This window comes from Anabas testudineus, chromosome 23, assembly GCF_900324465.2.
Source record: "Anabas testudineus chromosome 23, fAnaTes1.2, whole genome shotgun sequence".
Lineage (NCBI taxonomy): Eukaryota > Metazoa > Chordata > Actinopteri > Anabantiformes > Anabantidae > Anabas > Anabas testudineus.
The window spans coordinates 421,706-493,794 of NC_046631.1; the positions used below are offsets into that span (position 1 = coordinate 421,706).

Genomic DNA, 72,089 nt, shown 5'->3' on the forward strand with positions numbered 1-72,089 from the left:
GTTCTGCTGGAGGTTTCTTCCTCTAAAGGGAGTTTTTCCTCTCCACTGTTGCCTAATCTTCTATACAATTATTTTCTGTAAAGTCTTAAACCTTAAACTGTAAAGTGCCTTGAGATGATGCTTGCAAATAAAATTGAATTGAATTAAATTATATTTGTCTATTTGTCCTCACCTGTTATGACTGCAGTTGATGTTAGGATTGAGCTTTCATAATAAGATGATAATATATGACAGAGTGAAGTATGCTCGATTTTTAAACTAAGATTTCCCTTTTTATCGTTTGTTTTTGGCCTCACCTTTTTTGTATATCTTTTCTTATGGTCAACTTTATCTAGTAATGTTATAGACCTGAATGAACTTACTGACTTTTTCCACCTTTAAAAACAACTAAAAGCCCTGGTTCAACTCAAACAGCATTGTCAGGCCATCAAAGAGGCCTTCAGATGTGGGGACAGGAGCCAGTTCAACTAGACCAAAACACACAGACAAAGGACTTCAGAGTACCAAAGAGCTACACCAAAAAACTGAAAAACTAAACTTTCACAGCTAATGACCCTCAGTGGTTTGATTCCTTTTAAAAGAAGTGTCTGAGTGAGTATGAATTGGTGAATAAGAAGCATCACCAACTCCAGTGTTTCACTACAGATTACTGCAACCAACTCCAATTAACGCACGTGCAACAACGATACATTAAGAGGATTTGCATCAGTTCTTTCACAGACAGAAATCTAGGTAGGCATCACTCTCCCTCCCATCTGAAAGTTTCCAAATCATAAACTTTTAGAAAACAAGATATGACACTCAAATTAAATTAAAGTAAATAATTAGTAATTAGCAAGTTAAATTACATTTACATTACAAGTAAATTAGCAACCATTAACAAAAAAACAATAAACTTAGATAGTAGATAAGTAGGTGGTATCTTTACTCCATCTTGTGTTGATAGAGCAGCACTGCCATTTGAAAACAAGCAGAGAGCTATGACAGGTCCAGTGGGGCTCTATGTAATAATCAATTATTGAAGAGGAACCGATCAGTGTCATGGGATGTTGAACTCTGCAGCTATAGTGACCACCCATCACCACCATCTCTATTCTAAAATAGAAACCTCATCACTCTCTCAGCTCCGCAGTCCATCTATAGAAATGTTAAATATTTAAAATGTCTTCATCAGCATTACAGCAACCTGCTACTGGAGGACGACTAATAACCCAAATCCCAGTTGTGCCTCTGTCACAGACACTTTGTAATACCAAAGTTCTTAGATTTGGTTATTCAGGGACATGTCAGTCTTCATTTTTCAAAAGCTGACATTGTCTAATGTCTTTTTCTCTGTATCTTTTATACTTGTATTTTTTTCTTACTCTGTGGTTTAATTTATTGTAGTAACCATTTGTTTTGTTTTTGTTCCATCACTTTCACTTCCATCTTTTCATTGGCTTGTATGAACCATGAATCATTACAGCAAACAAATCTGACTACTGTTTTCAGACAGTAGCAAAAAACATGAAGCTGTCCTTAAAGACAAATCCTGTCTCAGGAACAAGTGAGTGAGTAAAACATGATGAAAACTCAGAATTCTTTGCTTCTTTCTTTTGGTTGATTTGGTAACAAACATACAGATTATAATATATAATATATTTATTATACAAATAAAAAAAACTTACATAATGACTTTAAGTGTTTTATTGAACAATTCCCATCTCCATTTATGATTATAACTAGTGTAACAGCTTTAGTGTATATTTAGTGTAAAGGTATAAAAATAAGATAGGAAAAGAATTTGAAAAATATACACAAGTTTAACACAAGTTTAAAAATGCAAAATAATATTAGTAAAAATATATGATTAGGTAGAAAATAAGAGAGAGAGAGATGAGCAGTGTTATAATATACAGAGTGAGTACACCGAATGAGCCACTAGCTGTACTATCCTGCGAGTGTATGATGACAATGTAATAATTAATAGTGTAGTTAAAAAATTAGGACTCAGTTACATGAAAAGATGTCTGATGGCTGTCATGAACCATTCATGTATACTAAAAAATATGTCCCGTGTCATAATAGTCGAAGCCTACAATGGTTTCTGTTAAATAAACGAAGACACAATGAAACATGTTATCATATCAATAAATGAACCAATCAGTTACAAAATAATAAATCTTTGGTCTGCACCTATTGGCTGAAAGTTGAGGAAAGATACTAGAACTTTGGAAATATATTTATATTATAATCTACTGTACACGGCAAAATGATTAGAATAATAAAAAAAAGACAAGAAGAGGTTTAGTTTTAAGTTCCTATTTGTAAATATCTTCTCTCTCAATTCATTACTTCATTAATGTTTGATTTACTTATGACTGACTTGTTTTGGAGATGACAGCATGATTGCTTGTGAACACAATGGAGAAGGCAACACTCAACACACATTTTAGTTTCATCCAGTCAGCGACATGTGAGTGCAGCGGCATCTCTGCTTAGGAACAGAGGTGTGAACGCTGCTGTTATGGCTTCTGACTGCAGGAGATGCATTTTAGAAGTTAACTGATACACTAGTAACAGTGTTGACATTACAACACTGACCTTTGCTGAAGACAACCAGCAGCATCACACTGCTCACAGTTAAACATTCATCAAATATTTGGCCTTAAATATAAAGAGTTTGTATAGGACAGAATGTGCAGAAGCTGAAATAGTTAGCATAATAATAAATTGTTAGACGCATCCTGCATCGCCGTCTGAATTCCATGCAGAAGGTCTGAAGAACAAGTTCATTAGAGGATCACACAGCCAGAAGCAGATGTCTCCCCACTGTTGGACACACATGGCACACAGAAAAGGATCATCATTATGTTTAATCAGAATAAGACCCAAAAATGCTGGTTAACTGAAAATTGTAAATAAAAACTGAAATTGCCTTTTTTTTTAGTTTTCAGTGTTTTATAGTAATGTGTGTAATGCTTGAATAATTTAAAATTTATTATTATCACTGATATACTTTGGTTAAAATAAAGTTACACTGGAATTGATGCCAGCAACACATAAATGTAAATGTAAACATGTTCCAAAAGTATACCCTGACATGGATAATCTAAACACCTGTACCAAAACCATTAATACTAAATAATGCAGTAAATAGAGGTTTTGGAGCAACTTATGCTGCCACACACATCCTGTCTTTTAGGTTAAATCTAAAGACTATTTAAACAACACAATGCCAAATCATGTTCTACATGTTTCATGAGAAATGTTGCCTGTTCAGATGTCATTATCCATGTGTTAAAGAGAGATTTCAGGTGAGCACAGAGACATATTCTTTATTCAGTGGGTGGATGTGAAAACAGAGTTCTACACTGGGAACTCTTGAGCAATAGTACTAATAAAGTCCTCCCACCTCAGCTGTGGCGGCTCAGACTGCTTCATCCTCTTGGGGGTGCTGCTCTCCCACTCAAGTGAAGGCTTCTGAGCTTGCACACCGGTCTCACAACTCCCCTAAACAGAAAGACGGACACACTTTTCACTGTGAGTAAAGCTGGAAGCTTGCTTCTATGATGAGTATTAAAGGTTTCAAATACAAAATGCTTCTCAATAATGTAAAACTAAATAGGCAAAATAAATGTTATACATTAAATCTCTCAAACAAATCTGGTGTGGTTCAATTAGACTGATAAAGGTCTGCTAACACAAACAAACCATCACATTTGGACTCAGATTTGTCTCAGCTCAGATTTGGGTGTGGAAATTCATATTAAAATTTTCCACCTGAACCTTGCTTTCATTCATTCATTTTCATTCATTATGAACACAATACATTTAACATTTGAGCAATTGTAAATATACTAATATAAATTAGTGCTGTATCTGTTTTAAGAAGTTCTAAAAGACCAGACTTATCTAATAGTATGGATTGTTAATTGCTGGCACCATACTTCGGGTTTATACAAACTGAAATGATTGTAGTTACATTTTATGAAACTGAAAATATTGTCCTTGATCTAAATTGATAAAATTATTAAAAGAACACAGATTACTGTGTGTGGGGTGTTGTCTGTTTCTATTTATATTACTTTACAGTATTACTGTGTAACTCACCATGTTTCTCTTCCTGCCAGGGTTAATGCTGCTGCTGCTGTTCGGTGTGTTGTGGCTGTCAGCAGCTGAGCGGAGAGGTCCCTGGCATCGCTCATCTCTTTGATGGACCACTGTCTGTGCAGACTGCAGTTTTCTATAAAGATAAAACAGCTAGTCAGTGACAGGTTAGATTAATCTGTACAATCTATTTAAACAGCCATGCCATAAGCTAATGTCTAATTTATAGTATTTATACTGTAGTTATGTACTATTTACAGCGGTAAATCTTCTAAAGGTCAAGGTTTAGGTTACTTCTACCATTTTGTGTAACAGAAAATTTTATGAAAATAAAGACACAGACAAAAATACATGTATTAATTTCATTACCCTTTACTACATCCCCGGTGGTCAGACTATAACCTACCTAACCATTCACTCTGTGTCACCAAGTATTGAGCTATGCACTAATTAAGTCCCCTGGCTAAGAGATGTGTGTGTAGGTATTAATAAAATATTTGTTTCACAAGGAACACTCTGCAGCTGGTAGTGCTGTGAAATAGTCTAAGTGTGAAAAAGTGCCTATTTTGAAATCAAAAACATTGAAACACTGAAACAAGGCCCCACAATCTCATATGAGCGAACCTCAGAAAGATGTCAGTCTACATAGGATAGTCTAATGTTGTATCAATAATTCATCAGTGGATAGATTCACACCCCACAGCCCTGCACTCCTGCCCAGTGGCATGAGTGCTACTGACCCCAGGTCCTCACAGCCAGTCTTCTCCCCAGTACTGTACCACCACTAATTACACTCCCTTGAGACTACAGTCATCAGCCTGAATCCACAGCCCCCATCTGCTGGGTGGTCTGAGCTCTTTAGCAGCCTCCTCTCTTCTCTTTGACAAACTGATAAACTAAAAAGCTTGGCTGGGGATGCCAGGGTCAGGGCCATCAGCATACCCTGACTCAGTCCCAACTCCAGGGCGCTGGGGCCAGTTCTGGCTGATCAATGCTGAGATGCGGTCTGAGAAACAGACAGGCCTGAGGTACAGGCTTTGTGAAAGTTGCACCATGAGCCACTTTGTACGTTGCATGTGTTTGTCTTAATGTTTTTTTTCTGTGTAATGACTACTGCAACACCAGAATTTCCCTTCTGGGATTAATGAAGTATCTGGCTCTATCTTTCCATTTATCTGTTTCCCTATCACATATGGATATTTAGAATCATTTTGGAGGGTTTTATACAAATGTTTACATACGGTATGTGCTGCGAGAATGCACAATTAAAGTACATGGAATCTTGTCAAAGTGTGAAAGCACTGAAATGTGAAGACACATAGGGAGGAATTGAAGCTCAGGTTAAGTAAGAATGCATTACCTGTGCTTTGACATCTGAAAGCTATGTATTATTCTGCAGTATGTTTGCATGGGGTACAGACCTGATAGCTGAGCACAGGTTTTGATACCAGTCATTCAGATCCTCCTGGTTACTGGACATCAGCAGGAGTTTGGCTTTAGGGAAGGTTAGCTGAAAAGGGAGACAACAATTAGGATGTTTGGTTTCGACTGATGGGTGTTTAGATGACTGTCACGCTGACAACAGCACAGCTAACAGTGCTTCCTCACTCATTTCAATAGGACTAAAATGAAATAGAAAATATTCAGAATAGCATCTCTGTTTCATGAGGTTTAAATGTAAAATGTATTTATTTTTTTGTGCAGAGAATGTTGCAGAAGAGTTTTTGAAAATTGGGAGTGAGTATACAGAGCTGAAAATTTTAGCCTGGGATCTTTTGAGGTGAATTGAGGGGACCACAAGACATTGTTCGTTGGCAGAGCACAGTGGTGCTGTTGAGTTAGCCACTTGGTAGGGAAGGGTCAAGGCTTTGCACAATGAGCAGGCTCTGGTCATGTCTGGTTGCATGTCTAAAAGGCAGGGTCTGATTTTTCTGATGTTGAAAAGGGCCGTCTTTACTGATGGGATTGTTCATTTGTAGGTTCTAGTTGCTCAGTTAGTAGTGTTGCAATTGTGTTTTGACTGGTTGATGTCGACTATGATGTTAGTAGGTGTGGAACAGTTTTAGAATTTAGTTAGACACCATGATGGAGGTGTAGCATTTAGTGACCCCCAGATCAATGTTAGTATAAATTATATGGCTGTCTTGTGGTGCATAGAAGTCCTCTTAAAGTATTTGTTTCCTGACTATTTACTTTCATATACATTTGTTACAACATAGAAATAAAAAAGTGCATGATCGGAACATTGGACAGTAAAACCAATAGGCTTACTCTGATGTTAAGACATGGTTTATGTATCAATAGTTTTATGTAAGGAATATCCCTACAGAATATATTAAAGTCATACTAATTGCTGGCCAGCCTTTTTAGTGGAGTTGGTTATCCTGTAGTTTTCACTGAAAATAAATGTAAATTTGTTTCACTCTATTAAACTTAAAGTTATGTTAGACCAAAAATATCTTCATCGTGGTGACATAATGTGGTTGAGTGTCTCATAAATTATAACACAAGCTTTGCAGTCAAGTCAACTATGCAAGGTTATGTTACACCTTATGCTGCCCTGCCTTACAGTTCAGACCTACAGCTGCTCTTCACTTCACCACCATTAAAACTAAAGAATAGAGAAAAACGCTGCAATGAAGATGGAGAAAGCAACTAAAGTCAAATAAGAAATGTGTTGTAAAATTAGTATGTGTTCCATATGCAGCTAGACAGAAGATGTGTTTGGGCTGCGCTCAGGTCTACACAGGGTCAGGGTCCTCTTCCTTTGAGTTAACAGTAATTATGAACCATCTAATTGCACACTGTTAAAACCAACCTTACATTGTACTTGGCAACCAAAAAAAACCCAAAGGGAAACAAACAGCAGGAGCATTTAGAGATGCATAGTTTGCTACAAACACTTTTACAGAAGATTAGAATTAGGCTTTAAATTAGCTACCACATTTACCTACAACCTCTACAAAAGAAACTACTGTAGCTTGTTAAACAATGATGTATCGATCATTTCCTTTTGCATCTGGAAAGAACTTTCCTTTGGAACAGAGGAGCTCATTAAACATAATGATGTTTTACTCAGGGAGAATGGAGTGTCTCTCATTATACAGTAATAGATTAAGATTTCAAATGTACTATCATCAAACGTATTATCTAATTATAGAGTTCAGTGAGTGGGACCTAATTGAGTGGCACATGATATTAGGCACTTGCCACTTTGATTTATGCACAAATAGATTCCACGTCTATAGCAATGTGGTAATTAGGGATTTGTCAGGAAATCTGACCCTCTTAGGTAGAAATTACTTTGTATAATAAGAATGGCAGAGCACGGAGGCTCATCACTGCACATAATTTTGCTTGATTATTTATACATCAAAGAATATCTGTCATGGATGAAGGAAAATATTCAAGTAGTGAGGGGATAATAGCAGGAGGGAGACTGCAGAGAGAGATATAGGAGATAATAACAAAGGTCAAGACAGGGAGAGGAAGAGAAGACAACACAGGAAAAACAGAAAAAAGGCAGCTTTCTACAAACATGGGTGTCCAGGAAAAAAACACCCAGAATTTTAATAAAAGTGATTTTTTCCCCCAGACTTTGCATATAGATTGCCATGGCATTTACAGCTGTCAAATTTAATTTGGCTTTAATTCTTCATGCCTCTGGATGAGGAGGGCCCTGGAGTGCTGACAGCCCTTTTTCTTGAGCTCAGGTAAGGGCCTGGGATCAATAATGTGTCCTTATGAGAAATTACATGTAATGGCATTGAGTATGCATTTGGGCCTTGGTGGGATAAGAGGCTAATGAAATGCCATTTCTGCCATTAGATAATGTGCAGATGGCTGGTACAGAGCAGCGACAGGTTTGAAGAAGATGTATTAACTGGAGGGCTGGAAGAGATGGATCTGCAGTCTAATCTGATCCAGCAGCTGAGAGATTCTGTTGCAGAAGGCAGCCATCCCCACACACCTCAGTTCTTTACATATATACACTCCAAATAACACAGCTCTGACTAATCTCCCCATCACGGGCCTTTCATCAGTCACTTGAAGGATGCTTTTAATTCACAGTGCCTTTAACAAATGTAGTCACACAGACCTAGTCAGTACTGGGACTGGAAAGAGCAACACATATGATGGACACTGGCAATCAACTGGTACTTTTATGGTGCACAACCTTACAAAATATATACTCACACACACAACACTAAATCCTTGGGTGGTTTTAGTGTTGTGTACAGAGCTGTGTAGCTAGAAAGCAAAAAATGTTAGAGCGACCATGCTGATTCCTGTATTTATTTTAAATGTTATGTTTATGACTTGTATATAATTATTAAATTAATCTCATACATACATTATATACAATGCCTGCTAAGACACTACTGAATGTTAGAGGATGGTTATAACGTAATAATAATAAATAATAAATAAAGAAGGCAAGTAAATTAGTAAAAAGTATCAAAGCTTACTGTAGAATGGTAAAACAAATAATTCATTATTAATCGTAAAAAAAAGACAGATTAAAGAATAACAAATACTAATAATCCTCCTAAGTTTATTTATAAAAATACTAAAATTGCTACCAATATTTTCAACAGGCAGTGGTGTAATCAAATTGCTAGCATAAATCAGCTCGAATAAATATTTCCACTATCACCAAACAGCATAAATGTTTTGGTTACTTGCTCAATGACACACAACTTGTTCTTTTGAATGTTTCATGACGCCATCTACATCGCCTATAAAAAAAAATCCTTAACTTACTGTACTTAGACCTGGGAGACGGATCAAACTGAGAGTAGAGGAAGCTACACCTAGGTTTGAAGTGGTTAGAGAGAAAAAGAGGCAAACAAACGCATGTCTCTGATAAGGAAAACTAATTGACATTTCATTCAGTAAGGCTAGGAAACATTCAAGAAACCTGATCATACAATAAGATCCATACCATACCAAGTAAGACAAATCAAAGCAATATACATCAGAAGTCGAAATTAAATACTGCCTCTGCTAACAACTCAACTGTGTACACAAAATCAATAAGCATATGTTTCCACACCTGCTGCACAACATTCTCAGCATTACATTGTTACTCTCTATAGTTACAGTTCGGTTCTAAAATATTCTAAAAATGGAATGATACGATTTTTTCAACATTTGTCTGTAGACCACCACAATTAATTTGAATTAAAAGACTTACGATGTGACCAAAGTCAATACTCTAAGCATGAATTCAAGGGGTTTGACTGAAGTGTGGTATTAACCATTCAAGAATTACAGCCATTTTCACAAACACTTTACAAGCATTACAGGCAGTTGTATGCCAGTGCGGCCTGTTCTCTTATTACTCAATGAATAATCAAGCAAGCACAGAAAGGCCTGGAGGTGATTCTGAGTGTTACATTTGCATTTGGTAGCTTTTTACTGGAACTCTCAACATGAGGTGCAAAGAGGTGTCTCTGCAAGTGAAAGAGGCCATTGTTAGGCTAATAATGCTCAATAAACACATAAGATCAAAAAGAAGTAATTGGCAAGCTCAGCAGCACCAAAAAGCCTGGAAGATGACGGAAGACAGCTAAATATTTTATAATATAATATAATAAGAAGAACCCTTTTAAAACATCTAGCAAAGTCAAGAATATTCTTAAGGAGCTGGGTGTGTCTTTGTGAAAGTCTACAGGCAAGAGACATCTTTATGAATGTAGATAAAGATGCTCTGTAGCAAGTTGCAAAACACTGGTAACACTCTAGAACTGAAATGCCAGATGAGACTTTGCCAGAAAACACCTAAAAAAGCCTGTCCAGTTGTTTCTTTTCTTCTCTCTTTTATATAGTGCCAAACCACAACAAACGTAATCTCAAAGCACTTTATAGTATAAGGTTTAAGATGTTACATAGTATAAAAATAAAAAACTATATGGACTGTAGAAAACACAACAAATCCCACTTGAGAAGAAGACACCTTTAGATGTACCAGGCTCAGGGTGGGCAATCATATGCCTCTACTGAATGGGTTAAGAAGAACGTGGAGAAAAAAAGAAAAGCACCAAAAAGCAACAGACAAAACATTGGGCAGGCTGGTAGGACAAGTAACTGCACACTGAAAACATACTGAAAAACATAAACAAGGCTGAAGAGGCCCACAGAAAGATACAGAGAGGGGGTCCTTTTCTGACGAAAAACCTGCAGAAAAGGACAGAGAGACAGAGAGGAGCAAGGACGACTACGAAAGAAGAAGAAAGTGTTACTTCCAGACTGGACTATTGCAGTTTACTACTGATAGGATGTCCCAATTACTCATTAAAAAGCCTCCAGTTAATCCAAAATGCTGCAGCCAGAGTTCTGACTGGAATTAGCAAGGGAGATCATATTTCTCCTACATTGTCTTCTCTCCATTGGCTCCCTGTCCATATCCACAATTGATTTTAACATTCTTCTCCTCTCATTAAGCGCTTGATAATCAATCTCCATCTTATCATAGTCCCATATTTTCCCAGCAGAACTCTTCATTCTCAGAGTGCAGGTCTACCTGTGGTTCCTTGAGTTTTCAAATGTAGAATGGGAGGCAGAGCCTTTAGCTATCAAGCTCCTCTCCTGTGGAACCAGCTCCCAGTTCAGGTTCAGGAGGCAGACACCCTCTCTGCATTTAGGACTAGACTTAAAACTAACTTTAATAAAACTTACAGTTAGAGATGGCTCAGAAGATGATTCTGAACCATCTCTTAGTTACTAATACACTGAGCTCCTTTCCTCTCTCCTTTCTCCTCTTTTCATTAAAATGCTACCATTGCATGTCATTAACTTTGTGTCTTCTCTCTCCCGTAGTTGTGCTTCCTTCTCTCTGTCTCTCTGTCTCTCTGTCTCTCTCTCTCTCTCTGTAGTTTTCTGCAAGGTACCCTTACATTTACATTTAGTCATTTAGTAGACGCTTTTATCCAAAGCAACTTACAAGTGAGGAATAAGGCAAGCAAACAAAATCTAAGTCAAGAAGAAACAACATCAAAGCAAAGTGCTATCAAAAAATAAAGAAATAAATCTAGAGATGTTCAGGGAGGATCTGATCAATTTTTTTTCTCTAATAGTTATGATTTCATTTGTAAAGAAATTAATGAAATTATTACTGCTGAGAGTTAAGGGGATACTAGGCTCGATAGAGATAGGACTCTTTGTCAGCCTGGCTACAGTGCTGAAAAGAAGTCATTAGTTATCAACAACTACATGGATATTAAAGTCACCCACTATGACTTTATCTGCACTAAGAACTAAATCAGATAGAAAGTCTTAGAATTTAGTTTAAAACTCAGTTAGGGACCGGAGGACAGTACAGACTATCACACAGGACTGGTTTTTGACTTTTCCAATTTGGATCAAAAATGCTAAGAGTGAGGCTCTCAAATGAATTAAAACTATGCTTAGGTTTGGGGTTGATTAATAAGCTTGAGTGGAAGATTGCTGCCACTCCACCACCCTGACCTGTGCTTCTAGGAACATGATAATTAATATGACTTGGGGGGGTTGACTCATTCAGACGAACATATTCTTCCTGCTGCAGCCAGGCTTCAGTGAGACAAGATAAGTCTATTTGATAGTCACTTTCAAACCATTCACAATGATTTACATGAGAGATATCTGATATTTAACAGTCCACATTTGATGGTTTTCTTTTTCTTTTTTTCTGTGAGAGGAGTCGTCTTTATTTTTATTAATTTCTTATGAATCATGTATTGGTTTTTAAGTTAAAAAATTAGGAGTTTTATAAACTCTGAAGGCTCTTGAGTAATATAGGCGTATGTTACAACTCTTACGCCAGTCGCTGTGCAGTAGAACTATGTATTTAGTTCTAAGTTGGTTAAAGTTAGTTCATATTGTGGCATGAAAATATGACTCCAAGAAAACAGATTAATAGTACTGAAAAACAACATATTATAAAGAGGGCGATATGACAGGAGTGGGCATTTCTGCATTTCTTTTTCCAACCAGCAAAACTTTCAGTTTCCCCAGAAGCTGAATTTTACTTTGCTAATTACACCTATTTCTAAATATCTGACTGGCACGGATTGTGTGCCTTAATCCAGCTGTTGATGCTGTTCCAGGTATTCCCAGCAAAGGCACTGGCTCAGTTACCTCAACATCTCAATAGTGCAAAACACAACTATAAAAAGCGACAGAATTTAAGTTTAATCACTGGCTGTACATAGCTGCTATAGCATTCGTCGAGGTGTTCCTGATGTATATAAGGCTAGAAACCAAATTGGTGCTAGATTTGAATAATTAATTATGTGGTGGGTTACGGTTACTGAGAATGTAGACTGGATAATATATATGTATAAATATATGGATATTTATACTTTATACTTATACAATTTATACAACAGTTATTTTTGAATATTACAAGGGATGGGTTCAAAAGAACAGCAGAGCATTTAACTACTGCCTTATTAAATCTCATAGGTGGTCCTGAGAAGTTTGTTTCAAAAAAGCTCACAGAGTTTATAAAACAGTGACTAAATCTTGACTAAGACTAAAATAAAAAACTAAAATGTGATAAAAACTAACTATAGTTTTCAGGAAGTGACAATGAATAAAACTAGATTGAAAATTCCTGTCAAAATTCACCAGATATGACTTTTCAAATGCTCTTCAATCAACCAGTAATTAATTTTTCCATTCCGATTTCTTAATGTTGTTGTCCAGCATGTGTTGCACTTCAACTTACAGAATTATATAAACTCTGGAAAGACACTTATCACACTATCTGGTTGGCTGTTACAGGCCCAGCTGACCGACACTCACACTGAGCAAGCCTCCCTGGCTTTTTGTGTGGCCAAACACCTTCTCGGCTGTGCAGTCCTGCAGTGGGTAGGCATGCTGGCCAGTGAACTTCTCCCCATTGGTGGGATGCAACACGCTGCACCGCTTGGCCTGCAGCAGCATGTCAGAGAACAGGAAGAACATCTTTTGCTTAGCTTCTGCACCTTTTGGAGGAACCACCTTCAGCCAGCCCTCCCGGATGTACCACCTCCCTGTAAGACCAGCAAGAAAGATATATGATCATTTTCTTAGCAGCTCAGTCCTTGTTGAGATGCAAGGGAAGCTGATGGCTTTCCCAGCATATTCTGATTCACCTCAGAATATGCTGGGAAAGCATATTCTGTTGAACAAATCAACATTAGCACAAAGCCCAATGCTGTTTGAGTCAACTTAAAGTCTCCTAACCAAATGCTTGAATGGGAACTGATACTTTCACTGAGTCAGAAGTGTCTTTTCTGAAAGAGTGGCAACAAGGGTGGCAATGTTTACCAGTACATTTTCCAGCCGCGTTGTAGCAGAATTCTTAGTCTTTTATGGGATCGCTTCTCACTTTTCAGGAGTACGTCCGCTCCAACTGGGTCGGCAGTCAAATGTTATTCAATATAATTCAGTTTTATTTGTATAGCGCCAATTCACAACAGAAGTTATCTCAAAGCACTTTACAGTGTAAGGTTTAAGACCTTACAGAAAATATTTATACAAAAAAATTATAGAGAAAACCCAACAATCCCATTTTAGCAAGCTTTAGGCAACAGTGGAGAGGAAAAAGTCTCTTTAGAGGAAGAAACCTCAAGCAGAACCAGGCTCATAGTGGGCGGCCATCTGCCTCGACTGGTTAGGGTGAGTGTGGAAAGAAGAGAGAAAAGAACAGCAGGCAATACAACAACAACAAGGAGCAAGAACATTGGGCAGGTCAACTGGATTCTGGAGATGTACAGCTCCAGGCCGAGGATACCTGCAGAAAAGTATAGAGAGGAGGAAACACAACTACAGGAGGGAGAAGACACAAAGTTAATGACATGCAATGGTGGCATTTGCATTGATACAGGAGAAAGGAGAGAGGAGAGGAGCTCAGTTTATCAGTAGAGGTCCCCCAGCAGACTAACCTATAGCAGCCTAACCTATAGCATAACTAAGAGATGGTTCAGAGTAACCTGATCCATCTCTAACTATAAGCTTTATAAAAAAGGAAAGTTTTAAGTCTAGTCTTAAATGTGGAGAGGGTGTCTGCCTCCCGAACCTGAACTGGTTCCACAGGAGAGTGGCTTGATAGGTAAAGGCTCTGCCTCCAGTTCTACATTTGGAAACTCTAGGAACCACAAGTAAACCTGCAGTCTGAGAACGTAGAGTTCTGCTTGGAAGATATGGAACTATAAGGTCTTTAAGATAAGATGGAGCCTGATTATTAAGGGATTTATAAGTGAGGAGAAGAATTTTAAATTCAATTCTGGATTTTACAGGGAGCCAATGGAGGGAAGCTAACGTAGGAGAAATATGATCTCTCTTACTAATTCCAGTCAGAACTCTGGCTGCAGCATTTTGGATTAACTGGAGGCTTTTTAATGAGTTATCTGCTAATGTACAGCATGTACAGTACAATTACCTTCTGCAACTGCCCTGTCAGTTTTGTTACTTGTACAAATGTATTGCACCTCCTTGACTAAGGCCCCTCTCTCTCGACTGCTCAATGTGGCCGCTTGGCCCGCTCTAGGAAGAGACCTGGTGATCACTGTGTTTAGCACGGGTTCAGTATCTTGCCCAAGGACACTTTGGCATGTGACATGGCAGCTGGGAATTGAACCACCACTATGATTGGCAGACAACTGCTCTATCTATTGAGCCACAGCCACTAATTTAATTTAACTGATATTACTATATACCATAAAGGCAAATAAGATTTTAGCTGCTGTCTGGTCAATATGCTTTCTGTAAGCTGGTGCCTATAATCTATAATAATGACAGGGCAGTTGCAGAGGGGTAATTGTACTGTACATGCTGGGTGGCTGTGGCTCAATAGGTAGAGCAGTTGACTGCCAATCACAGGATTGGTGGTTTGATTCCCGGCTGCCACGTCACTTGCCAAAGTGTCCTTGGGCAAGATACTGAACCCCTAGTTGCCCCCGGTGAGTCAGGTCAGCTGCATAGCAGCTCTGCCATTGGTGTGTGAATGTGTGTGAATGGGTGAATAAGACGCAGTGTACCAGCTAGATAGAAAAGCGCTATGTAAGTGCAGAACATTTACCATTTACCATATAATCAAAGTAGAGTGTCAAGTCTCATTAAGAATTCAACAGAATCAGCTTTGTTGGCCAAGTATGCTAAAACATACAAGGAATTTGCTTCTCCCAGAGACTGTACACAATGCGCTCCACAGAGAAGAAGTAGACAATATAAGAGTATAGGCCACAGCTTTCTGTCCAAACCCAACCTGATCCCGAGAGTGTGGTGGCTGAACACAACCTGAACACGACCTAAACCCAACCAGCATACTGAATTTCATGTCACAATTTTGACACAATTTTGTGTTTATGCCTCTTTTGACTCCTAAATCTGAGGAAGAGCTACAGATTGAAACATCAGTCTCCCTTGAGCATTAAATGAAGCATACAGCATCTGTATTGTTAGGTTAGGCGCATTTTCATCTTGATAAAACCCCATATATTCTCTACTAGATTGAGGTCAGGCAAATTGGCTGAAAAATAAAGCACAGCAAACCAGTGCTAGTTGATTGCAGTTTTGGCACTGTGGGAAGGTACTACATCCTGTTGGACAAAGAAATCTCCAGGAAAGGCTTGACACTAAAAAATGTCTATCTCTATACAGTTAAACGTGTGATCCATCCTTCCAAAATCAGCCCAAGTTAAAAGAGAAATCAGCTTATTCATCTGCTGCATGTATACATGCATGGATTTCCAGTAACCAGGTTTCTTCTCGTTCCCAGATTACCTAAGAAATTTTGCTTCTCTGAATAACCTGGTTACTTGTGCGCATGTAAACACAGTGACAGATCAGCAGAGAACAAAATAATGAGATTAAACCATGCTGAACTGAAAAAATAAAGGTTATATGAAGGGAGCAAATAAGATTAGAGAAAATCTAGGACAGGTAGGTATGTCAAATGTAGCTGCCGAGGAAAGCTCTCATCACCTTGATTGTGATTGGCAGCAGCATGATGATAGCTGATAAGCAAGAAGTTGACATTTGGATAGATAAAATGAAAATTCAGCCTGGGTCCAGGGTGTTTTGGTAATTGGCCCAGCTAGTAGCTTGTGATTACGGCTTGCCTGAGTGGCCAGAGCTGTGCCTGGGGCTTAGAGAGGACATTTTCAGTTACAGCCAAGCCCACTGAGATTAAGTGGTGGGGCCAGACAGGGCTCAAATTGCTTTTAAAATGCCATGGGTCTAAAGCTGAAAAACAGTCAAGACACACACCACGATTCTCTAAGGTGCTGTATGGAGATTGGACCAATGGTTGTAATAGTTCTATTATATATAAATAATTAATAAAGAAAACCATAATTAAGGCTTATGCAATTTCTTTAAGACATCCATGGAAGAGTAAGTAGTAATTTTGATATTACAATAATTACTCTGTCAATTCAATTTTATTTGTATAGCGCCAAACAAACAAACAAAACACTTTACAGTGTAAGGTTTAAGACCTTACAAAACTCTATACAGAATTATATAGAAAACCTATCAACCCCACCTGAACAAGCGCTAGGTGACAGTAAAGAGAAAAAACTAAGTCAGGCCTTTCAACACTCATTAAAGACATGAAGTTTGAAGTTTAAATGAATTGTCATCATGAGAGCTCTTTTAAAATTAACTGACAGACTTGTGTTGATATGGTAAGTGACACATGTTAATGGACAGTCCTATTACCTATTCAAAAAGAAGTCTTCTGGCGTTAATAAGATCGTCTAAACAGACACAAGTGGCAGGAAGAAGACTCACCTGTGTTTCTTTGTGTGTTCTAAATATTTATAACTGCATCCTAACACATGGTAAGACAATACAAAACCAATATATGCTCTGCATTGCTGCCTGTCTTTTGAGTCTTTCTCCACAGTCAAAAAAAAAAAAAAAATTTACTACAGGAAAAACTCCCTTAAGCTCCTTTGAGTTCTTATAAAGTTGAGGAACTTGAGCATTTTAAATTGGTCAAAATGGTAAATGGTCTGCACTTATATAGCACTTTTCTACCTAGCTGGTACTCAAACCGCTTTACACTGCGTCTCATTCACCCATTCGCACACACACATTCACACACCGATGGCAGAGCGGCTAGACCTGATTCACGGGGGGCAACTAGGGGTTCAGTATCTTGCCCAAGGACACTTTGGCATGTGACGTGGCAGCCGGGAATCGAACCACCAATCCTGTGATTGGCAGTCAACTGCTCTATCTATTGAGCCACAGCCACCCCAAGCCAAGTTTTTTTAGAGAATGTACAAATGAAGAAAATAGCAATTTAATAGAATTTGAAGAAATGTCAAAATTGAAGAACAGATGGGAGATGGCCGTATGGTCCCTAGAGTCCCTAAAGCTATAAAAGCATTGTATACTAGAGTGAGAATAAAATATAATGGCATTGTTTGCAGTCATCTTTTTCCCCACTGTATATTTTTCCACTGAGCCTCCAGTTAATCCAAAATGCTGCAGCCAGAGTTCTGACTGGAATTAGCAAGAGAGATTATATTTCTCCAACATTAGTTTCTGTCTATTGGCTCCCTGTAAAATCCAGAATTGACTTCTTCAGGTTTGGGAGGCAGACATCCTCTATATTTAAGACTATTCTTAAAACTTTCCTTTTTTATAAAGCTTATTGTTAGAGATGGCTCAGGTGACTCTGAGAAGTCTTTTAGTTATGCTGCTATAGGTTAGTCTGCTGGGGGACCTCTACTGATACACTGAGCTCCTCTCTCCTCTCCTCTATCCATTCAAATGGTACCATTGCATGCATTAATTCTGTGTCTTCTGTCTACCATAGTTGTGCTTCCTCCTCTCTTTACTTTTCTGCAGGTACCCTTGGCCTGGAGCCGTATATCCCCAGAATCCAGTTGACCTGCCAAATGTTCTTGCTGCTTGTTGTTGTTTTTGTTAGCTGCTGTTTTTTTCTCTCTCCTCTTTCCACTCACCCCAACCGGTCGAGGCAGATGGTCACCCAACCTTAGCCTGGTTCTGCTGGAGGTTTCTTCCTCTAAAGGGAGTTTTTCCTCTCTACTGTTGCCTAGAGCTTGATCAAATGGGATTGTTATGTTCTCTATATCATGTTTTATACAATTATACTTTGTAAGGTTTTAAACCTTACACTCTAAAGCAGGGGTCACTAACAAGGGGGACCGCAGGTCCGGATCCTGACCCAGAAGCTGTCCCATACGGACCTGGAGACAGACCAAACCAAACATTTTGATTCCACATCTAGTGGGGCACCTTAATTTTAATCGGCGCTGCTATTGCGATCTTTACGGTAGTTATTTAGTGGACACAAGAACGCATTGGCCAATTGAATGCCAATCGATTCTGTGGATCACAGGCGGTAAATTTAGCGACTCAACAGTAGATGAGAGAAAGTTCGAGGTTGGAAAGGGATTAATAAAGAAAGACGGTTTGACAGTCAAGTATTGATTACATGCAGGCTACTTGATAATCACAGTAAATAGTTACATTATAATCCTGGACATTTGCTTCCAAAAATATTGTGTAACCGGACCTCTTTAAATTTTTGTTGAATACCCATGCTCTAAAGTGCCTTAAGAGGACTTCTGTTGTGAATTGGCACTATACAAACAAAATTAAATTGAATTGAAATGAAACTATATTCTTCACATCACAACATGGTTCTAGGGCCTAAACTGGATTAATAAATATCGGTTTTTAAATTTGAAAAATGATTAAATTCTATTTATCGTGTAGTGTGTCCCAAAATTTTTGGAAAGGGGGTTGGTTGAATGCCTGTTTTTATTTTCAAATATCATAATATATTATATTTCACAGATCATTAGTGAAAATGAGTAAAATAACCATGGCCTTGATTTACTGAAAGTATGTGTGTACTAAATCATGTGCAAACTTCATAACAACTGCAAAAACTGTCATGTCCTAATGTACTGTGTAAAGTGTGTGCAATGAAGACTGCATATTTGAAATTAGCAAAATAGCCCATGCTATTAAAATAGTGTATTTTGCACCTTTGTCATCAAAAATATGCCAAGTGAATCACTCTTTGGGATCTTCAAATACTTTACAAAATCATCCTACTGTTGTGACCAAAGAACCTCAGTAACCCTTCTTTTACAGTCCCCTAACTGGATCACATTCTAAAATAAAGTATATCGTAAAATAGATTATATTTGTGGATACAGTGGTGGTCAAATCAAAGTGCCTAAAAACCCCCTCCCCCCACTCGGCCGCTCTGATCACAACCTGGTGCATCTGCTTCCTGAATACAAATCCAGGGTGAGAAGAGAACCACCCCAGAAGAAGTCAGTGAGAGTGTGGACTGATGAGGCCAGTGAGAGATTGAGAGACTGTTTCCAGACCACGGACTGGGAGACACTCTGCAGCTCTCATGGAGACGACATCGACAGCCTGACCCACTGCATCACTGACTACATCAACTTCTGTGTAGAGAACACTGTACCAACTCGGAGGGTGCGGTGTTTCTCCAACAGCAAACCCTGGGTGACCCCTGAGCTGAGAGCCCTACTGAAGGAGAAGAGGAGGGCTTTTATTTCAGGGGACAGAGAGGAGCAGAAGAGAGTTCAGCATGAACTCAAATACAAAATCAGACAGGCCAAGAACAGCTACAGGAGTAAGCTGGAGGAGCAGCAGCTTACTCCTGCAACAGCTTACTCCTCTCAACAACAACGCTCGAGATGTGTGGAGAGGCCTAAAGACCATCACTGGCCACGGACAGAGAGCAGGCACGGTGGCATCTGATGAAGATCAGGGCTTGGCCAATGAGTTAAACCTGTTCTTCAACAGGTTTGACTCCAGCCCTCCCCCTCCCACTTCACACATCTCCAGTACAGCAGCTACACCCACCCCCACGCACTCTCACCATTTCACACCACCCCCATCCACAACCATCCCATCTCTGCCCCCCACCTCCACCCCCCTTTGCCTCACTTCTAATCAGGTGAGGAGAGAACTGAGGCGACTTAAGACCAGGAAAGCTGCAGGTCCAGACGGCATCGGACCCGGACTGCTCAGGGACTGTGCTGACCAGCTCTGTGAGGTGGTCACTTACATCTTCAACCTGAGCCTGAGTCTGGAGACGGTCCCGATCCTGTGGAAGACCTCCTGTGTGGTTCCGGTTCCTAAGATGGCGCACGCTAAGGAGCCAAATCACTACAGACCAGTAGCCTTGACCTCCCACCTGATGAAGACCATGGAGAGGCTCATCCTCAGCCACCTTCGCTCAGTGGTCAGCACAGCGATGGACCCGCTGCAGTTTGCCTACAGGCCGAACATCGGGGTGGATGACGCTGTCATCTACCTGCTGCACCGGGCGCTGACTCACCTGGAGAATGCTGGAACCGCTGTGAGGGTCATGTTCTTTGACTTCTCCAGCGCCTTCAACACCATCCGGCCAGCTCTGCTGAGAGAGAAGCTGGAAGGGGCAGGAGTGGACGGACGACTGGCTGCATGGACAACCGACTACCTCACCAACAGGCCACAGTATGTGAGGCTACACAACTGTGTGTCAGAGGTGGTGGTTTCCAGCACTGGGGCTCCTCAGGGGACGGTGCTCTCACCGTTCCTTTTCACCCTTTACACATCGGACTTCACGTACGACACCAGCAGTTGTCACCTCCAGAAGTTCTCTGACGACTCGGCCATTGTTGGCTGTGTGTCGGGGGGGAACGAGCTGGAGTACAGGTCAGTCATTGTGGACTTTGTGGACTGGTGTGAGCGCAACCACTTGTGCTTGAACACCAGTAAGACAAAGGAGATGGTGATTGACTTCAGGAGGAGAACACCACAACACACACCGGTGAGCATCCAGGGTTTGGACATTGAGGTAGTAGACAGTTTTAAGTACCTGGGTGTTCACCTCAACAAGAAATTGGACTGGACTCACAACACCGATGCCCTGTACAAGAAGGGCCAAAGTCGCCTCCACCTTCTGAGGAGACTGAGGTCCTTTGGAGTGTGCAGGCCTCTCTTAAGGACATTTTATGACTCTGTGGTAGCCTCTGCTATCCACTACGCCGAGGTCTGCTGGGGAGCAGGCAGCACAGACCGGGACAGAAAGAGGCTCAACAAGCTGGTCAGGAGGGCCAGTTCTGTCCTGGGCTGTCCACTGGACTCTGTGGAGGAAGTGAGTGAAAGGAGGATGTTGGCCAAGCTAACATCCATCATGGACAACACCTCTCACCCACTACATCGGACAGTGGAGGCACTGAGCAGCTCCTTCAGTTGCAGACTGTTACACCCTCCATGTAGGAAGGAGCGGTTCCGCAGGTCATTCATTCCCACAGCTGTTAGACTGTACAATGCCACAGTTTAAATATACTTGTACAAAACCGGTCCATAGCCCATCTGACTGTATTGTTTTTACTTTATTTTATTTATTTTTTATTACGTATAACATATTATATATGTTAAGTCGTAATAGTGTATATAGTTGTAGATTCTCGTAAAATGTTTATTACTTCTGTATTTTTGCACACCCTCTCATTCTTTTTGCACATTGCTGTTGTTCTTTTTGCACTGACCTGCTGTAGCAATTGAATTTCCCCAATGTGGGATCAATAAAGAATATCTTATCTTATCTTATCTTATCTTACACAGAATTATATAGAAAACCCAACAACAAACTGCCTTCCATTCTACATCTGATAACTCTAAGAACCACACGTAGACCTGCACTCTGTGTTCTGCTAGAAAAATATGGAACTATGAGGTCTTTAAGGTATGACAGAGCTTGGTTATTGAGTGCTTGATAAGTGAGCAGAAAAGATTTAAATTTTATTATGGATTTTACAGGGAGCTAATGGAGAGAAGATAATGTAGGAGAAATATGATCTCTTGCTAATTCCAGTCAGAACTCAGGCTGCAGCATTTTCGATTAACTGGAGGCTTTTTAAGCCATTATTGGGACATCCTTAAATCCTTAAAAATGAATTACAGTTGTCCAGTCTAGAAGTAAAAAATGCATTGTCAAGTTTTTCAGCATCACTTTAAAACAGGATGCTCAAAATGCTAATTAATTACTTCTGGGAGTGCTTCCAAATAATATTGCCTAAGGGGGCACAGGAACCTTGTGGGACTAACTTGTGTGGAAGACTCATCAATAATATGCACAAACTGGACCCTATCTGATAGACAAAATCTCAAGATCTCAACAGAACAATGACTCTTTGTCAGCCTGACTACAGTGCTGAAAAGAAACCTGGGGTTATTCTTATCTGCTTCTATTAAGGAGTAATAATATGTGGTTCTAGCATTGCAGAGGTTTTTTTTTATACATTATTAAACTATCTTTCCAGGCTAGGCAAGATTCATCTTAATTAGTGGAATGCCACCTCCTTTCCAGCTTATGTGATGTCTGCTTTAAACTACGGATTTGTAAATTGTATCATGGAGCTATCCCCCTCTGATTCACTACCTTGTTTTTCAGATGGACAACAGTTATCTAGTATTATTCAGAGAGGCTGCAGTAAAATCAACAAGATAGTCGACTTGTGCTGGAGTAAATTTAGGATGACAGCCCTCCTCTGTGTTAGTACATGGCTCTGAAATATAAGATTGAATCAGTTACTTAAATTTGTCAACAGCATTTTTCATATAACATTTACATTTAGTCATTTGGCAGACACTTTTATTCAAAGCAACTTACAAGGGTAGGCAGGGTAAGCGTATCAAGGTCTTGCCAAAGGACGCCTACTTGAGGTAGGCCACAGCTGGGATTCGAACCCCACATGGAAGGCAGTGACCTTACTACTCCACTAACCAGCAGCTCTATTTATTGTAGTGAAATATAAAGTAAAGTTCAGTACAGTAAATGCAAATATTATTAAAAAATAGTCAGATAAAAGAGGGTTTTGGGAAAAAACTATTGAATGATCAATTTCAACACCACATGTCAAAACAAGATCAATTCAAATCAAAACAGTGAGTAGGTTTATTGATATTTTGAGTAATGCCAATGGAGTCCAATTCTGAATTAAATGCAGTGTTGAGGAAGCTATTATTGGCTTTTAAATGAATTAAAACTATGTTTAGGTTGGGGTTGATTAATAGGTTTGAGTAGAGGATTGCTGCTAATTATCTTTCTGTAATTACGTTTATCCTTACATGGAAGTTTTGAATAGGATTAAACGTTGCCTGCTCCTCGCCCCGGGAATACACTTGACTAAAGCCACTGGAGTCCATCTCCAGTAAAAATAGATCCAATTTACACATCCACCAGGACCCACTTTAGGGGTAGGTCTTAAAAGTGTCTGCCAAATGACTAAATGTAAATGTAAATGTGAAGAGGGGTTAGCAGACCCTCCACTTTAATTGTTTCACTTTACAAGCCTTTACGGGCCAGGTGTGAAGTGAAACAAACCTGGAGGATAAATTTGTATATCCCTGGTTGGATGAGTAATGAAATGTTTTGACCTAACAATAAGGAAGTCCAGTTGCCATAAATCAACTCCTAGATACCTAAACTTCACCTGGATGACTGGGAATCTTTATTGACAGTCAAAGAGTTCATTTTCAGGACAATGATTTATGTTTCACAGTTTTTACAGTTGTTTTAGTTGGAGATGGCTTGTTACCATGGCTATGAGGGGTTATTATTAGGGATCTAAATAGGTTAATGAAAGGCTCTGGGGCGGGCAGCCACCATGTACCAAGTGTTGAACTTTAAGGAGGTTAGGGTCAATATGAAACAATTGTCTGGACATGTTTTGAGATTAGAAGAGATATTGCATGACAGGAAAAAAGCACCTGGCTGAACTTGACTGGCTAACAAACACACAAAGTAAATCTAAATTGAATGTAAAATAGCATCAGCTGATAAAACCTGCAAATCTAGCAGACCATTTAGGCCAGATAGCACCCGGCACACATCACTGGCTAAGGTGTGCAAGAGCATCACTTCAAACACACAGATCAGGTCAAAACACAGACCTGTATGCAGAATTGGATTTCAAGTCAGTAGTCTTTTCATTAGTATACATCAGCTGCATGGCTTACCAAACCACAATAGAGTAACAGAAACAGAGTTTCAGATCATTACCATGATTATGTCATCATCTTCATATGTTACTTGAAGATACAATCTGCCTGCTCTTAGCAAGTCAACAATGGCAAAACGTTTTTCATGTTTTCCCAGATGCATCAATACCATTCAGTTGAAATGGACATATATTGAAAAAATGTATCAATGTGAATCCTGACAGAAAAAGCCAAATATCTTGGTTTTGTTTAAAATTTAAACGGCTGGCAGACACAAATCTTAGACTTCCCAGGGAAACAGGTCAGTCTGCTGTATTGATGCCCAATTGATTCAGGCTTTGTGTCTCACAATTACCCCCTCATCTCCTACAGAGCTACTTAATATGTTTGAGGAGCTTCAATGCTTCTGATCTGTAAAAGGCAGAGATTTTCTTTTATCCACATTAGAGGTGATGTTAGAGGGGAAGAAGAAGAATGGGTCGGCATGGGATTACAGGGTGGGGTGGTGCTGGTGCTGCTCTGAAGTCTGTCTGGTGGGACCGGAGGTTTATTGGCTGGAAAAGAAGCCGAAAGAGTTGCAAGGGCCTGAGAACTTGAATGAGAGGAAGCTTTTGAAACTTCCCTTATCAGCACTGGAGAGGTGAGTTAGTCAGCACACCCACCCCCTCACCAACACCAACACATCCTTAAATACACACACAAAGCAACGCTGCATCTCCAAGCAAACAAACACACACTCATTGCTTCAAACACGCTCACTCGTATCAAACAGCAAACACATTCGCACTAACAGACTTTGACTTTCTCTATCTGTTGGTCCATGAGATGAGCCGTAGCTATAATTGGCCCTGGGGGAGATTGGCAGGGCATGTGGATCAACAGGGAGGCCAGATTCTCTAGAGACAAACAACAAGAGGGGGAGTGGCAGAAAGAAAAGGGCCACTGCTCCACAAGCAGAGACAGACTCACAACAGAAGAGGGGAAATAATGATGTACAAAGTAGCCTATAGAGGTAAATGAATTTTTGTCTCCATAATTCCTCTTTTTCCCCTTCAGTTTTCCCGTATATGGCTCCTGATGACAATAGTATGTGACACAGTATGTGACTCAAGACTAACCTGTAGCCAGCACCTTTGTCTTTTGCCCTGTCAGCAGTTTCTGCACTCGACAAAGGTTCAGGTAATTCTCATGGCACTTGGTATTGTCCTTGATACGCTGGGACACAGTGCACACTGCGGTCATCGCCCCTACAAAAAATAAAAACAACAGTGCTACACTATTAATACAAATAAAATTGAATTGAATTGAATTGAATATTAAATGTGTAAAACCAGGGAGAACACCAACAAAAAATTGGCATATATTATATGATATACATGTGTCCACCTGCAGCAGCAAAAAGATGTCTGGGATGGTGTTGACATTTTTTTATGGCTAACATACACTGCACATTCGAAACAGAAACTTAATTACATCCATAGGTAGCAAATAGGTAAGAGTTTCCCATTGGATAACTTTACTTCAGTACAAGTCGACTATCTTGTTGATAATGCAGCCTCACTCAGAACAATACTCAATACTGTTACCCGTCTGAAAATGACGGTAGTGAATCAAAGGAAGCTAGCTCCATGGTGCCTAGCCTGGAAACTGTTAAATAATAAGCTCCACCTATTTTTACTAACAGGCTACGTACCACAGGCTTTTATGGTTGCTGTAGTCAGACATCAACTCAAAAATATAAATGGAAAATTTCCATTACTACGCATATGGTACTTAGCCATATGTATCTATGAAACCAGAAGAAACTAATCAATTAATAAAACTTCAAGTGTGCTTAAAAGACAAAGGCCTGAATTACCTTCAGTTCCCTTCTCCTAAATTCAGACAAGACAGAGGTTCTTTTGTTTGGTTCTAAAAATCTCAGAGACATTATGTCTAAAGACATTCTTACCCTAGACAACATAACATTGGCTTCATGTAATACTAGATAGATAGATAGATACTTTATTGATCCCCAAGGGGACATTTTGGTGTTGCAGCAGCCATTACACACAGAAACACTGAACATTGAGTAACATAATCTACACAACAATACACGAAACACAGTACAAGAATGACACACAGTATAGACAGTAATAACAACAAAACACACTGTAGAACTTAAATGTAAAGTGACTTAGTTACACATTGTTAAACCATCAGCATGGACACTGACTCTCTGTCAGGGAGTCATTGTGCAGGCTGATGGCCACCAGGAGCGGATGCATTGTAATCTTGGAGTTATGTTTGACCAGGATATCTCATTTACATCATACATAAAAGAAATATCTAGAACTGCCTTTTTCCACCTGAGGAATAAGGGTAAGAAAGAGGCGGATAAAGCGATGTACCTATTATGCCTAGTGCCTACCGTGCAAGCCTGTGGGGGCAGTGCTATGATTTGGGGTCGCTGCAGTTGGTCAGGTCTAGATTCAGCAATGTTATGTTCTTCGAAGAATGATGTCAGCTGACTACCTGAATAAACTGAATGACCAGGTTATTCCATCAAGAGACTAAAGAGAGTTATCCGAGTCATCTCTAACTGTAAGCTTTATAAAAAAATTTAAAAAAAAAGTTTTAAGTCTAGTCTTAAATGTAGAGAGAGGTTGTCTGCCTCCCGAACCTGAACTGGGAGCTGGTTCCACAGGAGAGGAGTTTGATAGCTAAAGGCTCTGCCTCCCATTCTACATCTGGAAACTCTAGGAACCACAAGTAGACCTGTACTCTGAGAACGGAGAGTTCTGCTGGGAAAATATGGAACTATGAGCTCTTTAACATAAGATGCACCTTCAATCCTGGATTTTACAGGGAGCTAACGAAGAGAAGCTAATGTAGGACAAATATAATCTATTTTGCTGATTCCAGTCAGAACTCTGGCTGCTGCTTTTTGAATTAACTGGAAGCTTAGTTATTGGGGCAACCTATTAATAATGAATTATAATAGTCCAGTCTGGAAGTAACAAATGCATGGACTAGTTTTTCAGCATTACTTTGGGACAGGATGCTCCGAATTTTAACAATGTTTCTCAGGTGGAAAAAGGCAGTTCTAGAGATTTCTTTTATGTATGAAGTAAAATAGATATCCTGGTCAAAACTCAGTGATTTCTAAGAGTGTTACTTGAGGCCAATACTAATTCATCTAGGGTAGGAATATGATTAGACATGGTGTCTCTGAGATTTTTAGGTCCAAACAAAATAACCTCTGTCTTTTCTGAATTTAGGAGAAGGAAATAGTAGGACACCCAGGCCGTTGTTTTCTAAGCATGCTTGAAGTTTGATTAATTGATTAGTTTCTTCTGGTTTCATAGATAAATATAGCTGGGTATCATCTGCCTAGCAATGGAAATTTATAGAGTGTTTCCTAATATTATTGCTAAGAGGGACATATAGAGTGAGAAGAATCGGTCCAACTCCGTAGCTAACTTTGCTATGCATGGAAGACTTATCATTAACATGCACAAACTGGAATCTGATAGATATGATTTAAACCACCCTAGTGCTGTTTCTTTAATCACGATGACATGTTCCGGTCTGTGTAATAAGATGTTGTGATTGATAGTGTTGAATGCAGCACTAAGATCTAACAAGATGTGTATAGAGAGTATACCATTGTCTGATGCTAATAGAAGATTGTTAGTGGCCTTTACCAGTGCTGTTTCTGTACTATGATGTACTCTAAATCCTAACCGGAAATCTTTATACAAGTTATTCCTGTGCAGGTGTTCATACAATTGCTTAGAAACTACCTTTTTAATTTAGAGATAAAGGGCACATTGGATATTGGTCTATAATTTACTAAAACCCCTGAGGCTCCCTCTGATTCACTACCTTCTTTTTCAGAGGAGCAACAGTATCGAGTATTGTTCGGAGTGAGGCTGCAGTTTTATCAACAAGATAGTCGACTTGTGTTGGAGTAATGTTAGAATGACTTTCCTCCTCTGTGTTGGTACATGGCACTGAAATAAAAATGGAATCAGTTCCTTAAATTTGTCAACAAACATCTATTGTAGTGAACCTTATTCTTAGGTGAAGTAAAGTACAGTACAGTAAATTCAAATGTTAAAACCAATGAAGTCTAATAGTGAATTAAATGCAGTGTTGAGGCAGTTATCATCAACATCTACGTGGATATTAAAGTCACCCACTATAATGACTTTATCTGCACTAAGAACTAAATCAGATATAAAGTCTGAGAATTTATTTAAAAACTCAGAGTAAAGGACAGGGGGATTACTGCCTTAATACTGCATATCAAAGAAAAAGGTAAATAAATCTGTTTTAATCACATGCTTGACCTTGTTGTGATTTATTGTACTGACACTGAACATTTAACAGTTTTTCTTATAGAGCTGCGGTAAAGGAGAGCAACACTGACTAACACAGACTTAGGTGGGCAAAACACACACAGAGAATGTGTGATCCACCAAAGCACAATTTACAATTAAATCCACTAGCCTAGAGTTTTCACAAAAACAATACATTATATTCTTGAATGTATCTACACATACTGTACATTTTTACACTTTTTATAAAAACATATATGTATATGTGTATATGTATATAAATAGACTTAAAAAAAAAAAAAGAATTAATACGGAACACTGAAGTGAAATGGGTTGGTGGATTAAATGTACTATTCCAAATGTATCTGCATCTGTATGTGAAGCACTGGTTCCCAAACTACCATCCATACTTCCATGTACAAAGCTTTAAAATACACAGAAGCATCCAGATATTCTGTGTGTCAACAATAATAATAGCTGTAACCACTTAGAAGTACATAATTAATGCATCCAAAATAAAAACAAACAGATGGATTCAAGCTCAACTTTCATGCTTTTGTTCTCAGCAGTGAAACTCAGCAGATGAACTTGATCCTCTGGGAAACTTGTCTACACTAAAATAATCACAGCCTAATTTGCTCGCTTAACTTCACAACAATTACAGTGTGAACCAAACAAGGTACCCATGTAGACTTTTTCCCTTTGTTGTACGTGTTTGGAATATTTTCCATTGCCTGTTTCAGAAAAACAACAACTCCTAATTGCAATATTCTTGGGCTGAGAAGTGGCTGAGGCATTAATAATAGATCTAGCCAATTATACATTCTAAAAACTACTTCTATTTCTTACTGCTCTTTATTGCATTTATTCACTATTTAGATAATGTTTGAGCACTGGAAGAGGACTGTTAACTTTCACTGCTAAAATCTTCTTGGCTAGGCTGGTCAGACTTTGTTATGGTGACTACAGTGAGTCAACATTAAGAGTGTCATACTAAAGCTGCGTGAGAAACAGTAAGATAATTACAACAACAACAATTTGGGGGGAATAAAGTAAAAGGAAAGGACTCCTCTGCAGGTATCTTTGGCCTTGGAGCTGTCTCTCCAGAGTGCAGTTACTGGCCCTACCAACCTGCCTAGTGTTTCTGTTGCTTGTTATTGTTGTTTTTTGTTGCCTACTGTTCTTTTCTGTCTCCTCTTTCCACTCACCCCAACCGGTCAAGGTAGATGGCTACCCACCCTGAGCGTGGTTCTGCTAGAGGTTTTCCTCTCCACTGTTTCCTAGTGTTTGCTCAAGTGGGATTGTTGGGTTTTCTATATAATTCTGTACACAGTTTTATTTTATAAGATCTTAAAACACACTGTAAAGTGTGCCTTGAGACTTCTGTTGTGATTTGGTGCTTTACAAATAAAATTGACTTGAATTGAAGAGCAAACATGAATTGCAGAGCAAACACCCCTCCTCGAACTGCCACCTTACTGTGGTGGAGGGATTTGCGTGTCCGAATGACCCTAGGAGCTATGTTGCCAGGGGGCTTAAGCCCCTGGTAGGGTAGGAGAGAGGTTGGACTCTCTTCTACTCTGGAGTTGCCCATGGTGAGAGGCGGCGGGCAGGTGTGGGCTTGCTCCCAGCCCCCCAGCTCAGCTGCCATGTGTTGGAGTTTTCCCCCGGTGGACGAGAGAGTTGTTTCCCTGCGCCTTCGGGTAGGGGATAGGTCTCTCACCGTTGTTTGTGCCTACGGGCCAAATAGCAGTGTAGAGTACCCAGCTTTCATAGGGTCTTTGGAAGGGGTACTGGAAGGTGCTCCGACTGGGGACTCTGTCGTCCTACTGGGGGATTTCAATGCCCACGTGGGCAATGACAGTGATACCTGGAGGGGCGTGATTGGGAGGAACGGCCTCCCTGATCTGAACCCGAGTGGTGTTTTGTTATTGGACTTCTGTGCTAGTCACAGTTTGTCCATAACGAACACCATGTTCAAGCATAAGGGTGTCCATCAGTGCACGTGGCACCAGGACACCCTAGGTCGGAGGTCTATGATCGACTTTGTGGTTGTGTCATCTGACCTCCGACCATATGTCTTGGACACTCAGGTGAAGAGAGGGGCCGAGCTGTCAACTGATCACCACCTGGTGGTGAGTTGGATCCGATGGCGGAGGAGGAACCTGGATAGACCTGGCAAACCCAAACGTATTGTGAGTGTCTGTTGGGAACGTGGTGGAACCTTCTGTCAGAGAGGTCTTTAACTCCCACCTCCGGGAGAGCTACAATCAGGTCCCGAGGGAGACTGGAGACATTGAGTCAGAGTGGACCATGTTTTCCACCTCCATTGTCAATGCGGCTGTTCGGAGCTGTGGCCGTAGGGTCTCTGGTGCCTGTCGCGGCGGCAACCCCCGAACCCGGTGGTGGACACCGGAAGTAAGGGAAGCCGTCAAGCTGAAGAAGGAGTCTTATAAGGCCTGGTTGGCCTGTGGGACTCCTGATGCAACTGATGGGTATCAGCAGGCCAAATGGCCGCAGCCCGCGTGGTCGCAGAGGCAAAAACTCGGACCTGGGAAAAGTTTGGCGAGGCCATGGAGGAGGACTATCGGTCTGCCTCAAGGAAATTCTGGCAAACCGTGCAGCACCTCAGAAGGGAAAAGCAGTTTCCTGCCAACACTGTTTACAGTGGAGGTGGGGAGCTGCTGACTTCGACTGGGGACATTGTAGGACGGTGGAAGGAATACTTTGAGGATCTCCTCAACCCCGTCGACACACCTTCTGTTGAGGAAGCAGAGGCTGGGGACTCAGAGGTTGACTTGTCCATTTCCCTGGTCGAAGTCACCGAGGTAGTCAGTAAGCTCCTCGGTGGCAAGGCACCAGGGGTGGATGAAATTCGCCCTGAGTACCTTAAGTCTCTGGATGTTGTAGGGCTGTCTTGGTTGACACGCCTTTGCAGCATCGCGTGGAGATCAGGGACAGTACCTCTGGACTGGCACACCGGGGTGGTGGTTCCTCTTTTAAAAAGGGGGACCGGAGGGTGTGTTCCAACTATAGGGGGATCACACTCCTCAGCCTCCCTGGGAAAGTCTATTCAAGAGTGCTGGAGAGGAGAGTTAGGCCGCTAGTCGAACCTCAGATCCAGGAGGAACAATGCGGTTTCGTCCTGGCCGTGGAACACTGGATCAGCTCCATACTCTTGCTGGGGTGCTCGAGGGTTCATTGGAGTTCGCCCATCCAGTCTACATGTGTTTTGTAGACTTGGAGAAGGCGTTTGACCGTGTCCCTCGTGGCATCCTGTGGGGGGTCCGTCGGGAATACAGGATTCGGGACCCTTTGTTAAGGGAGCTTGGTTCGCATTGCCGGTAGTAAGTCAGACTTGTTCCCGGTGCATGTTGGACTCCAACAGGGCTGCCCTTTGTCACCGATCCAGTTCATTATTTTTATGGACAGGATTTCTAGGCGCAGCCAGGGGTTGGAGGAAATCCGGTTTGGGGATCACAGGATTTCATCTCTGCTTTTTGCAGATGATGTTGTCCTGTTGGCCACATCAGACCGGGACCTCCAGCAGGCACTGGGGCGGTTTGCAGCCGTGTGTGAACTGGCTGGGATGAGAATCAGCACCTCCAAATCCGAGGCCATGGTTCTCAACCGGAAAAAGGTGGCTTGCACCCTCCAGGTTGGGGGGGGAGATCCTCCCTCAAGTGGAGGAGTTTAAGTATCTTGGGGTCTTGTTCACGAGTGAGGGAAAAAGGGAGCGTGAGATTGACAGACGGATTGGTGCATTGGCAGCAGTAATGCGGTCGGTGTACCGGTCCGTCGTGGTGAAGAAGGAGCTGAGCCGAAAGGCAAAGCTCTCGATTTACCGGTCAGTCTACGTTCCTACCCTCACCTATGGTCATGAGCTTTGGGTCATGACCGAAAGGACAAGGTCGCGGATACAAGCGGCCGAAATGAGTTTCATCCGTAGAGTGGCTGGGCGCACCCTTAGAGATAGGGTGAGTCCCCCGGGACGCCTCGTAGGGGAGGTTTTCCGGTCATGTCCCACCGGGAGGAGGCCCCGGGGAAGACCCAGGACACGTTGGAGGGACTATGTCTCTCGGCTGGCCTGGGAACGCCTCGGTGTCCCCCCGGAAGAGCTGGAGGAGGTGTCTAGGGAGAGGGAAGTCTGGGCATCTCTGCTTAAGCTGCTCCCCCCGCGACCCGGCCCCGGATAAGCGGATGATAATGAATGAATGAATGAAGAGCAAACAGAGCACAATAACAGAAAACAACAGCAGCAACAGCAAAGCCTCTTGATAGTTTGCTTTTCAGGAATTTCTTTTTTTAAACAGTTACCTGCCTAATACAAATAGGCTGACTATAGGAAGACTTTATCAACATATACCCCCCTCCAACCCCTAATAAGAAGCAACTAAAAAATGATGAAAATAATGAAAAGGAATAGGCGATGGTGATTTACATTTAGTTATGTACCTTCATCTTCATCTTTGAGGCAGGGACTGTTTTAATTTGTAAGCAAAGGCAGCACACCAGCAATGAGATTTTAATTGATACACATAAATAATTCCTTTTGTAGATTCTCACTTGAGTCAGATGTACTTTTTATTTGACGACTGAAATTAGTCATTAGCAGGCTTTATGTTCATGCTAAGATTTTATTTATTCTTCCACTTAATATGCTATGATCTGCTCCAAATTAATAATGTCAAAATCCACATCAAACTAGATCTTACACAAATATATAGTTTTGCCTCTCGTTCATTTTCCTACTTGCCCAGCACTGCTGTGACAACAGCAACAAAAAAGGAATGAAAGAGGGGGGTGGGGGCATGTTCCTATGTTCCTAAAGTGAAGATAATGAGGATCGTCTTTTAGTAGGACAGAGTCTGACTGGTGTGATGAAAGACTGTCTCTCCTGTTGTTGAAGGAGCCTTATATTCTATAATTATACACATTTGCTTAACTCTCCTGTGCCATAAATTGCTTGTCACATGTTAGGAGAGTCTTTGTGACACACACACACACACACACACACAACCACACACACGTCTCGGTGTACTTGTGAGGACACTTATTGACAATGCAATCCTTAATGAATACTTCATTAGCTCCTTACTCTAACCAAGACAACTAAATGCATAACCCTAGACTATTTTATCTAGCCCTTAACCCTAACCCTAAAACCTAGTCTTAACCCCAGAAATGCTCTATGAACTTGTGAGGACTGGTTAAAATGTCCTCACAAACCAAATGTAACAAGAATAGCATTTAAACAAACTGTGTCTACACTAGAAAGTAAGGACTTGTGCGAGCATATACAAACACACACACACACACCACTTATTATTAGGATGCAACTGCTGACAAAACCAAAACAAAGTTAATGAGGTGATATTATAAATCTTATGTTTACATATGTGCAAATGTGTATGAGCACCTCCAGACACGTGGCTCAACAATGAAAACACCCATGGTTAAGCTACAGATGTTTTTCCTGAAATGCAGCAAAATTATGATTTGGAGTAGAGGTATAAGGAATAAGGATGATAACAAAAGACACCTACTTGAAAGCTGCTGAAACTCTGGGTTGTCTGGACGTGTGTTGGCAGTCAGGTTTTGTAGAAAATGCTTATATCTGTAAGCAAACAGAAAATGAACAAGGTCAATAAGTGCTAAAAGTGACAGATTTAACTTTCACCCAGCATTACTCATTTAAACCCAGCTATCATAAGAGCCAAATTTACTGAAACATCCAAGAAAACAGTACTTCTCCGAAAAATCTAACCGGCCATAAAATGTGCACAGACTCTAATTTAAGCTCTTGACTGATGGAAAACCCATATCACTTTGAAGAAGTGATGATAACAAAAACCTGAAAGAAACAGCTGTAGCAAGATGGGATAAAAATGCACTTGATTTACTTGAGTCCTCTTAAGAAATTGTTTGGCAGAAAATGAATAAAACACTGAGGGCAGCGTACTTTATCCAGAAGCTGAAAAAGAGTGAATCGAGACTTTAGATAAACCTTCACCATCCAATTTAAAAATATCTGACTAATCATCTGGCTTAAAATATTATTTCAAAACTGTTATAACTTGTTTTATTAATAAATGAAAAAAACCTAAGAAATTCTTAAATCTCAACAATAACAGTGAATGTTAAAATTTAATGTAATTCTACTTCATCAAGTAATAATTTGTCAGTTTTTGTTGGTGATCAGTAAGTGTATGCTGTATATACAATTGCAATACAACCTCCAAATGCAGTTTGAATCAGTTTCGACCCTGATGTTTGATTTACATTTGTTGTTCTTTTCTGGTTATGGGAACTCTCGAAACACAAATGACCTACACTCTGTACTGTCCCTGAACGCAGCTCAGTAGAACAGTAGCTGAAAGAAAACTCTTGCCAAGCCTTAGACACAATGCAACTTTCTTAATGTAAAGCTCACGCACAAATGAAAGTGATAGTCTTACAGAAAGGAATATCAGATGTGTGGGATGATGCCTTGAATTAGCATCTGGAAGCAGTTGTTATTATGTGAGAGACTCCACAGTGGGTGAAATGTTATACCAGTTATAAAATTAATGAAACCACAGAATCTAATCTGTGGACTCCACAGGGACAAATGCACAATATCTGCCAAGACCCTTGCAGAATTGGGCAGGTCACAAAATTCTGAAACACACAAAGCATAAATTTGCCTTAAAATGTATTTATCCCAAAATATTCCGTAGAGAGCATTTTTCTTTGGTTCAATACACACCCTAAATAATTACTGCTCAATTAGTCTAATACACTCTATTTCATCCTACACCCTAGCAAATGTGGAAGAAAAACTGAAGTGCGAGTCCCAGCATGAACTGTTGTAGTTAGCTTTGCTGAGACGAGACATTTTTGGTTAACCACTAGATATGTAGCTCATATAGTGTGTGGTTAACTCCATAATTTAGCATTTGACCAGACCCTGAAGCCAGTTTAATCCATAATTTGTTAGATGTTATATTTCCCCCAGTTATGGTTCAAACACTTTGCATCCATATCACCCACATCATAATGTTTGACCACAGTATAGCATTAGCTCACTTACACATTATGTAGTGTAAAACTCTTAGAAATACACAAACTGTGACTGCCCTGGTAACTTCAGCCTCCATCTAAAATAACAGTTGTGAAGAGCATCAGCTTCCTCAAAAACCTTTATCCTTTTTACTAAGATGATCTGACCTTGAAGTGCATTGACAACTGACATTGATTTCCACTTTGGCTGTCTCTGCCTTTGCAGGGCTCTATTTGTGCAGTCTGGGCTTGTTTTACATTGTGGTGCCACTGAGAGAGACCATTAGTGTTGATGGCAGACTGTACACTATTGCTACTGTTCCATTTGGTGGCATGAGTGAGTGAGACATATTGGAGTGACAAAGGTGTAATGTGATACTGTTTGTAAGTGTAAAGAATATAACACAATGGCAGTTCTAGCCACACCTGGAAGCTTAAAACTCTGGTTTAATGTGTTTCTTAGTTATTTCTAATGTGACGAGAATCTCTCTATTTTTGAGCCTCAATGTTAAAGTGAATCCAACAGCCACAAAGTGTTTCACATGCACATGCACACAAATATCTGTTTGTCCACTAGTGTGAGAACCGCTCCTCAACAAATAAATCAGCACTATGGTTTAGATTTTTTTTGTGTTATTTTAGGCACATTATGTTCGGTAATGCTCCTGAAGATCATACATAAGAAAACCATGACATTCCAAAGGTACTGCCATTACAGGTCTGCAATTTCTTATACTGCCCAGAATCAAACAGTCTGCCTTGCAGCCTTCTGTTTTTCATCACCTTTTCAGTTTATTTCATTAGGATGCTCACAATGCTGTTCCCAAGAAGAATTACACATCTGCCTTAAAATGTGGTTGAAAAACTGACAACTAAAGTGGTCAAGTGTGTGCGGCACTGCCATTAATTTACAAGAGCAGTAGGTTAGCACAGTAGTGGGTCAGTGGGTGGAAGGTGAGAAAGAGGTTAAGAGAATTGTAGTTGATTACTTATTGAAAGTGAAAGTAGTCAAACAATCTGCAATTATTGCTCATTTAATTAAGACACACTAGAGACAACTAGAGAAATAATTCACTTCTTGCAATGACAAATACATTACAGGCATTAGCAAGGATGCCCTTATTCATATTAAGGTTGGAGATCTAATTAAAGCAACTGTGTAACAAAAAGGGAACACTAATGAGCATTATTGTAGCACATGTCAAATAATGTAAATGGAATCCTGCTCATTAGCAGCAAAGCAAATAAAATGATAATGAGACAATAATTATAATCCGAACCGTATTTATGACAGTTCAAAAAAACTACTGAAAAAAGTAGCTTTAGAAAGCATGCACTGGTGAAGGAATGTGACTGCCACTGCAACAGAAGCTGTCAATTCCTTTGTTATATGCAGATTATATAAATTTTACATTACATTTACATTTCATCATTTGGCAGATGGTTTTATCCCTACTAGAGGTAGGCCACAACTGAGATTCAAACCCCAGTCTCCCGCATGGAGGGCAGCGATCTTACTACATTACAGTATCCAGTATCCAAACATCAGTAAAAAATAATGATAATGATGAAAATAATGATGGGGTATGAGATGGAGGAAAAATCTTTGTAACTACATTGCATATTCAATTCAAGTCAATTCAGTTTTATTTGTATACTGCCAAATCCCAACATAAGTCATCTCAAGGCACTAAAGTGTAGGGTTTAAGACTTTACAAAATATAACTGTATGCAGAATTATATAGAAAACCCTAAAACCCAACTTGAGCAAGCACTATGCGAAAGTGGAGAGGAAAAACTCTTTAGAGGAAGAAACCTCCAGCAGAACCAGGCTCAGGGTGGGCGGCCATCTGCCTTGACCAGTTGGAGTGAGTGAGTTGCCCCCGCATAGCATAGCAGCTCTGCCATCGGTGTGTGAATGTGTGTGTGCGTGTGCATGTGAATGGGTGAATGAGACGCAGTTTAAAGCGCTTTGAGTACCAGCTAGGTAGAAAAGCGCTATATAAGTGCAGACCATTTACCATTTCTTGAAAAATATAGAACTATGAGGTCTTTAAGATATGATGGAGCTAGAATATGATATGTGCATTGAGGATTTAAATTTGCAATTAGGACAGGTTGCACAGGTTCAAAAACATGGCATGGGCTTGTGGGTAATTCAATATAATAGCTCAAAAATGAAATGCATAGTTGCTTTAAAGACATAAGCAATGTTATACATACACTATAGAGTCACATATTTGTACAAATATTATAATTTTTGATTTGATGATTTTGCATAATTTTGGCTCTTTTAAATCCTGAGTCATTACATTGGGGGAGGGGGGTTCTCTCCTCCTTGTAGAAACATTTGCATCGTTATGTTTTATCAACAGACACATCTGACTTTTCCTTAACTTGGTGTTAAGCTTGCTTTATGACCAGCAGACCCCTGTCAGCATTACACATGCACACACTTCGGTATAAATGGTTTATTGTGTGTGCTTGTGTTATTTATACAGTTTATTGCTTGTGTTTGTTGAATAATACAAAAGATAAGGAACTTCAAAACATAATTGAATATAATTCAACCCGGAGCAGCTTTCTTCCCTAGTTTCTGCAGCGCTGCCCTCATCGCAGGTTTTATCCACCTACGACACCGACGCAGCCACGGACAGGCTCTGCGATACTCTTTCGTTCTGCCTGGATAGTCTCTGCCCGACATCTACCAGACCTGCTCGTCCTTCAGCTTCCAACTTGTGGCTCACTGACCAGATCCGTGAACAACGCACGGTGCTCAGGAGTGCTGAGAGGAAGTGGCGCAAATCCAGGTCTCAACCTGCTCTAACTGAGTATCAGGATTTGCTTCAATCCTTCTCTTACAGTGTCACCAGGGCGAAGACTGATTATTACCAGGACAAGCTCAGCAACACCACAGACACCAGAAAGCTGTTCTCAACTTTCAAATCCCTACTCTATCCACCCCCACCTCCACCACCCACCTGTCTCACAGCTGATGACTTTGCCTCCTTTTTTACCAACAAGGTGGCAGCCATCAGCTCCCAGTTCACTCCTCCTGACAATGACATTCTGCTTACTAAACCTGACGATGCATCTCACTTCACTTTTTCAACACTGTCAGAGGACGATGTATCCACTCTCCTCCTCTCCAATCGCCCGACCACCTGCTCTCTGGATCCGATCCCCTCTACTCTTCTTCAAACTATCGCACCAACACTAATACCAGCCATTACACAGATCATCAACACCTCTCTCACAACAGGCACCTTTCCCACCTCGTTCAAGCAGGCCCAGATCACTCCACTTTTGAAGAAGCCTTCTCTGGATCCCTCCCTTGTGGAGAACTACAGACCGGTCTCTCTTCTTTCATTCCTGGCCAAGACTCTGGAACGTGCAGCCTTTAACCAACTCTCTGACTTTCTTTCCCAGAATAACCTCCTTGATGTCAATCAGTCTGGCTTCAAGAGTGGGCACTCCACAGAGACGGCACTTCTGACTGTTGTGGAATCCCTACGGGTGGCAAAAGCTGCAGGTAAATCTTCTGTCCTTATTCTATTAGATCTATCTGCAGCCTTTGACACTGTGAACCATCAGATTCTCATGACTGCCCTCTCAGACCTGGGCATCTCTGGATCAGCTCTAGCCTGGCTTCGGTCATACTTGTCCGAACGAACCTTTAAGGTATCCTGGCAGGGGCGTGTCTCTGACTCTCATAACCTCTCCACCGGTGTACCGCAGGGCTCAGTCCTTGGTCCTCTTCTTTTTTCAATCTATACTTCTTCTCTAGGCTCTATCATCCATTCTCATGGCTTTTCTTATCACTGCTATGCAGATGACACACAGCTCTTCCTGTCTTTTCCGCCGGATGACTCAACTGTCTCATCTCGCATCTCTGCCTGTCTCTCTGACATCTCTGCCTGGATGAGAAAAAGACACCTTCAACTCAACATACCCAAAACTGAACTTCTAGTCTTCCCTGCCAGACCTTCAACTCAACACAACATCAGCATTAACATTGGATCTGCAGTGATATCCCCTACTAAGTCAGCCAGAAACCTGGGGGTCATCATTGATGACCAGCTGACCTTCACAGATCACATCGCCACAGTCGCTAGGTCGTGTAGATATGCCCTCCACAACATCAGAAAGATCAGACCCTATCTGACGGAATACACGACCCAACTCATTGTACAGGCGTTGATCTTATCTCGCCTGGATTACTGCAATGCACTACTGATGGGTTTACCGGCATCCACGACCAAACCCCTCCAGATGATCCAAAATGCGGCAGCACGCCTCATTTTCAATCAACCTAGAAGGTCTCATGTCACACCGCTCTTCAGATCTTTACACTGGCTTCCTGTGGCTGCAAGGATCAGGTTCAAAGCTCTGTCTCTTGCCTACAGAGTGGTGAACTCCACAGCTCCATCTTATCTCAATTTAATCGTTCAGGTCTACATCCCCTCCCGTCCACTGCGCTCAACCAGGGAACGTGTCTGGTGACAGCACCACACAACCAAGGAAACTGTTCAGCTCATGATCCCAGGGTGGATGGCTATCTCTGCACGCTCAGCCCCATTGCAATCTTAAAAAACTGCTAACAGAACTCTCTGCATCTCCTTGCACTTAAAAAAAAAAAAAAAAAAAAACACCCCTTTCCTTCTGAACAGTAACACTTTTTGATAAGCACTTGCTTTGATGTGTTCTTTGCTTAGATTTTTGCTGCCTTGTTTCACTGTAAGTCGCTTTGGATAAAAGCGTCTGCTAAATGACTAAATGTAAATGTAAATGTAATTGCATAATCGCAATTGCAATATTGGGAAGAAAAAAAGAAAACAACAAAAAACTAACAATTCGATTATGTTTCCAAAATCAAGCAAGCAATATCAAGGTTTCCACTCAATTTTATGGCCAAGGATTTGTGTATGTTTTTCGGTAACTGAGCATGAGGGCCAAAAAGACCAAAATCCAAGTCACACAATCACTGAAGAAAGCAAATTGGTTAGCTTTAATATGTGCTTTGTGAACATCTGTTGATACAGAATGTTATGTCACCATAACTGCGCGTTTTATCACTGAATGCTGGCAAATTTAGCCTTCTACTTTACTTCCATTTCTTTTATTAATAAAATTCGAAGGAAATTAATCATGGATCATTTCAAATACTTTGATTTGAAAGTACTCATACAGTTGACATTTAACTTGTGAGACATGTGCATCCTTTAACCATGAATGTATTACGAGAACTGAATACTGGACCAAAATATTGTCCAATTCCTCCATATGAAAGTTGCTCAGTGTCAGCGACAAAAAAAAACAAAAAAAAAAAACAATCCTCTCCTTTCACGTTTTTCACATTTCCGTAGACCTTTCTTCAACTATACCTTTTGCAATATACATGGAATAATATCATTTTCACAGATCAGAAAAAATAGGCAAAGCAAAGCTATGCAGGGAACACAAGATGAATCGACCGCTTCAAAATTAGTCTTTGCACGTGTTTGTGTTGTGAATTATGAGATTTCTGCATAAGGGAGTAGCAATGTTACTGTAGGTGTAAGGTATAAGGATTAAAAACATTGTTTAACATATATCACACAAGCTGATTCATGTAGTGCAACCCCACCCCACATTATTTAATTCATAAGCCTCCACTGATTACTTGAACTATAAAAACACAGCTACAGCCATAGTAAAAAATAGTCAATAGGTTTGTAAGGGTCAGTTGATTATGACAAACTCGTATTCAATAATTGGAAAAAGAAACTCAGCTGTCAAGAGGGGTCTCCACTGTATGTTCAGGGTCAATCGAATTAACTAATAATTCACAACAAAAAACTGTCACACCATAACTAGGGAACTTTTTTTCATCTCAGGCCTCACTACAAAGTTGGCATTGAACTACAGGGTCAACTGAAAGATAATGTGACACAGATCATTAAGTGATATACAACTCAGTACCTGCAGATAACATAGAGAGGACACTTGTTTTCCACAATTCTTTTAAAAGAAATTAACTCTGACCTTGTCTTGGAGAACATTATTGTGTTCAGCTGTTGGAGAAGATGGAACTACCTGAGCACATAAAACAGTTAATTTGAAATCCCCCCTCGACAAATAAAAGACAAAATCAAGCATACAGCTACACACTCAGTACTCAGCAAGTATGGCAATGACCCCAAGACCTCTGGAGGTGTACAGCCTTTGCATACAGCATACTGCTTCGCTATAGTGAGCACTACTATGGGCCTACCCCTTGTTATAATGGAGCTCAGCGTAGAGCAGTTATATCCCAAAGTATGTGAACCCAATGGCTTCCATCTCTTTAAGAGACGCAACAACATAAATATACATATTCCAAGCCCTGTTCACCATCCATAAGTGACAATTTTCTCTTATTCCTAGCAACACAGCAAGAGCGAGGTAAGGTGACAACTGTGGATGATTGGATGATCTAGTTCGGCTAGTTTTGGGTTTACTGGTTTCAAGAAGCACTGCCTGATGTGATGCCTCGCAGAAAAGAGCTCTCAGAAGACCTATGATCAAGAATTGTTGACTTACATGAAGGTGGAAAAGGTTACAAAAGTATCTCCAAAAGACTTGATGTTCATGTGTCCACAGTAAGACAGACTGTCTACAAATGGATAAAGTTCAGCACTGTTGCTAATCTCCCTGAAATGTTTCAAAGCATAACTAAATCAACAATTTCTGAAATAAAGACAGAACTAATGCACTGTTGTTGGTGTTCGTGATTTCCACACATTGGTAAAGAGTTACAAGTTAAAAAAATCAGTCAATATATTAATTTGATTATGGTAGTTAAAAAAAATATTTTTCATTAATTCAATACCTCACCTAATTTCAGGCCTGGTCTACAGGCAAAAAAAAAAGTTTATTTTAACCTATCTATTATTGTGTTGGTCATATACTTATTGCTTGTTATTGAATAATACAAAATATTAAGGTCTTAACAATTATATAATTAATCACAACATTCGTAAAAAAAAATTAAAAATAAAAAATCTAGTAGAATATTTTCTAAAATCACTCACCCCTAACTGTACCTGTCAGTTACAGCATGTACTAGTTTGCAGCTAGTTTTTTCAGCTCAGTCTAGAAAGGATCATTGTTTTGGCACACAACAACAAACAACAAAATGCCCTTCTGGTGCACCAGTGTCAATTTAAGGTAGTTTATCATTGTTATCAGCAGTGAATTTAACTCCTAATTACCCAGCTTGTGTTGTAAAATAAATTATTTATATTAAGAAAAATGACCCTAATCTATTCTTTTTATTCACGCAAAAGGCAGGAAAGTAGCTTACTGATCAATCCGCTGAATGGGAAGTTGAAGAAGGTCCTCAAGCTTATGGTTGTTGAACTCTGGTCGGGTTTCCTGTAGTTCCTTAAAACGTCTGAAAGCCTTGTTTTTTTTAAGCTGGATCTAAAACAACACACAATACATTCTCGTCAGAGTAATACAGGAACATGTACAAGCTGCAGTTTTCCACTTTGAATAGTGAATACTGAATATTTTCTACAATGCAGTTAGCTTTTTCCTGAGCTGTTCACTGCTAAGAAACATTAAAGTAGGAATACAAACTTTAAAACTATGTATTTTGTAAATTGGCAACATCAAATAGAATCATTAGCAACACAGTAACCATAAAAACGGATGACATTTGTTGGACATTTAGAACCACACACTATGTCAGATGGGAAAAAATAATTAGTAGAGCTACAGAATACAGTGCATTCAGAAACATTCACAAACATTTTTAATTTTGTTGTGTTGCAGCCTGATAATACAATTGTTTAAATTAGTTTTTTTTCTCATTTCTTTACACTCAGTAGCCCATAACTTAAAAATTATGTCAGTGAACATTTGCGTTCTTACGTATCTGAAAGCACTGGTCACAGCAGTGCTGCTAAGATTAAAACATCACACCTGGCTGTGACTATCACACTATCATTACTGTCACCATTTGTTCAGAAGTAAATATTTACATGTTTACACTTCCATAGTTACTTTGGTTGTGTAAATCTGCTTTGCAACAATGACAATTGTTAAAAGCGCTATACAAATAAAATTGAATTGAACTGAGTTCATATGAAGACTGCATAACCAATTAATCTGAACTTACCTCTGGAAAACTACTTCCACTATGCTGCAAAGTACATATAATAAAAGCGCACCATTGACATGTGGTATTGTGTATTCATTCCAATAACTGAAAAATGCATTGGTCATTTTCTGTACAGTAGTTATTAAACTCTAATAAATAGCTTGTGAAATAGGACAGGGAGTCTGACACAAAGTTGCGATAGCCATGCGGAAATGGAAATGAAAACTGGGTTCATACCCTGAGCACTTTGCTGGCATTATAGATGTTGTCCACATATGTAGTGTAGTATTGCAGATTTGGGCAGAACTGGTCAAAGCCTTTGCCAAAGTAGCCATTTTCCAAATGGACCAGCAGTGATCTAAAAATAAATAAATAAATAATATTTATAAATAAATAACAGGTTAGATACAATTATTTAAGTTTTACGATTCAAGAAATCTTGAAACTTAAAAACTCAACAAAATGATTGATCATAGTAACAACATTGATGTTGTATTGATGATGGGTTGGACCTAGCACATCCCAAAGATTCTCAATGGGGTTAAGGTCTGGACTCTGTGGTGGCCAATCCATGTGTGAAAATGATGTAAAATCATGTAAATAAAAAAACAGTACATATGTGACAAATCCACAGACAGTAACAACCACAGTTAACAGGAGCTTAAATCCTTGTTCCGTTTCTCAACAGTAATGCGTTGTGACATGAGATACAACTTTGTGTATGCACAGGGTGCTGTGAGTAGAAGCTGAGCACCACCTAGAGACATCATACTGTAACAGAGGCCACGCTGCAGCACAGATGACATTCAGATGCAGTGTAGGTGACCCATTCACAGCCAGAGACCAACACTTTTAAGCACTTCATCTGTATAAATTACCCAAGCTGAGTGCACTAATGCCCCCCCCCACAGACACCAAAAATGAGAGTGGTAGACGCTGGCATTTGAACTGTATACTGTGTATAACAAACTTTTCCTCTCGTTTTCAGAGGATGTAAAATCCATGTTTCGCAAAATGTATTTCAAACCACAGGAAACATTCCTGCTTTGCCCCAGTCCATCTTAAATTAGTTCATGCAATAATTTCCACTTCAGAATTGTGTCTGCTTTTTAATATAGTGCTGCTTAAGGGCCCAAAGATCATAACCACTCAGTAGAGGTTTTAGGTTTTTTAGGTTTTGTCACTTGCGTACAAATTTCTCTAGATTCTCTGAATCTTTTAATTAAATTATAAACAGTAGATTGAGAAATAGCCAAAGGAGAGACCTGAGAACAGATTTCAGTTTTTCCCACACATAGACTTTACTATCCTAGTATAAGGGTCACCCAGGTTTATTACCAGCCGCCCAAGTATGACTCCCATGTTTCTTTTATTCTTTGCTGTACCTTTAGGTTACTTGTCTGCTGCCTAAACTGTCAATCAGCAGATGAGATTAGCTGTTAGTAACTTTATTCCATACTGCCAAATTAAAGTAACAGGTATCAATAACCAAACATGGAAAAACATTTAGTTTTTCTCAGTTTTTGAAATGAAGTCTACAAACCACTTGCCTTTGTTTTTATTTCTTATGAGGTGATTCCACTCAGCTTGTTTCTTACTGCTGGGGGGAAGTGGATAATAATTAAGTCTCTGTGTCTTTGAATTTGACATATGTAGTGACAAATCCACTAAGAAGCCCACTCTGGCAAGTGGCAGCATGACAGTCTGAAATGTGAAGTTAGAGACTTCAGTGGCCATCTTCAAATGTAATTCTGGGGGCCAGATTAGGGTCAAAGTTGAATCCTATTTGAAGCTCCTATGTAAGGATTAACATACAATAAATACAGTAAAATTAAAAAATTAATGCTAACTCAGTCATGCAGGAGTGAATGATACCCAAAGTCAGAAAATTTATGTTGAATTAATATTAAACATTACGACCAATCAGAAGTCACTGAAATGAAGTTTGTCTACAAGTTGTTGTTGTTTTCTTCCTTCCCAATCACTCCAACTGTTTAAGGCTAATGATGGCAACTCACCCTCTCCACTGTCACTTAATGCTTGCTCATGAGGGATTCATTATGTGGCCTACATAATTCTACACTGCCCGTCCAACAACAAAAAAAAAAAAAAACAAATCACACACTCTAATGTTTAGTTGGACGCGCCTTTAGCTTTGATTACAGCACACACTCGCCATGGCATCGGTTTGATAAGCTTCTGCAATTTCTCAACATTTCCCGTCCAGAGTTGCATTAATAACATCCTGTATTAAGGCTGGGAGAGTCAGACCACTGTGCAAAGTCTTCTCCAGGACATCACAAAGATTCCTAATGGGGTTAAGGTCTGGACTTTGTGGTGGTGATGGAATAACCTGGTATATTTACGTAGTCAACTGATCTCATTCTTTGGGCACTAACGTTTATATTAAAGTCACCCACTGTAATGACTTTGTCTGCACTAAGAACTAAGTCAGCTAGAAAGTCTTAGAATTCAGTTAAAAACTCAGGGACAGGGGGACGGTACACAATAACAAACAGGGCTGTTTTTTTATTTTTCCAGTTAGGATCAGAGAGGCTAAGAGTGAGGCTCTCAAATTAATTAAAACTATGTTTAGGTCTGGGGTTGATTAATAAGCTTGAGTGGAAGATTGCTGCTACTCCTTCACCCCGACCTGTGCTTCTAGGAACATGATAATTAATATGACTTGAGGGGGTTGACTCATTCAGACGGACATGTTCTTCTTGCTGCAGCCAGGTTCCAGTAAAAAAAAAAAAAAAAAAAAGTCTATTTGATAGTCACTTATCAAATCAGTCACTAACAGGGATTTAGACGAGAGAGATCTGACATTTAACAGTCCACATTTGATAGTTTTCTTTTTATTTTGTTCTGTGATTTGACTTTATTTTCATTAAGTTCTTTTAAATTACTCCTCTTGTGTGTTTATATATATATATATATATATATATATATAAATAATTTAGGTGTTCGGGGAGCAGACATTGTCTCTATGGGGTTTTGGGAGGGGGGTCCTGGGCTCCACTCTGACAACACACTGTTTACTACCAAATGTCATAGTGAAATAGGACATTATCTAATTCAAATTGTCTTTGCACTATTTTGAATCAGTAGGTTTTAAATGGCTTTTAGGCCACTGCATTCTGTTTTAATTTTTATTGTACACAGCATCACAACTTTAATTACTAAAGTTAATACTTTAATACTTGATGAAATGGTCAAGAAAAATGTGAGAATTCATCAACTTACAGAGGATTTGAAGGAAAAATTCCCTCAAAATATTTTTGGCTATATTCAATTAAGTAAATGTTTCAATAGGTGCAACAATTTGTAGGTGGTGTAGGGAAGGGGAGACTGAATTCTGTGATGTACAACCTTTCAAACAGCATAGGAGTTTGTGTTAACACCTATTACTGCCTGAGAATCAACTGAGATGTTCTGCATCAGTGGAAGAATGGATTTCAAATAGCATTTCTTACAGCAAAGACACCTTTTAAGGGAAAGTGCCAAGGTTAAGCAAAGTATAGCTGATCGCTTCACTGGTAACAAAAGGTTTAGTAGTGTAGTGTCATTTGAAGGGACCCAGGTGGTGGGTTTACATTAAGGGCATCCATGGCCACTTTGTAGTAAAAACAGCCCCAATGCACTCAGAAACAAACAACTGGATCAAGGCAGAGGCAAACCAGACATTCAGCCTGTTAGGCATTACAGCTACAGGGATGAAATTGGTTGCAGGTGTTGACACTTGTGAAGGAGCTTATTATCCAAACTTACAGGAAGTACCAGGAGCATGCGCTCACACACACGTGCAGTCCCAGGCACGTACACACATCCGCACACACCATCCTACTCTATAATGATGTTTCTAGAGACTTCTGTTCATACATGCAATAAAAAAAGAGCACTTTGCCACTGAAGTTGATTTAAATAGATTTTAATGAAATTGCATGCCACCGTAGTCTTTGTTCATACTCAAGAGATGCAGAAGCAGCTTAGAGAGTCCTAACGAGGGCAAAGGGCGGGAAAACTGTTTCCGTTTTTCCCCCTCTCACTGCCAGAGGCGATTATGATAAATATTAAATAATGAATTATATTTTTCAGACTTTTTTTCAGCAATTAAATTGGGCATCAGCAGTAGCATAGAGGATTAGAATTTTGTATGTCACATTAATTCATGTTAAATGCATGCATTCTGCAAAAGCTACTGTAGGGTGGATACAACCTCAACCAAATATTTCAGTCAGGGATGCCTTCATTTGTAGAAGGCTTAAACATAAAAAAAATATATGAAAATGAATACACCTACATTTTCTTTTTAAAATAAAAATACATTTTATCCTAAACTTTGATCAGTTTTCAGCCTCATTTTGAAAGACAAACAAAAAAGGGACATATTTAACATACATATTTTATTTTATCTAATGGCTCATGTGTATGTGTACCAAATTCAGACATCACTCTTTTACTTATGTAACCAAACTATCTTAATTCTTTCCAGTGTTCATGTATATTTTAGCTTTGCAGCACCAAGATCATTCTGACATCTATATATGTGCTAAGCTCAGCTTTTGTTCAGCCAGACTGCCAATTATCCACCCTTCCCCCTAGGACCCTCAAAAGCAGGATAGGTAAGCAAAGAGAATTCATGAATTTTCAATGTTAACAATAATGCTCTTCACATGTGATATCACTTGGAGTAATTACACCTGATAGGCAGTAATGTATGCACCAGGGAAGAAAACACCTTTATACTGGAACACAATATCACTGATGTCAGTTAATGGTAAAGATAAGGACTTGCTTTAGCAAACTGAGAGTTTATCTTGACTGCAGTATAACACAAGAGACAACCTGCTGATCCTCAACCCTCTCTCATCACCATCTTCCCCGCACATATACTTTAAATTATTCAAAAGGATACTTACTGGTTTATGGAATCAATGTCTTTAATTGAACTGAAGATGCTTTTTTGAATGTCTTGCTTCAGGGTTCCTTTGGCCTTCAAGATCTCCACAAAGTACTGTCAGAGAAGGGAGAATGACACTATGAAACTACAGCACAAGTAAAGAGGGATTGTGTACACAACACACTAAATAGACAGCTGTGCTCGTCTCAAGTCATTTGAAGGGAAAATGGGATTAGCAAACTGAAAGTGCATTAAGCCTAAAATGACTCCTAATTGGAGTGAATGGGTGGAGGGTAAGTAATTGTGTAAAAATTAGGCTGCAGTGGTGGGTGGAAAAACTCTGTTCTCTCCACAGGGAGAAAGAGAACCATGAGTTCTACCTTGGGTCTGTTGCTATGTATGGTACAGTAAGAGTGTGTTTTAATGTAGTATACATACAGGAAAGCAGCGGAAAGTGTAAATAATAACAGAATACAATAATTTAACAATCATTTTAACCTGTATTTGATCGAAAACAGCAAAAAGACCAGGAAAGTGTTGAGAAATGTAATTAAGTTTTTTTTTTTTTTACATATTTTACGATTGCATATGTATCACATTCACACTCAGAAAGTAGCTATGCACATTTAGATAAACACACTTATGCCAGTTTCAGCTGTTTGTACTCTGGCCTGGATGAAATGCATATCTGGAATGGGAGACCGTGGATGTCTCAGGAACAGAGCAATTAATTAAAGCAATGCTTGGGTCGCGACGACTTAGCTGATATTCGGGAAGAAGTGGGATGACTGGCCAAATTAAATAACAAGAGGCTGAGAATTACCAAGTTTGAACGGTCTCTGGAGTCTAACAGAGTGACGTCGGACTGAGAGCCATTCGGGCAAGTAGCCAGAAATAGGGGAAGATAGGAGAAAAACAGAGTGCTCCAGCCTGAGGCTTCCACACAGAACTGTCTGGGTAATTAGTATTATTTTATAATAAATTCTCATTTGAACTGTATTGATTTGTCTGGGGTTTAATCTGTACTACTACACTGCATTTGATGCCGACAACACAACTAGGGCATGTTTACCACTGTTTTGCATTAGCTCTTCAACTACTAACAACTAAGGAGATAAATTGCTTTAGCATAGAAAATAAACTTCTTTATCATTCTTGCATAATATGGGATTTCAGCTGCTCAACAGTTCAGGGCCCTTTTATGACTTCATAATGTGCCAAATGGGGGAGAGGTTTAGCACCTAAACTCTTCTACATGTTGTTGAAATGCAAAATGTATTTTTGCGGTTGCTGTCATTCTTTGCATTGTAGAGGTTTAACTTGCATTGTGGATCAAGCAATGAAACTACCTGAGGGCCTGAAGATCAAGGCCATTCAATATTGCCATCAGATTTTTTGGCCTTGTCCAATTTCTCTAGATTCACTTAATCCTTTAATGAAACTGTAGATGATGACATTCCAAATTTCTGTAATTTCATTTTGATATGTAGTTATGTTTTTGTATAAGATGTTTTTCTTGTTGCTCAATCATTTGCCTCTCTGGGGTACTAACTTTATAGTAAACTGATAATGATACCGACATGTTGCTAATTAACCTTATTACTTATGAGATGTTCTACCTGGTGTTTTTTTGGTACCATATAACTAACAATTTTTTGATGATTATTTGTTTGGAATTAAGTAGTTATTCTTTTTATGTGGCTATTGGTTTGCCTTTAAAACAAAGACATGTCTCTTTTTTCCCCTCTCCCCTCTACTAGTGGTCAGCACTGTGAGCTAAATATATAATAAAATAAATTAACATAGGATCATTGCAAAAGGAAGACAATTGTCACACTGATTTGAGACTGTTAGATCTGTTTGATTAGTGTAACCACTCTGAGGTCAAACCAGTGCTCTTGACTTATAGAATACATACAGTGGTGACCAGGTGCAGTTGTTGGCAGTAGCATTGTTCTGTCTGCACCAATTCCTTGGCTGTTATGCTGCGTTTTCTCTCCCAGAGATCCCTCTGCTCCTCGATACTGCTGCGTGGACTGGAGAAGCGACTCATAGTGATAGTGACATGAGGGACACTGTAAAGACAGAACCAGAAAGACCACGTGTGGTTTACGGACAGGCACTGCATTTCTGATAAGCTAGTGTACATTATATAGGGAGCAGTGAATGAGTGAATAGAGAGTGAGAACCGCAGAGCAGAGGTGTTTAATGTCGTAGCACAGTTTAATCCACACTTCATCGCTCTCACTCGTAAAGTCATTATTTCAACATTCTAGCTGTAATTTGTGTTGTTTACAAACATCTGTATCATTCACACCTTTTCGATCCACCTTTATTCCAAATAAGTATGAACTCTCTGCCCCCAGTCGACTCACACATGGTTTTACCGCTTCTGTTGAACCACGATGTGTGCATGTGAAAGTAAATGCCTGGGGCTCATGGGAAACGATGTTCCCTAAAGGTTCATAAACAACCACGTTAGGTTGTTTTTTAAAAAACTTAATGCACTTATCTTATCATACCAGTTATGTTATCCAACATACTGTTAAAAGAGGCTGAAGTTTTACTATAATATATATCAATAATATAACAAAGACACAAGCCTGTTTGTGCACACAAGGACAGTGAGCTACTGTCCTTAACTGCATTTATGCGCCAGAGTAAATGATAAATGGTCTGCACTTATATAGCGCTTTCTACCCACCCGGTACTTATAGCAGTAATTTCCGTGGAACGTATGATACAGCACAATTCTACAAACAAAATGCTATATTTGAAAAAACTAAAATATTTAATAGATCGAGTTGCTTTTGTATAAAAATGGCTTTAAGCTGACATGGATGTCATGTTATTGCTTACACATCTTAATTATTAATATTAAACATAAATACAGATAATAATAATAAAACACACAAGAACAGGCAGCAGCAGCAGGGGCAATCAAGACGATGATAATGTTTAAACGAAGGGTCAGAGAAATTCATTGGTGTGGAGATATTCTGGCTAGTTAAAGTCCAACTGATCAGAGTGGCATGCACTGCAAACTGTGTCAAAAGCATGTTACCACCATTTATCTGTTTACCATCTGAAGCAGTAACCTGCTTAACCTCTTAAGAGCACATACTTTCCCAGATCCAAGCAGGGGCTGGTGGTTTCCCAGCAATAACAAGTGTCCATACCAATGCAACAACAGAATTTTTATGTTCTTCAGTGAAACTCAACATTACTCTGTGGATATAAAAAGGAGCTAGCGTTAAGATAATGAATGACAATTTGCTCGAGCTCCGGTCATCAGCTGGATATTTCTACTACCACGGTGTGACGTATATGAAAAGTTTATGCTTTCAAGCATACGCCCTTTATCTGCCATGAAAAAGCGATTTAAACTAAGAAACAGTCTCAAAAATACCAATAATAAACTAAGGTTATTTGTTACAGTAACGTTTTTGTACTGTGTTGATAACAAATGTCTTTACATCAGGTATACCGCATCAAAATAATAACAGCTTACCATCGACGAAGGCGCTCTTTTCAAAATGAGCTGTTTTCCGGGTCGCGATGTTGAGGCGCTCGCTAATTGGCTGCTCTGTAACGACGGTACTGCCCAGCTCCCACTTTTTTTTTTAATTTAACTTTATTGTACACATACAACAACCAGGAAATACAAAAGAATAAATCAAATGGTTAACCAGAAATTCATTTTTTGGTTATTCAATACTGTGGTGATTAAAATTATTTGGAAAGAAAAATACACGTGTGAATATGTGTAAATGAAATTAATTATTTATTCTTTATTTTGTTTGTGTTACAATTATCCACAGACACACATGAGTTTACATCTCACAATGATTTGGTTGGTAAATTCTATTTAAAGTTTGTGTTTTGGAGGAATTTAAAAATTCAACTGTGTTGATTCATGAAATGCTTATTTGCAATGTGTTCGATTTCCTTTAGAAAAGTATTATTACACCTTTTATCTTTTAGTATAAACAACCTTATACATCATCTTATTCAAAGTCAAATATGAAATTATATAAGTTGGAAAACTTGATTTCTTGTATTGATGAAACTCTACTGTTTAAACTGGGGAGGTACTACAATTAGGGATATCAATTAGAAAAAAAATTAGATTTATTATTTAATTAAATTATTATTTTAATTATCTAGGCAATTCAGGAATGCATATTTAAATTTTATACTATAATTAATTGTGAAACAAGGTATGCAGTAATTACGCTAATATCTAAACAAACAATAGGATGTTAGTGAGACCCAAACCTACTTGCATTAGAATTTTTTGTCTAACAAGATTTTAAAGAAAAAATACTGGTACAACTCTATAAGGATTCCTTAAAGGAAAATGTGTACATAACAATAGCCGCATAGTTCTGGACCACGGGCACCTGCCCCAGGGGAGGAATTATATGAGTATATAGGCTCTTTTACTCATTTTACTAACTAAACAATTGGACGTTCTTATAACATAAAATCTAATATTAAAGGAATAATTGTAAAAGATCATTTACATTTCCTTAAATATAAAGACCAAATCCCCTTATCTATACCAACATTACATTACATAATTATTTTCAAAGACCTCTGGTTTGAATCTGAATTTAAAAACACTCCAAAATACAATGGGAGATGGATCGCTGTCTTTAAACTAATAAAAAAAAATAATGTGGGTTATATTGTATTACACATTTGTTTAAATATGATTCTGAAAAATCTAAACTGCCTTTCAAACTTTCTGCTAAATGTTATAAGTGTACAGTACATACATTTGAAAAGTTCTGTAAGAGATTATACCAGAATAATACAAAGAATACCAGCACTTATTTAGTTGATTAAAAATAGTTAGGACAAAACACCTACACCACAATTACAAACCACAGGGTTAGTTGTTCAATTCCCGGTCTCCTTGCTACTTGTCAAGGTGTCCTTGGACATGACACTGAAAGCTGAACCCTTGGTGCATCAAATGGGCAGTCTGTCCACAATGCAATTTCCCCAATGTGTCATGGACTCCAATACCCATCATGCTCTGGCCCTGCTCGTCGCACCCACTTGATGCCAGTTTTCTCTCATCGCCTCAGAATGCCAGAACTACATTACCCAGCCCCTCTTGCTCATTCCCTGCCATTTCCTTCCTGTCTACTTTCCATCTGAGTCATCCCTCACATTGAGTTGTCTAGTCTCTAGTTTGTATTTTGCCCATTACCCCACACTGACTAACACTTTAGCCTGTTTTACATATGCACTCTGGACTATCTCTGGTGGATCAGGTCCAGACATTGCACAGACTTGTGCATTCACACATGAAGCAGGAGAAAGCCCAGGTGACATATATTTCCAGTTGGGGAAATAGGCAAATGTGACACAAAAAGTACACTACAGAAATGAATATTGTTTTGATTCCAGCACATGAATAGAGCAATGGATAGATTGATTAAGAGAGCATCTCTCTGACCATTGTCACCTGAACCTATGCAGATAGGAAGAGCACAGAACCATGGAGGCCTGAGACTCAGCATTAATTTCTGTGGTCTGAACCAAATCACTGTTAAACCCCTGTACCCACTTCTACGTATCTCCTCAGCCTTTGAACTGGTGCAAGGCGCCATCATCTTCTCAAAAGTGAATATTCACAACACATATAATCAGAGCAGGAGACGATTTGGAGAAATTTGTCTTGTACTTGTACTAAAGATTATTAACCCCGAACCTGATTTTATCCTACCTGCTTCCACCTGCCTAGAAGTTACCAGCTTGGAGAGCCTGGAGGAAGTGCATGCTCCTCACACACTCTGCGTTGTGCACCATCAACACTCCAAGGTGCTTTAGTGGTGCCACTCCTCCAAGCTCTCATGGAGAGGGCCACACCTTGGTGGTTGCAGCAGCACTTCTGGTGGCCTTCCTGAAAGGAGTACATTAAAGAGTGTGTAGTGGTCTGTCCCACCTGCACCTGCTGTTCACTTTATTTAAAAACAAACAAAAATTAATTCGGATTATGAATGTTAACAAATCAGGGTTATGGTGTTAACAATTTAAAAGTTTGACTTTTAATTGAAAAATATACAGGGCCTTGATGCACTATTTAATTCAATTCAGTTTCCTCTCCTCTCCTCTCCTCTATCCATTCAAATGACACCATTGCAATGTCATTGACTTTGTGTCTTGTATCTCACGTAGTTGTGCTTCCTCCTCTCTGTCTCCCTCTCTGTACTTTTCAACAGGTATCCTTGGCCTTGGAGCTGTATGTTGACTGCCCTCCTCTGTGTTGGTACATGGTTCAAAGAGTGAGTGGGTTTATTTACATTTTGGGTAAAACCAATGGAGTCCAATAGTGAATTAAATGCAGTGTTGAGGCAGTGTTATCAACATCTACATGGATGTTCAAGTCACTCACTACGAATAATGACTTTATCTGCACTAAGAACTAAATCAGAAGTCATAGAAGTCTGAGAATTCAGTTAAAAACTCAGAGTAAGGGACCGGATGATGGTACACAATAACAAACAGGACTGGTTTTTGACTTTTCCAGTTTGGATCAGAGAGAGTGAGACTCTCAAATGAATTCAAACTATGTTTAGGTCTGGGGTTGATTAAAAAGTATGAGTTGAATATTGCTGCTACTCCTCCACCCCAAACTATGCTTCTAGGATTATGATAATTAATTTGCCTTGGGGAAGGGTTGACTTATTCAGACATATTCGTCATGCAGTAGTCAGGTAAAAGAGGCGTGTAAGACTGCGTCTCTGCGTCCTGGGCTCCACTCTGAGATGTCAGGGTTTAGGTCGTTTAATAAACTTGGCTATATTTCTAGATAGTAGACACGTACCATTTATTGTGGGATGGATGCTGTCTCTTCTAATCAGCCCAGGTTTTCCTCCAAAACTTTGCCAGTTGTCTATGTAGCCCACATTTTTTGCGGGACACCACTTTACCTGCCAGTGGTTAAATGACAACATGCAGCTAAACATGTCGTCACCGGTCAGATTGAGAAGGGGCCAAGAGAGAACTACAGACTCCGACATCATTTTAGCAAACGTACAGACTGATTGTTGTCTTTATTGACTGCTGTTCTTTTCTCTCTTCTCTTTCCACTCACCCCAACCGGTCGAGGCAGATGGCCGCCCACTATGAGCCTGGTTCTGCTGGAGGTTTCTTCCTCTAAAGGGAGTTTTTCCTCTCCACTGTTGCCTAAAGCTTGCTCAAATGGGATTGTTGGGTTTTCTCTATAATTTTTTGTATAAATATTTTCTGTAAGGTCTTAAACCTTACACTGTAAAGTGCCTTGAGATAACTTCTGTTGTAAATTGGCGCTATACAAATTGAATTGAATTGAATTGAATTGAATTGAATTGAATTGAATTGAATTGAATTGAATTGAATTGAATTGAATTGAATTGAATTGAATTGAATTGAATTGAATTGAATTGAATTGAATTGAATTGATTCTACATTATTAACTCCTGTGTGAATTATTATCTTAGTGGATTTTTTTATCCTGAACACAGGAGTTTTAAATGGGATTCAACGTCGCCCGCTCTGCCCTCGGGAATACACTTGACTATGGCTGCTGGAGTCTCTACCTTCATGTTTCTGACTATAGAGCTGCCAGTTCCAGAGTAGGTTTCTCAGCGGTTGTGTTGCTGATTGGGGAAAATCTGTTGGAAACATGAACCTAGTTGTGAACTTTGGGCATGTGTCTGGAGTTATTCTTCCTGAGAACTGTCACCCAGCTAGGCTGACTTCCTGGCTGCTCTGGAACTGCCGGAGGACAGATAACGGGAACTAGGCTAGGTGGCTCCAGCCGAGTTTCCAAATCGGTCGACATGTGATAGGAGATATTGAGAATCATACCACCAATCCCATGATTGGTAGACGACTGCCCTACCTCCTGAGCCACAGCCGATGTTTATGTTTTACAGGTACTGTGGTACAATCGGAAGAGAGTAAAACAAAACTCTGTAAATTGCTGAACAGGTAAAATACATCTTTGATGACAATTTTATTAAAATGCATGATACTGTTAAGCCCACTCTTTATTGTTTTCAATTTTATTGTGTTTCCAGTACATTTGGTATTATAATAATTGGCCCCAAAACAGATCTGTGCAAATTAGGCATCTTTTGCCTGGAGGCAATAGAGTCATGCACGTGCATGAGACCACAGACAAAGAGTATAAGAAAAAAAGTAAACGCGTCAATAATCTACACAAGTGAAGAAACTCTCCCAAGGTTTTGGAGTCCTTCTGTGTATTATTCATACCAACTATTGCCAGAGGACTCACAATTGACCTCTGCACTTTGTAAAGAAAACTTTATGAGATGAAAGAATGTGATGTTTTGTAATTCATCTTTAGCGTCCCCATCTCCCCAATCCAATAGTATTGAATTGCAAGTCATGAATCATTCAACATATAGGAGGCAAACTGTAAGATGTTATATGAAACAAGGTTGCAAGACCGAGATATATCAAATCAGTTGAAAAGTAAAAAAAATAAAAATAAAATAAATAAATAAATAAATAAAAATGAGCAATGTTGGACAGAAACCGCTTAAGTGACTGGTGACTACAGGGGAAATATTACTGGCAAATAGTCCCTTTTGAGCAGGATACTGGTAGTGGCAGATAAGTATTTATTCATGTTGAATTCCATCATTTATCAAAAGAAAAAAAGGACTTCATATAGGTGTGTATTAATGCTTCACCTTTATTTTGTTTTTAATACTGTTTTTGTCAAATGGTAACCATTAAGTCATGGTTAAGTGGTTATTTTCTGGAGTATGTGGTGGCCAATCCATGTGTGAAAATGATGCATCATTCTCCTTGAACCACTCTTTCAAAAATTAAGCCAGGTGACTCCTGGCATCTTAACTTGGAATATGCATGTGCTGTAAGGGAAAAATCGTAACAATAATAATTGATTCTTATGGACGGGCTGCCACATTTAAAGCGCCAAGGGTTTGGGGTTCAGTGTCTTGTCCAGGGAGATGTGTGACTAGGAAGCTACCAGGAGTCGAACCATCTACCTACCAACTGAGCAACAGCTGCCCTGAAACTCCATTGATGAAAAGACATGAATTTAGTACATTCAGGAAGTCAACTAACCTCACTTTGTTGCCATTCACAGTGAGGGTGGCTGTCGCTCAATAGGTAGAGCAGTTGTCTGCCAATTCATAGGATCGGTGGTTCAACTCCCAGCTCCCTCTGTCAAACATCTGCCAAAGTGTCCTTGGGCAAGGTACTGAGCCCCAAGTTGTCCCTGGTGAGTCAGATCAGTGTGTGTGTGCAAATGGGTGAATTAGATGCAGTGTAAAAGTGCTTTGAGTAACAGATAGGTGGAAAAGTGCTATAAACCATTTACCATTCTAAATACGCTGGTCAAAAAATTAAATGAATACTTTTTAATCATATAGGTTCAAGTATTAAACCTTTGAAATATGAATCTCACTTAAGTAACAGATGGGGTTGTTAACCAGTTTCAGCCACTTTGGTGTACAGGCGCATTACAAGGGCAACAATGTGATTAGACTAGTTTTGCATTTGGCTAGGGTCAGTGTCACTACTGGTAGTATGACGTGATACAGTACCTGGACCCTACCAAGGTTGCACAGGCAGTCCAACTCCTCCAGGATGGCACATCGATATGTGCCGAGTCCTACAAAATCACACCTCCTCTCCCTCTTTGACCTATTCCTTCATTTCCCTATGGAGCCATTGTTCCAAAACTCCACGGCCCTTTTATCTATCTATTGAAGGACCTGATTGATGTGTGTTCAGTTTTGACTTATAGTGTTTTTACCTGGGGAACTGTGTGCTAATTGAGCACAAGCTGTGCTGACTTGAATGAACAATATTGAATCCTAGAGCTTTCAAAATGATCACAAGCTGTATGCAATAAGAAGTTAGGGGATTTGTGTGTAGAGTTCTGCGGTGACAGCTCAACAAATCTGACTCATCTCAAAACAAGGAATAGTGTTTAGAGTTTAGAACATTGGGTGTTCTTTTTTTTTTTTTTACTGTGTTCTGTCTGGCAGTGTAGTACATTACGGGATGCCTTTTTTGTTATTTCAAAAGTATGATGTGTTTTTTTTTTTAGGTGTGATTAGGGTTCAGTACACTCCTCTTGATTGGTGACCTGTTTTTACTGTAATGGTCCAGTACACATGTATATAACCAGCTTCAGGATTGTACAGGTGAAAGATGGGACAGAGGGAAGTGAAGGACAGAGGGGGGAGACAGGGAAAGACAAAGAGAAGGAGACAAACACCTAAAAATAGTACAACCAGCAACAACAATACACACACACACAAAAAGGAAGAAATAATAATAATATAATACATTCAATAAATATATAATAATTAAAAAATAAAAAATAAAAATACATAGTAATTATAACAAAAAACAACCAATAATAACATTAATGATGATAGTAATGATATTAACTGTAGCAAGAACGATAATGACAGCAGAAATAATACTAATAGTGAGCAGAGCACAGTGCAAACATACAACAACCAGTCCAAGCAAGAGCAAATATGCCATATCTCACTATCACATGCAGCAGGCAGAACAGCGGCCACCATCATGGTGTTTCATGCCCCCAAGTGCTGCCAGTGATTCCTGTCAAGGTGGATTGGGTCTGCTTTTTGATAAATGGTGTTATGGTTTTACAATTTTAGTTCAAAAGCCTGGATAAATTGTTTTTAGCAATCGTGAAAAACTCTAACAGAAGGCCAGAAGACATTTTAGGATTACAATATTTTTATAAAACATTTTGATATAAGGTACTTCACATGTTAATGAGTAACAAAATGTGTGTTTGTAGAAATAGTATGATGCTGGTAGCATTGTTCTGGGGAATTCTGCTTATTTCCGAGGGTGTTGTGTGATATTGTAATTTTATACAAACAAAAAAGTTTAGACTACTAAAATTCCAGATTTGAAGAAATTATATTTGGTATGTTTAATCTTGAGTAGTAAATATACTAAACAAAAATATTGCGTACTTTTCAATATTATTCATATGCACTAATTTTAGGCACATACATTTTCCAAATGAAAAGAAATATGACTGTGTCAGTTTTCTTCAATAGAGTCATCTCATCAGAGTTTTCTGATATTGTAATTGTTCACAAAGAAAAAATGAAAACCACCACAATTTCAGTTCAATTATCAAATAAACAAATAATATTAAGATTTGAATAATTGCTGTTTTGTCCATTTGTTTACAAATGTGTTGTAAATGTTGAGTTATATCTTTTGGGGATCAATTCAATGTGATTAGTAGCTGCCATGACACTTCTGCGCTGCTGTTGGATGCAGCTGATATGAGTTGTCACAGGAGTTGCCACATGACATGTGTTGATGTAATTCACTTAGAATAAAAATGTCTGCCAAATGACTTATGTAAAATGCAAGTAAAAGGCTTACAGAAGGGCCATATTTTACTGAATAATTATGCAGTATTGAATATTCACTCATTCATTCATCTGTTATCCTAACTGCTTGTCCTCTTAAGGGTCACGGGATGTGCTGGAGCCTGTCCCATCTGTCACTGGGAGAAAAGCAGGGTACACCCTGGAGAGGACGTCAGTCTATTACAGGGCTAATGCACAGAGAAAGACAAACATTCACACTCACCTTCACACCTATGGGCAATAGTGACCAATTAACCTAACATGCATGTTTTTTGACAATGAGAGGAAGCCAGAGTACAACTTAACTGGAATCTTCATACCTACTGCACCTACAGGGATTTTCAACCTGATAAAGCCTGATTCTTAATTAAAAGGCTCATGCAAACTATGATTAAGATTATTTATGATACTGATTAAAATAAAAACCTTCCAATCCAACAATGAACTAATCAGACCTTTATACTCACTTAACATAGATAAAGTGTGATTATGAAGCCATGTGAGGGAAAGGACAATTTACTTGATACTACTATATTGCACACTGTTATTGATACTGAATGAAAGTCTTTTATGAATATCAACATAGAAATAAAACCAAATTGTCCAGTAAGTATGTAACACTATTGGTGCAGTTATTTAGGGCTGATTTAAAGGAGCCGAGAACAACACAGTGTGTAATATCCCAGTCCCCAGACCTTGTCTGTTTGAAGCATGAGGGACAACTTTTGAGTGGGTTAGTGTCTCTGGATATCAATTAGAAGCAGACCTTTTTGAAACATGTACCAGTGGTATAAACCACTGGGTATTTTGATGGCACATTTCTAACAGTAGGGTGTGAAGTGCAAGGTTACAAACATGTTGAGTGACTAATTATTTTATTTTATCAGTCTAATTTACTAATTATGACATATTTTATTGGTGCCCTTGGGGAAATTGTTGTTTGGACAGCTGCAGTAGATGATGGTACTACTGTGGAGATTTGGTGTCTTGTCCAAGGACAGCTCAGAATATATAGCCAGGAGGAACCAGGAATCAAATAAGACAACTGCTCTACCAACTGAGCCAACCGCCACCCCAAGTTAACTTTCAAATACCACTGCTCTCTACTCTTTTCTTGCCTTAAAAGTTTTTGCTTCCTTAACTTTACATGATGTTCTGGATTATGATAAGGTTTAAGAACCTACAGAATACAACATTACAACTATATACAAAGCAGCACACAAGCATTAAAAACAGCGGATGAAAAAAGATTGATAGAGGAGAGAAGAGGTGTGTGTGTGTGTGTATGTGTGTGTGTTGGACAGACTATTTTATTGTCTTTAGGGTGTAGACTGACAGAGATTTGAGGAGGCCAGTGAGTTTTATTGTGTATTTGTGGCTTTTTACTACAGTCCCTAACCACCACCTAACCTAGTGTCCATTAAAAGTTGCATCTTCTCAAGAAAGCTTCCAAGAGAGAGGATACACAAGGCTTATGAAACAGTATGCATTTCTATTTGCAATGTTCAACCCTGGGGAACTCTCCAATCTGGAGACATCAACAGGTATACATGTCGCTGAGGGAATGCTAGAACCTGCTATTCTGACTGATTGAAGATCAGTCAGTACAGCAGCATGTGCCCACTCCAACCCCCAGTTGCAGTGGATAAATCAATCATACATCTTCATTTGGTGTGGATCTTTCCTGGTTGTAGTTCTCTTTCTTTCTGTCTGTGTTGAGAACAATTGTAACAAGGCCAAACAATTTCCCTCTGGGATTAATAAAGTTTTTTGAATCTTGAATCTTAAGTAAGAGAGACAGTGGAGCATGGTTATGATTAGCTGGCACCATCTGTACTGTACATACAATGTACTATACCTACTGCTCCATTCTGTTAAATCTGCCTGTCTGTGTGACTGTTAGCTGAAATTGAGTTTGGTGCTAATAATGGGTTCAATACCCATGCTGGCTGTTGATCTCTGCCTACATTTGAAAACATTTTAAAGGTGGTTCAGTTGGTAAGGCAGTTGCCTACAAACTCCAGGGTTGGTGATTTGACTCCCAGTCCCCCCCAATTCTTATGTCAAAGTGTCCTTGGACAAGACACTGAACCCTGTGCCTTGGTGTCTTACGAGGCTACCTGTCATCAAGAATGGGATTAATTAAGTATGAATTATTATTAATATAACTAAAACCTAATTTGACCTCTCAGTACCTCTGGTTTCATTGGTTGTGTGTACACAATTGGTGGATGGCTGCTCTATCTCCTGAGACACACATGCCCTATAACTGCCCTAGAATTGTGAATGTCTCCAGCAAGACAACGACACATAATAAAAGCTACAACAATGCCAATGTTTTGGTGATGGTTGAGCCAGAGCCTGGAACTCAATCAAATTTGGATGTTAGCTGGACTAGAAAAAGGGCGGTTTACTAATGAACCCCACGGAACCTGACAAAGCTTTAAAACTTCAAGTGGATGAATAGTTACACAATCAGTTATCTCTTTTTAGTATGATTCAATTCTTACACAGCTATTTACAGATTTGTAACTTTGAGATAAAAGTATTTTTCTCTTTCTGGTCAGTATAAAAACATTACTAAATCATCAGTGTTTAAAAAAACCTGAGGGGTGAATACTTTTTATAGTGAGTGGACTGTAGGTGCTCAGCAAATTGAACATGTCAATTTACATTAAACTAACTAAAACTTACTATTTGGTTGCAACTGCTTTGCATCAAATCTGTGACTCATTTATTTTAGGATACCTGTAGATAAGGAGGTAGACAAGAAGATTCACTAACCACAGGATGGGTGGTTCAAACTCCAGCTCCTTCCCTTGTTGAAGTATCCCTCAGCAGACGCTAAAGTCCAGGTTGATAAAATTGTTTGCCAAATGACTAAATGCTTACATCACCGAATGATAATTCTTTTTCAGATTTTCTTTTACTGCAGTCTCCCTTGTTCCTTTGTTTAAGGAAGTTTCTCCCTGTGGAACCAGATCCCAGTTCAGGTTTGTGAGGCAGACACAGTTTCTACATTTAAGACTAGACTCAAAACTTTTCTTTTTTATAAAGCTTATAGTTGGGATGAATCAGGTGTCTCTGAACCATCTCTTAGTTATGCTGCTATAGGTTAGTCTGCTGGGGGACCTCTACTGATACACTGTGCTTCTCTCCTCTCCCCTCCTCTCTATCCATTCAAATGCCACTATTGCATGTCATTAACTTCATGGTATTTCTCTCTCCCATAATTGTGCTTCCTACTCTCTGTCTCCCTCTCTCTGTACTTTTCTGCGGGTATGCTCAGCTTTGGAATTGTATATCTCCATAATTCAGTTGATCTGCCCAGTTTTTTCGCTGCTTGTTTTTGTTTTTTCTTGCCTGCTGTTCTTTTCTCTCTCCTATTCCACTCACTCCAACCGGTCAAGGCAGATGGCCAGCCACCCTGAGCCTGGTTCTGCTCGAGGTTCTTTCTTTTAAAGGAAATTTTTCCCTATCAACTGTTGCCTAGTACTTGCTCATATTGGATTATTGTGTTTTTGTGTTTTTTTTATATGCATATTGATATACATAATTGTACATACAGCTATACTTTGTAAGGTCTTAAACCTTACACTGTAAAGTGCCTTGAGATGACATCAATTGTGATTTGGCGCTGTACAAATAAAACTGAATTAAATCAACTGAATCTTAACGTTATCCTACCAACTCACTGCTGATGGTTGATCTTTAATTAAAAGTGAGACATGTTTAAAATCTTTTATATATTGACACCTATGAAACTGTAATTTCCAATTCCAGCGGGTCACGCTAGACAGTAGCCACCACTTGTGTTTTACTGAAAGGCCAATATCAGCACAATGATAAATGACTTCAACACTGGTTTAGATTCATTTGAAAGAATAGCTGCATACAAAGTTCATTCCCATCTTTTTCCAGCAGCGTTAGGAGTCAATGCTGCTTCCAAAAACACTCATCCATGATATTTTTCAGAGAGCTCTGAGACACAAATCATTCTATGGGGAATTTTATAATTAGGAGTGTTTTGCATGATTTAATCGATTTATCCACAAGGTATTAATTACTGGCCTCTACAATTTCTGTTGCCATGTCCACAATTCACTCAAATGGGATACATTTACACTCATGGTCTCCCCCTCCACAATGAAACATAAATGAGCATCCAGTGTGGTCTTGGCTTCTAACTATGCCCTGAGTCAATGCCACAGGCAAGGCGTTCCTCTGGCTCCTTTCTGTACAACACCCCTCCAGCCAAGAACCAGTGCCTTTTCAAGTGTTACATAAAGTGGAAATGCTGAATATGAGGAGGAAGGAGGACTGCACAAACACAGATACATGAATCAAAGGTATGATCGCATCAGGGGAAGGGAATATACACACCTTAATCAAGACATGCTTGTATATTTTATTTATTGCTGATTTATTATTGAGGATATATCATTGTTAAATAATTCAGCAAATTATTCTTTCTTACTCAGTAGGTTAGGTCTCAGTGCACAATACCTAGGGGGTATATTTTCACATTCTTTTGAAAAAAAAAAAATCACTGCAACATTAGATCTTAACTTTACTTTTCTCCTCTAAGGGAACTTTTGGTTCATAATTCAATCATTTATTCTACCAAGGTGATGGAGGACTTACACTAACTTCCTCCAGTTTTGCTTTGGTAATGTAATTGGTCATTAAACAGACACTGAGACATGACATGATCTGTCTATGTCAGACTTCATCATATCCACCTTTAAGGCTCACAATCAAATGGAGATATGTCCAAGTCAAATTATAGAGATTACCAGTGTAATCAGGGGTGATGTAGCAATAGTGGTGCTGTCAATCAGCAGGCAGTGGTAAAGGGTGGACATAAGGAAGACATGTTGGTCTTGAGTGAATAAACAGCAGGGCAAGCTGCCAAAAATGGTTAATTTAAAACTGTGCCGTGTAATAAAAACCAGCAACCTAATGATGATCGTGTAAGTATAATGTAATTATCAACCTATCTGAGTAGGTTATGTATTTTTCACTGGGAAAATTTCTGAATGATGATTTTGAACTTAATTCAGCTTGGTTTCTGTAACATAGGCCTAGTCATTTAGCCAGCTGCTTTATATACTGCCCATCCAAAAAAAGTCACCTGGATATAACAAGGCAAATAGGTATAGGTTATTGTATAATTACTGCATGGATGATTGTTTTTCAGTTATTTAACCCTAATTGATGCAGTGAGTAGCTTCTCATTTCTTAACAGCCATGTCAGAAGACTGTGGTCTTGGAAAAGATGTTTCAGAAGGGTCCAGCATAAAGCAAAGAAAACATCTAAGAAGATTACTAAAACTACTAAAACTGAGTTAAGAACTGTCCACAGCTTCTTATTTACTGAACACGGCTGATCCAGAGGAGGGTAGAGATAGTAGGCAAACTAGCAGGGCAGGGGGTCCTTCAGGACTAGGTTTGAAAACCCTAAGCATAGACCGTGCATAAATCACTGGTTGCTGTAAAAAATATATTACTGATAACTTAAATTTGCACTGAATAATAATAAAGAGCTAGAGACACATCAATGATAAATCTTTACATGACCAAAAATAAAAATATATTCAACAATATTTATTCTTTTTTTATGTTCTGTGGTTTCCCAAGTTTCCGCTGCGCACACAGGTCACAAACTTTCTCAGAGATGATCCATGATCTACAGATGCTCCATAATCCAAATACCCTCTGTAATATGAGACACACAAATAATTAGTTTGCATTTTTAATTCTCTTTGTATGCTTTACTAAATAATGACTGAGAATAGCTTTTACTACAGTAAACCAGCTACAGTAAAAAACACATGTAAATTATAAAGGTTGTTATTGATTGACAATAAAGGAATATAAATCTTACAGGATTACAGCTCAGTCCTCATTGGCTTGGCTCAGCATTCTTCCTTCCTGGTCTTTGAAGGAAGGGTCTCTAGCTTTAGTTTTGTGGTCAGTGAACATTGTCATTCTAATGCCATTGGAACAATTCAAGTACAGTAAATGTCATATACACAATGCTGTACTGCTGCTGAACTCATCATTAAAAAGGTGTCTCTGTTCAGTCTGCCCTCATAAAATACCAAACATCTGTCAGCATTCAGCAACACAGTGTAACAACAGTATGAGCTGAATCCTCTAAATAACAGAACATAAGAAATTTCACAGAGGGATGAAATATTGTGGTACTGCTGAATCAGAATTAGAGTTTATTAGGCTGCAACAGTTAATTATTGAAATCTTTATCTAGAGCAGTTGCAATATATTACTCATGTGAGACTGAAGACTCCTCAGAGACAGCTGTGTGTCAAAGGTAGGTAGTGTAGCAGTGCTGGGTCAGTCTGTCTGGTAATCTCCACTGTTTGGAAGAGAAAGCTCCAGGTGACGAAAGGACAGATACAGACACACACTGTGACAGTACTGCTGTATTACATCAATAGCAACAGTACTACAGTAAAGCTGATATTAGACCGATTATTCTAACATCACCATCACTGCAGCTTCTCAGTCTGAAACTAACTTGATGCTCCAGGAAAAACAAAAGTTTGAGAGAAAACTGGGACAGTGATTCTGTCCTTTTTGGAGTAACTTAACTCTTATTAATAACACAGGGTTGCTGTATAGTCCCAGAAGTAATGTAAGGAACAGTGAATAGACCGTTCAGGGGGACAATCGGACTAAACAGGAAAATGTGAAAAAAGGAGGAAGTGCATTTCTAACATACTCTGTGTGTGTCTACATCCACCCTAGTCATATAAATTTACTGAAATGTCCAAAAAGTGGATTTTGCACAATATATAACCTTTAAATCAAAACTTAAAATGAATGTATACGCTCTAACATTCATTTAGTGACAGGAATTAATACGTGTTACCAGTGCTTGATTGGTGGGTAGGCTTCAGTCTCAATGAACTAACAAACCCAGTATACCCATATAGTCCTGCCGATGAGATCATAGAATTAATCCTGACAATAACTGCTTTTATCAAACCCCATTTTTCTCTCCACAGCACGAGTACATAGGTTGTGTGATTCTCTCTCTTTTCCCTTTCTCCCTCTCTCCTTTGTTCTTTCTGTTCTTTTTCCAGGTTCTCTCATGGGAGGAGGCAAATGTTCCAGGTCCTACTGGCTGGTTGCACCTACTGTAGAAGCTGCTGGCATTCTCCTTGATTGTGCCCTATCTGTTGCTTGTTATTCTCTACTATCCTCTTCTCTCTCTACTGCCTACTTACCCCAACCAGTCAAGGCAGCAGTCTGCCCACTTTGAGCCCAGTACTGCTGGAGGTTTCTTCCGTTTTTCCTCTACACTTTTGCCCAGTGCTTGCTCAAGTGGGATTGTTGGGTTATCTCTATAAATTTCTAAGGTTCTGACCGTATTTTGTGAAGTGCCTTGAGATAACTCTGTTATGATTTGGCGCTATATAAATAAACCTGAATTGAATTGTATGGACAATGGTCTGGGTAGACTCAAATGCACTGCCACAGGATTAAGTACTTTAGAGACAGGAAAGGATCCTACGAATTGAAGAAGAACATCTTAAGAACATCTTAAGAAAGAGATCCTTGACTAGGAGGAGGGGGTCCAGTGATGAAGTCAATGGAGATGTCTGTGGGGTATGTCTGTGGGGTACTTGCAACCTGTGAAGGAAACTGGCTGGGTGGTGTCTGGGAATTTTCTTAACGGAGCAGACAACAAAAAACTCATAAACATCTTTAATTGTGGTGGCCCACCAGAAAAACTGCCTAATAAAGAGAGTCTGGGAGAGTCCATGATGACAGGTAGAGCTAAACCAGGGTCAGCTGCATTTTCCTCAGGATTGTGCATATGGATTCATTCCATTCGTGGAAGGGATTAGCTCGCTTGCTCCAGATTCTTTTAGTCTGTAAGTACTTGAATAGGCAGCTTGGATGTTTCCAGCCAGTGACTCCATACTTCCAGGGTGAGCTTGATTGCCAGTAGCTCCCAATCACCCACACTGTAGTTCCTTTCAGCAGCCAAGAGACATCTTGAAAAGAAAGCACAATGGTGGATCCTGTCATCCTTACTGGACCTCTTGGAGTGAACAATACCCACCCATGTGTTTAAGGGCATCTACTTCAATAATGAACTGGCGAAGGGGGGCGACCACCAAGCCGAAACACTGAATAAACTTGCAATAGAAGTTGGCAAACCCTAAGAACAATTGAGCCTGTTTACGTTTTTTCTGGTGTGGGCCAAGAAAGGACTGCTTGCGCCTTAGCTAAATCCATTTAGGTGATACCAGCCAAGATTATGAAGCCCAAGAACTGGACAGTGGAACTATGAAACTCTTTCTTAATCAATAATTGATTCTGAAGAAGGTGCTAAAGGACTGCCCTTACATGGTTGATATGTTCGGTCTCGGAATGCGAGAAGATCAGAATATTGTCAAGATAAACAAACACAAATTTATTCAGCATATCTCCCAAAACATTATTGATAAGATTTTGGAGGACGGCCGGGGCATTGGTCAGCCTGAAGGGCATGACCAGGTTGTTATTATTATTATCCTTTTACATTTGTTTCTCTCATGAAACTACCATTTGTTATAACTTACAAACAGAAAAACATCTCCCTCCCATCTTCAATCTATAAAAAGAACTGTATGTGTTATATTGTTTGAGTATGTTTCTGTCAGCTGCTGTGCTGATGTATTCATGCTCCCTTGCTCAAGAGAAAATAAACTACTGCCTTATTAATCTCATCGGTGGTCCTGAGAAGTTTGTTATAATAATTTTAATTATAATAATAATCATACTTGTAGTGACCTGCTAGAGTGTTAAAGGCCATCTTTCTCTCGTAATCCTCCCTAAGGCACACAAGATGATAAGTGTTTCTGAGATCTAGCTTGGTAGATATCTTGGTCCCCTGCAAAAGTTCAAGGGCATATGTTAGTGGAAGAGGGTATTTTTTATAGTAATGCTATTTAGCTCTCAATAATGAATACAAAGCTGAGAAGTCCCATCCTTTTTATTTACAAATAAATAAATAAATAAATCCCACCCCTGCAGGGGGGCAGGAAGGACAGATGAGAACTGCTCTGAGGGCCTTAGTGACATATTTCTTCATGGCTTTCTGGAGGAGAAAGAGAAATAAAGCTTACCTCCAAGAGGCCTGGAACCCAATATGAGATTGATCCCACTGTCATAGGGACGATGTGTGGGTAAAAAGGGGGCTTTCTTCTCAAGACTTCCTTGAGATCAAGGTAAACTAAGGGGACCTTGGAGAAGTCTCCTGGGTTGGTCGTGTCTCGTTGTGCTTGGCGGATGGAACCAATTTTAGGCACTTGACAAGGCAATTAGATCCCCAACCCAGGATATATCCAAATGGCCAGTTTTTGTGGGGGTTGTGGGTGGTTTAAGCAGAGGGCGCCTAGAATCAAAGGATGGTGAGGAGACTGAATAACAAAAAAGGAGATTAAATCAATGGTTATCAATAGTTAAGGTTATTGTTACAAGCCACCTCATTGAGAGATTGCATCTTCATAGACAGAGACAGAGGTAAAAGTAAAATGTTATTTTTACCTACCAGAGATGAATCAATAAAGTCGGCATCGCACCCAGAGTCAATGAACACAGATACCTGGAGTGAGTGTAAGTTGAATGACAGATGAGGCATGGTGCTGGAGTGGGAGGGAGGTGTTGTTCTCCCAAAATGCTCTGAGCCTTCACTTTTAACAGGCATTTAAAAGCCTTATGTCATGGACCTCCACAATAAAGACAGATGTTTTCTTTGAATCTTCTCTCTTGCTCCTCAGGTGTAAAGTGGGAGCGACTGGTTTGCATAGCTTCTGCAGCTGGCATTGAAGTGCTTCAAGCAGGCTTGGTTTCTGCAGCATAGGTGGCACTTGGTGGAGAGCGGCAGACATGATTGGATGTGACCCCCCCCTGTCCAAATCAATGTCTGGAAAGAAGGTGGAGGTCCAAGAGCAGACCAGACAGGAGTATCAGAGAATACACAGAAGGTGAGACAGGAGGGGCAAGGAGAAATCCAAAACACACAGAGCAAAACTCACAGTGTTTCGACAAGGGCAAGGCAGAGGCAAGGTCCAGGTCCAAAGACTTAAAACACAGGTAAAACCAATCAGTGTAATGAGTCCAGGTGAATATGACGAAAACAACTAGAAAACTGGAAAAGGAAAAAATAAAAGCACAAACAGAAAGTCAGACTGAAATCAAGGCATCTGTGTTTTTCCCCATCATATTATGGCACAATATGTCAATACATTGTATGTAGTCCTACATTGTGTAAAAGCATGCATGTGCTATCAATTAGAAAAAAACATTAAAATAGCATAAAAGTAGCTAATATAGTTTTATTAGTTTCACATAGACATTAAAGTGTTATTAATTCCTTAATGCTTGACCAATTAAATTGCCAGTGAAACTAATGGAAAAAACTAATGTAAACAAAGTCTCGCTGCTTATTTAGTTGACAGACAGCTCAACATCCAGCATTCATAAGGCTGAGATGAAAGGAGCACAAACAGCATTACTGATTTGCTTGTGGGAGGATAGAATTTATAAAGATGGTTCACAGGTGTGAGAGGTGCAAACCCAACTGCCTGGGAGTCTAATAATCTGAGGGAGTCTTGATGTACCCCATGGGGAGCTTCAGTAAAGGCAAGAAAGAGAAGACCACACCGAAAAAAGACAAGGTGGTCACACTCAGCCAAGAAGAGAGTTTTCCTTTCAATAATTCAAGAGGTGATGAGGTTTGATCATTGACAAGAAAGGCAAGAATGGTCGTAGACGTGTTCCTTTCCACTTTCTTAGTCTATCTAACTTTTCTTCAGTTGCTGTGATCACCTGGGATATTTTAAATCTGTCAAGCATTTTCAATTTGCCTCATTGGATCGAAATTATGTCCAGGAGTGTGTGGAAAATTATTTAGAATTAGAAATTTTTAAGAAATGTATTAGAAACTCAGTCAAGGTCTAATCATCAGTATCAGAATTAAATAAAACTGCATAAAAAAGCAGAAAGCAGAGAAGGCTGTGGCGTGGGAGGTGATAAACAGTGGCAGTGTCTAATACTGGGCTTTTCAACCTTCAGCTAAAAGACAAAATAAAAGGTGAGTCTTAATTATACCTACAGAAATGACCTACATACAATTAAGCCTGAGAGCTGAGACCACATAATGATGAAGGACAAAGCTATTACTTTGCACAGTTCAAACACAAAATAAAATGTCTACACACAGTTCACAAAATGAAAGTTTGCTGATAATTAGAATGGCCCTAAATGTTGCTCGTTCCTGTTTGTTTATTTCAGCATAGCCCTTAAGTCTTATTTATATTTTTATTAACTATTTTCTCCATCGTGCAATTTGCATTTATTGTGTTGCATTAATTTCCCTTGAAGTGACATTCTGATAGGAACAGAACAGATGGAAAACCATGATTGTCCTTGAAAAATTCATCATGAAAAATACATTCGACACCTGTGTAATTTGCCTAATCATCTTTTGCTAATAAGCTACCTATTAATTATGCAGGACTTCCATAATGCAATCAAGATAAAAGTAATGATGACTTAATACACCTTCCCCTTCACAGTGTCCCTCCCTCCCACTTCATCCTATCAACCCACACTATTCTCTAGGCCAGCATTTGTTTTGATTCCTTTATCCCCATCTCAGAATTATAACTAAGATTAAAAACAAAGATATTCAAAGTGATCTATTGGCCACTTCACTGTAGATTTGCAAATTAAAACTGGCTTTAAATTTTAGATTAATTAACACAAACACTACACTTTTTGGGTTTACAGTGCATCCAGAAAGTATTCACAGCATTTAACTTTTTCATTTTGTCATGTTATAGTCTTGTTCCAAAATGGATTAAATTTGTTGTTTTCCTTGACATTCTACAAATAATACCCTATAACAATAATAATAAGTAATGTCCTCCTTCCACAGTCCCACAGTTGATTAAACATTACTTGGAAAGGCATACACCTGTCTATATAAGGTCCCACAGTTAACAGTGCATGTGAGAGCACAAACTAAGTCATGAAGTCCAAGGAATTGTGAGTAGACCTCCAAGACAGGATTGCATCGAAGCACAGATGTGGGGAAGGGTACAGAAACATTTTTGCAGCATTGAAGGTCTCAATGAGCATAATGGTTGTCATCACCCGTAAATGGAAGA

General features: G+C 39.3%; 1 protein-coding gene across 3 annotated transcripts; it reads right to left on the minus strand.

Annotated features, from left to right (window-relative positions):
• Nucleotides 1–1,688: 1,688 nt before the first annotated feature.
• Nucleotides 1,689–52,020, minus strand: arhgef39 (Rho guanine nucleotide exchange factor (GEF) 39). 3 transcript variants are annotated; one of them, XM_026364257.1, is made up of 12 exons: nucleotides 51,981–52,020; nucleotides 50,388–50,544; nucleotides 48,489–48,583; nucleotides 43,804–43,924; nucleotides 42,766–42,884; nucleotides 33,947–34,017; nucleotides 25,197–25,325; nucleotides 12,880–13,109; nucleotides 5,511–5,599; nucleotides 4,093–4,225; nucleotides 3,395–3,492; nucleotides 1,689–2,811 (listed from the first exon to the last, which is right to left on the minus strand). In XM_026364257.1, exons 2-12 carry the CDS (start codon nucleotides 50,520–50,522, stop codon nucleotides 2,775–2,777), a joined length of 1,257 nt encoding a protein of 418 aa, XP_026220042.1. In that variant the 5' UTR covers nucleotides 50,523–50,544; nucleotides 51,981–52,020; the 3' UTR covers nucleotides 1,689–2,774. The 3 variants fall into 3 exon arrangements, with proteins under 3 accessions (XP_026220042.1, XP_026220041.1, XP_026220043.1); XM_026364256.1 differs by lacking the exon at nucleotides 51,981–52,020 and adding an exon at nucleotides 51,594–51,694; XM_026364258.1 differs by lacking the exons at nucleotides 25,197–25,325; nucleotides 51,981–52,020 and adding an exon at nucleotides 51,594–51,697.
• Nucleotides 52,021–72,089: the final 20,069 nt, after the last annotated feature.

Bases quoted from the DNA above. Each gene is read 5' to 3' on its own strand.
- arhgef39 (XM_026364256.1), bottom strand. From the start codon at position 51,646: ATGGACACTTGTTATTGCTGGGAAACCACCAGCCCCTGCTTGGATCTG. The intron at 50,545-51,593 runs GTATGTGCTCTT...CTGTCTTTACAG, and splicing joins CCCTGCTTGGATCTGGGAAA to TGTCCCTCATGTCACTATCA. The intron at 34,018-42,765 runs GTAAGCTACTTT...GTTTGCTTACAG, and splicing joins CCCATTCAGCGGATTGATCA to ATATAAGCATTTTCTACAAA.